This window comes from Nomascus leucogenys, chromosome 20 (genome assembly GCF_006542625.1).
Source record: "Nomascus leucogenys isolate Asia chromosome 20, Asia_NLE_v1, whole genome shotgun sequence".
NCBI classification, from domain to species: Eukaryota; Metazoa; Chordata; class Mammalia; order Primates; family Hylobatidae; genus Nomascus; species Nomascus leucogenys.
This window is the reverse complement of record NC_044400.1, coordinates 50,765,991-50,838,079: the sequence shown is the minus strand read 5'-3', so window position 1 is coordinate 50,838,079 and position 72,089 is coordinate 50,765,991.

Here is a 72,089-nt window from a genome sequence, read left to right as displayed (position 1 = left end):
TCAAACTTACGTTTTTCTATTAGGATAATTAGCTTTATATACTAAAGACACAATGGTTTTGTGAAACTTTTGTGGAATCACAGTTAATTGTTGCAAATCCTGTTTTACCACTGATGAGTTTTGTGACCTTGATTACATGATCTTCTAAGGAGTCACATACGAGACTTTTGTATAACATTTCCTAAATAAATATATTTATAGAGCATGTTTTGACATTTTATTTTGCCGTAGTTTTTATTTGAGCTATTTTGTTTTATAGTAGTCTTGTTCGTCACCAACAAAATACTTTCAGAAACAAAAAGGGAACTAACAAGAAGCATAGGAAAAAAGAAATAAGGGAAGCAGAAAGAGAATAAAGAAAAAAAGACCTAAGAGAGAAGGAAAGTAATCTGTACATACATATTTCCGTTCAGTTTCTAGATTTTCATGCTCATTTGTTATATCCATACACCTTACTATTCACAATGATAAATACAAATATCAAAATGTAAGAGGTGAAGCAATATCATTTCTCATAGAAAGCTTGTTTTGCATTTCTTATATTTTTAAATGAGAGAGTAGTTTCATAATGATAATTTAAAATCTTGACACAATAAAAAGACTATTAAATTTGAGTGCATTAATAAATTCATTGGAAGGTTTTATATGTTGTATATGTATGTGCCTCTTTGCAGATCACATCAAAGGCAAAAGCGTAATAGTTCTAGTGTACAAAGTGCTCTAAAGTCAACTAGTCATTTAAAAACTATATGGTATAGGGAGCTTCCCAGTTTAAATAATCCTTTGTCTCTAAATAACAACAATAGAACTTGATTAAAATGTCACAAATAACAATTTCTGAACTCTCAGATTTGACCAACCATAAAGAACTGTTGGGATTCACTCAGGATGGTGGCAGAAATATTAGAAGAAAATATTAGGGAAAGTTATAGGGAATAGACACAAACCTTTTTGGAAGGCCGAAAAGTTACATAGCTTGTAATAATTGAACAGGCTGAAGGCAGCCGATTCTTACCTTAGAGCATTAGGTCATAGGGTAAATAGTAGGGACAATAGAGACTTCCCCAGTTAAGTCTGTTTACCCTACCTCCATTGACTAACCTTTGAGCCAGATGGCCCTCTCTGGGGGAGGTCGACCAAGGATGTTGCCCCCTAATAATATTTACGTTAAACTGGGGTACCTGAGCTTTAATCACTGGTAGAACTACTCTCTTAATCATGTTAATTATCCTCAAGCATGTCTACTCAAAGCTTCTGTTGTTTATTGTATACTAAATAAATGCCTGGAATGCAAGCTGCTCAGGGCAGGCCTCATGGACAAACCTCTCTTGGTGTGCAGGCGGTCGGACACTCAGCAGGACTGGCGAAACAGAATATCTGCGTGTCAGTGTACGTTTTATTCATCCGTCATTTGGGACAAGGTCTGCGGGCAGACCCCCACAGCTAATGCCCTCTTGTGAGGAGCAATACCTCAAAGAACAAATTGATTTATTCATGAAAATGACTGAACTTCAAATAAGAACAGTGTAGCTCACTTTAGTTGGAAACGAAGGTAAAAAACCTGCATCAGCAGCACCCAGTAAGAGTAGTGAAATCAGTGGCAAATGAACATAACAGGACAGCAACTGTGCTAACTCGAAGTGGTCCTGATTGAAAAAAAAAAATCAATGGATTAACAGGCTAGATAGAAATGTCATAAGGAGATTCTGGAAATAAGGTTGACATACAAAAGTTTGATAGCTCTTCAGGTGCTTTTTGTGCACACATGCACTGGAAACTGAAAGGGTTCCAGGCCATCCGCACATCTCTGGCTGCCTGAAACACTACGCGAATAAGCAGAAAATATGCAATAAATTCTGGTGAAAAGTAAGAGTCAGGAAAGATCTCATAACTGACAGATATCAAATGTATTTTCTAACCCACACACAGAATTGAAGTCTTACTGGCTCAATGTATTTGACCACAAAGTCTGTCCAATTTAAGTTGACCATTGAGATGCATCACACAAAGGTGTCCCCTAGCAAATCAAGCTCAAATATAAAAATAAGTAAATAAACAAGAAATAAATACAAAACAAACAGAAAAGGGAATTGAAATAATACCTACAGTGACAGAAGCATATTCTAGGGGCTTATTTCAGGGAAGTTATTAAGCAAACAATAATAACTCTGAGGGGAAAAGAATCAGAATCAATAGTTACCACATAATACTCCCTCATTATATATTTTTCAACAAATATTATAGGTGTACTAAGAAACATAAAAGTGTGACTCTATGCAAAATAGGAGCAGTTAATAGTAATTTTCACTGGGTTGGCCTAGATGTTGAATTTGTCAGAAATAAGTACTTCAAAGTAGTTATACAAATATATTCAAAGAACTAAAGTAATGTTAATGAAATAAAGGTAACATGGGAAGTGTAGTGTCAACAGAATCAACAATTAGAGAATATCAAAAAGGGATATAAATTATTAAAAAGGACCAAATGAAAATTCTGGGATGAAAAACCAATTTGAGAGTAAAAATAAAATTTCTCAAGGGGCTACATGGTTCATTTGGGATGACAGGAAAAAAAAAATCCAGTGAACTTGAAGCCGGAGCAATAGGACTTATCTAATCTGAAGAAACTAGAAATAAAGATGAGGACAAATCAACAGTGCTTCAGAGACCTGTATAAACACACAAAATGTGCCTATGCATGTGATGGAAATATGAGAAGGATGGGAGAGAGAAGGGAGCAGAAAAATAATTTGAAAACTAACGCCTGAAATTTTCTCAAAACTGATAAGAATACATTAATTTACATATTCAAGGAGTTCAATGAACTCCTGTTAGGACAAAAACAGAGATTAACAGCTAGGCAAAATCCGAGTTTAACTAGTCAAAGTCAAATTATAAAAGAAAATCTTGAAAACAAGAGAAAAGCAAGTAATCACGAATAGGAACATGACAATATGATTAATGGTTAAGTTCTTGTTAAGAAAAATGGAGTCCGGAAGACAGCAGAATGACATATTCAGAATGCTGAAAGAAAAGTAGTTTGTTTCTACATTTCAAAAGTATTTATTTTAACTAGTATTAGCAATGTTCTATGTGTTTAGCCCCCTGAAGACAAATGTGTGTGTGTGTGTGTGTGTGTGTGTGTGTGGTGTGTGTGTATGATTTCTGTTTTAGTCCATTTTCATGCTGCTGATAAAAAGACATACCCGAGACTGGGTCATTTACAAAAAAAAGAGGTTTAATGGACTCACAGTTCCATGTGGCTGGGGAGGCCTCACAATCACGGCAGAAGACGGAAGAAGAGCAAAGGGACTTCTACTGGTGACAGGCAAGAGAACATACGCAGGAGAACTCCGCTTTATAAAACCATCAGATCTCCTGAGACTTACTATAAGGAGAACAGCGCAGGAAAAATCCACTCCCATTATTCAGTTACCTCCCACAGGGTCCCTCCCTGGACACATGGGGACTATTACAATTCAAAATTAGATTTGGGTGGGGACACAGCCAAACCATATCAATTTCATTATCTGAAATGAATGACAACTACTGGCATTTACCTAAATGACATATCTCTTTAATCTCACAAAAATGACAGGGAAAATAATCTGGGTACTTCCTGTTACAGCATTCAGAGTTTAAGCAAGAGAGATGACAGGCTAGGAGAGCTTGGAATTATCAGAATTATCAGTGAGTCTCAACACATAAGTGTTTCTGTGTCATAAAGTTATTTTCACTTATTCTCTTACAAATGATGTTCCTCTAAAACCTATTTTTTTCCAAAGTGTTTCAGACTTTCGATTTTAAAAATAAACACCTGCAATATATAGTAAATTTATTTATACAAAGGTAATAATGTTTCAACATATGCAATGGAAATCCAACTAGCCAAACCTTGTAGTAATAAAATGAACTACTCTGTCTTTGTCTTTTCAGCTGTTAAATGTCTTTGAGAATATTTTGAAATTAAGGTATGAGAAAATGTTCTTTGTCGCGTGTCCTTTGTGAGACTTGGGCAAGGTCCAATAAATGTCAACCATCAATTTGGCATGTAGGTAAGTGGATGCTAGATGATTTAAGTGGTCTCTTCAATTGTTCTTCATTCTTCTAATATTAATTTACTGCCTACTAGAATCCAGGTCCTTTGCTGGATTATGCAGATACAATGATAAGTGGAAGGGAGAAAGGAAAGCTCAGGAAATTTTAAAAGGACAGTAGTTTGCTCTATTTTCCCCATACATTTATTGAATTATTCGTATCCATTTGGGCACATGGATATTTATTCGTTATACTTTGGGAAATAATACAAGACTTCCTTATTTACTTTGTTTTTTTTAAAATTGTTCCAGTTTTAGCCATTGGGATATTTTCCAGTTTCCTCCTGTATTCCTTTGGGATACCTTATCATTGTGGAAGATTTTGTGTGTACGTTTAACTTCTCTTACTTTCTGTAACTACAAGATGCTCCAGGCTTATCTTGTATATTTTTTGCCCCAGTCCTAACATCAGCCATTTATCCAGGAAGCCATTATTCCTCTTACTGGAGAATGACATGAGAAACCACCATCAGGAACCAAGTGTGCTCACTGGCTCATTGTTACTGGGTATTGTGGCTTCTAGGCCCTCTAGTCTAATCAAGCAGGGTGATATATGTATGTAAGCTGCCTGTGTCATATGCTCATATCTATAAATATTCCTATATGTAATTATATGTGTCTATCTTAAGCGAAACCTATATTCATATTGATGTTACCAGCTCTCTGACATGAATCATCCTAGCCACATTCCATGACTTATCTGTAAACTCCCACTTTAAAAGTAAAATCCCTGGTTTCTACCATCTGCCATCCATTTGTGTGTTTTTTCATTTACAGAATACTAGTGCCTTCAAAATTGCCAACCTGTACCCCCACGGGGAACTAATATATCAACTAGAGTACAGCGCTTAAGTACAGTTCTTTTTCCTTTAGTTTTAGGGATATGATTCATTTCCAAAATTACTTAGGTCAGTATCTTATTCTCCCATCTGCTTGAGAGAGGTTGTTTCATACATTTGTAATACATGTAGCTTCTTTCCTCACATCTTGCATTAATGATCTTGGAATTAACTGACATCCTGATTTACATTTTTTAAAACCTTTCATACATTAACATTCATTCTGTTTTAAATTTCTATGGGTTTTAATAAATGCTAAATGTCATGTATTCACCAATTCAGTATCATAGAAAATAGTTTTGTAACCCTCAGTTCTTTACTGTGAGACCCTAATGGTATTCATTGGATGTAAAGCTCAAGGATTGGAGCCTAGAGTTTCTTACCATCAAATAGACCACATTTAGTCTCAAGTAATTTGTCAAAATTAACATTTAACTGTTCCTATAAATCTATGGCTCCAGTGGTTTCTGATCCATGTAAGCAGATCTGGACCGTGTCTCTCTGGATTGCCTGTGGTTGCAGATTTCAGGATGGCAGTTTTCCATTTGCTCTGCAAACTCAGTTCTCAGACAGGGCCAAGAGAAATTGATTGTCTGTCCAGTTTTTTTCTCCCAAGAATTAGAATGATGACTTCCAAGCTTTTTAAATACTGAAGTTAACACAGAAACTTCTATCATAATGTATTTTAATAGTCAATTTCCTGGATTAAAAATAAAATATTCGAGGACCGGCGTGGTGGCTCACACCAGTAATCCTAGCACTTTGGGAGGCCGAGATGGACGGATCACGAGGTCAGGAGATTGAGACCATCCTGGCTAACACGGTGAAACCCTGTCTCTACTAAAAATACAAAAAAAAATTGGCTGGGCATGGTGGCAGGCACCTGTAGTCCCAGCTACCCAAGAGGCTGAGGCAGGAGAATGGCCTGAACCCGGGAGGCGGAGCTTGCAGTGAGCTGAGATCCTGCCATTGCACTCTAGCCTGGGCGACTGAGTGAGACACCGTCTCAAAAATAAAAAATAAAAATAAAAATAAATAAGATATTCCATGGATTTAATCTAAAAAAATACATATCTAAAATTAAAAAATTATAATCTCATTTTTTAAAAAGTTCTGACAAAGATTATTCTTATATATACCTGAAACATATACCTGATGTATGTGTATAAATATACATAAAACATATCCTTGAAAGATATCCAAAACAGGTGATGAAAATGTCTACTTGTAGTTGAGAGATTTCAGCATTATTATTATGTTTATCTTTCTTTAGGGGAAAAGAAAACATGATTAAGAAATATGAGAAACTTACATTGACTATGTTTAGGCTTCATGGATAGATATGCTTTTGTTTAAATATACCATTAATTTAGAAATTCATTTAATAATATTTGACTAATATGTTCCAAATTTCTTTATTAGGTGTTGGGGATACAAGATAAATTTTTCTTATGTAGTTACAGCTTACAATGAATCAATAAAATATTTGTACCATTGAAAACTGCTAGAGATAGTTTTGATTTCCATAGTATTACAAAGTGTGTTCCTGTAATTTAAATGAAGCATTGAGTCAATAGAATTTTAACTAGCAATCTGCTTTTTTTTATCAGATATTAGGGGTAACTAAGCTCCTGCTTCTGATGTAAGATTTTGGAGAAAAATGACTCCTGAGAAGCTGGCTTGCCCTATTGAAAATGTGTAGTAGTGAAAAGAAAGTACTATAAAGATCTATAAAGATTTCAGCTGTGAAATGTTACTAAACTATTTGAGTTGTTGGCATAAAGTAGTTTCAGCACTCCATGGCCAGGCTTTGCATAGGTTGAAAGACAATTACACTGCAGTTTTAAAGGCGGATTTATGTAACATATCCTGCCAGCATATTTAGTCCATGTGAAAAAATGTCAGCATCCTGAAAATATTCTGTCTGAAGAGCAGGAATTAGAAAATTGGAGTTAATGGTGCTAGTTGTAACCAATGGCCAATTCTTTCTTTATTCACTGTAAGTATCCAGTATATATTAGTGTGTAGTGTGAGAAATCTTCATTAATTTGAAATATACTTTTAAGGCTAATGAAAGTTTTAATAAGCTAGCCCAAAGTTATTTGGACATTTGCATCAAGGGACAAGAAGGTAAAATGACATTGAACAAAATAAATTCTGCTTTGTAACTGATATTTAGAGAATTAAGTAAGAGGCGACAGGGATAATGAGCGAAGGAAGGAAGATTTTCTCTCCAGGACCTATTAGTAGAAGTAGAAATTCACGTGTGTGATGGGAAATCAGGCATTACCCCCGTAACTTACGGAACGTTCAATGTGAAAGAGGAAAAGGCAAATAGTATGAGGCAGGGTGTTTTTGGCTTCTCAACTTGAACATTCACATTAAATGAGATGCTCTTTGTAAGACTTAAAAACAGGCTTTTTTTTTTCATTTTTCATTTCTCAAAATTAGCAGTTGGCTCACATATTCAATTTAAGAAGTTACTATATTGGTGATGAAATTACTCCAAATGTAACAGTTTTAAATGAAGAAACTAATCACTGAATATATTGTGTTATAAAACTCATGGTCAGAACGTGACATTACAATTTTCTTATTGAAGAAGAAATTAACTTATAATTGACAAAATGACTTTTAGAGATTTTAATATATGCTAGATAGTTAAGTTACAAAACTTCAGCTTCAACTCATTATGAATTTATTTCTTGATCAAATATATGGTTTGTTCAAATATAGCTACTGCCAAAATGAATTGTTTTTAACTTATGAGATGTTTGAAGTAATTGAAAATTGAAAAGTTTAAGGCTAACACTAAAAGCAAAACTAATTAACAGCTATTTTTTTGGTTTAGAACTTTATAAAAGCATATATATATGAAAATGGTGTTGTTATATACCGAAACTTTAAAATTAATTTTATCTGTAATGTTAAGAAGGAAAAAAGACAGATTAAGGACTCACTCTGCAATAATCTTTTGCCTTCTTATATAAGTTCAAATATACAAATTTTATAATTCTAATTTTATAATTCTAATTCAGTTATTCATTTTTAGATATGAATTCAATGACTGCTTTTTAAAAAATAATTTGTTCAGCAACAGCTTATTTATAAATTAAAAATACCTACTTGGTTTTAATAGATACTATTTTAAAAGTAATGACAATTTGAGTAAGTGATTATATTGAATCTCTCAACTGATGAATTTTTTAAAAATATCCTGCCCTTCTTTGCTGATTTTTCCTACACATAGGGAAATTTCTTATTAAGAATGTGAAATTATGTGATAAACACTTTACGTATTTATATTTGATAATAGTGATTTGGGGTTTTATTACATCTTAAATAAATGAACAGGCATATAATTCCTTATTCTAAACAATAAATCCATCTTTAAGGAAAAGTATCATAGTTTTGTTGTGTTACAACGAATTTCAAGCATTGATTTGTTCTGACACACTGGGGAAGTTATTCCTTTGTTTGTTGTTGTTTTCCCAAATATCTCAAATGGTCTCAGTTTTCTTTTGGAAGGAAACTATGTCACCAACCAGCTGCCGTTGAGGAAATTGCCTAACAGTGTTTTTTGTTTTTGTTTTTGTTTTTAATGGATAAATGACTATGTTGCCTGACATGTAAATCATCTCCCTAGTCACAGTTGAGTGGAATATAGAATAAAAATCAACCAATAATGGATTAAGAGGGAAGAAATATCTCCCGAAATAACAGCAGTAACGATTTGGGCCAGTCATGCTTTTATCGTTCATAAATAAGTCGACACTAAAAGATAAGCACACAGAAAAGCAATTCACAAACATCATCGGCAATGCAAGCCACATACCATCAAAAGCCATGAATAATCAGCAAACATGAGAAAGTGAAATATAAAGAATGAGATTATGTGTAGCTAGAATTAGAGGAACAAAGATGGAGATAACTGAAGGTATCAAGATGTAAATCTGAGAGCTCCAGCTGCTCAGGTACCGGTAAGATGAACTGCTTGTATATAGCATGTTGGAAATATATAAATGTTAGGAGGGAAGATTTTATCAGAACCTTAGAGTTGTTTTATAAATGTGCCTTAAAGATTCAAATCTTATGTATTATGTCAGTGAGTCTCCATGGAGCCTGTAGGAACATGATTAGATTAGGAAGCTAGGCAATGTTTCTAGTTAATTAAAGACCCAATTAAATAATTACTAATTATCTTCTGTAGCCTTGACACTTTACATTTAGGTGAATTTTTCTGAATAGCCATATTGAAAATTAAAGAAGAAAATGTTTTTACATTATTGCTATTTATTTGGATTAAATTAACAAAAACAAATCTCAAAGTTTTGTGTATATTAGAAGACCTGAGGAATTTGTATTTAAAGATGACTAGGCTGTACTCTAGAATCCACTGAACAAGAGTCTAAAGATTTAGACACTGGTAACCAAAACTAAAAGTCATTGCATTAATATTTCTTTATGATTTAATCAAAGTGCTAAAATATAGTTGCTGATTTATATTCATGGAAATGAAAGTTAGTTAATAACTAAGTATGACATAATGTACATTTTATAGAATATACTTTCTTAATATTAGTATGGCACTTTGAGATATTAATTCCTCTGAAGCAGTATTTAAAATCAGAATTCTTACAGCTCTTGTGTTAATAAGTTATTCAATACCAAATTAGTAGTTTGTATGTTATAAATTTGTTGGAAAATAATTATATATGCTTACTTTGTACATAAAAATAAAAACATATTATGACTTCTTTTAGACACTCCTTCATTAGAAATAAAAGAAAAGAAACTATTAGCAGTTTGACTTCATGTTCTGTCTGTAGGTCATGGAATCCTGTCCTTACAATATTTATTGATTGTGAAAAGATCAGTAAATAAGCAATTGAAAATGTTTACGTCTTCTTCCAGTCACTATTTTCTTAGAGTTATCAGAATTTTCCATGTTTCTAATTACTGTATATGCTTCTTTTTTGCCAGTTAAGTTTTCAACAGCATTTAATACAGGTTATCACACTCTTATTTTACAAAGACTTTTTCTTTTCTTAATACTCTGTTGATTTTCCCCTTATATAACTGAACGTTTGTATTCAAAATTTTGTTTCGTTTGTACTTCTCCTGCTAACATGTTAGAGTCTTACTTCTTCTCTATCCATTCCCTCTTCCAGGATGATTTCAATCTCTTTGATTTAAATGTTGTATATTACATAAAACGTAATGTGTGTATACATATACGTATATGTATACACATACATATGTGTTGTGTGTGGGTATATACATATATATATATGTATATATATATATATCCTGTTACCAACTCAAGCCAAAACCATAGGAATCACATCCCTAATTCTTATTCATCCTTCATATTCAGTCTATTTTCAAACTGCTACATATAATTCCAGGATGTGTCTTAAATTTGCCTATTATTTATTTTTCCTCCCATGATTCTGGGCAGAATTTCTCAAACCATGTAAAATGGAATACTCGTATCCTTTGTTCTGTAGGGAAAAAAAATGTTGTGATAAATAATTTTGAGAAAGGCTGTTCTCACTTGGAGTTACACTGAACTTTTATCACTTTAATGACCAAAACTTTTTTTACTAAATGTATCTTTACACATTTATTTATTCCTATGATTTTATCACTGTTTTCACCATGGAACCATTTCATTCTACAAAATAATAATAATAATAATAATACATTTTAAAATGTTGTCCTTGAAACATTGGGCAATGCTAGTTTACCAAAGTCTAAAATTATTCTTGTAAATTACATGTGGCTATAGTCATTATAGACATCAGGATAGAACTGAAGGATTCTGCCTATATTTCAATCATAAAGGGCATCGGTATCAGAAAACTATCAGGTGGATCTATATATCATTCATAAATAAATATATAGTTAAATTTTATATTTACTGACCTCTCAGGACCATACATATCAAATGAATTATGTCTCATCTCTGATGTTTATTAAACACACAGACAAATCAGTTCTGGAGAGATTAGGCATTGACCTCTTGAAAATGAAAAAACTGCTAAAAATAACTTCCTGAGACTTTAAGTGTTGTGACCCTTTGGCCACAAATAGGGAGCTTATGGAAGATAGTAGTTAATGACAAGGATTCGAGAGCTTAGAAAGTTTGCTCTTATTTTCTAGGAATTCAGGTGTCGTAGTCTATTCAGGCTGTTATAAAAATACCATAAGCAAAGGGGCTTATAAACAACAGAAATTTACTTCTCACCTTTTGGAAGCTGGGATGTTTAAGATCAAAGTGTCAGCAGATTGGGTGTCCGATGCGGGTCCATTTCCTGCTTGATAGATGATGCCTTCTCTCCGTCCTCACATTGTGGAAGGGACAGCTCTCTGGGTTCTCTTTAATAGAGACACTAATCTTACTTATGAGCGTTCTGCCCTAGGGATATAATCAATTCCCAACAGCTCTATCTACTACCATCACATTGGTAATTAGATTTTCAACATACAAAGTTTGGGAGAACACATTTAGACCATACCATTCAACTTCTGATCTCTTCAAAATTCATGCCCTTCTCACATGCAAAACACATTCATTTTATCCCAATAGCTCCCCAAATTTTAACTCATATCCAGAATTATCTCAAAAGCCTAAGTCAAAGTCTCATCTAATATCATTTAAAGCATTTAAATCATATATGGATGAGACTCAAGGTACAATTCATTCTGAGGCAAAATTCTCTTTATCTGTGAAATTATGAAATCAACCATGTTATGTGCTTCCAAAATACAATACAGAGACAAGCATAGGATAGACATTCCCATCCCAAAAGCGAGAAGTAGGATAGAAAAGAAGGATTAGAGATTCTGGGCAGGTCCAAAACATTAAGGCTTGACTTGATACTTTGATACTTTGCCTTCTGGACATCCTGGGGCAGCTGCTGGCACCCCAAGACTCTGGAAAACCTTACACCCATAGCTTCACTGGGCACATGTCACACCCAAGCTTTCACAGGCTGTAATCAGGTGCCTGTGGCTCCCCCAGGCTAGAATTGCACATTTGTATTATCTCCACCAGTCTGGGGTTTCTGGAGTGGCCCTGCCTCCTTGGCTCCACTAGACATTTCCCTATTGGAGACCCATTATCTTTCTTTCTTTCTTTTTTTTTTTTTTTTTTTTTTTTGTGTGTGTGTGTGTGTAGGTTTTTTTGTAGACATGTTTTCTTTTTTTATTATTATACTTTAAGTTCTAGGGTACATGTGCACAACATGTAGGTTTGTTACATATGTATACATGTGCCATGTTGGTGTGCTGTAGCCATTAACTCATCATTTACATTAGGTGTATCTCCTAATGCTACCCTCTCCCCCCATCCCAAAACAGGCCCCAGTGTGTGATGTTCCCCTTCCTGTGTCCATGTGTTCTCATTGTTCAATTCCCACCTATGAGTGAGAACATGCGGTGTTTGGTTTTTTGTCCTTGAGATAGTTTGCTGAGAATGATGGTTTCCAGCTTCATCCATGTCCCTACAAAGGATGTGAACTCAACCTTTTTTATGGCTGCATAGTATTCCATGGTGTATATGTGCCACATTTTCTTAATCCAGTCTATCATTGATGGACATTTGGGTCGGTTCCAAGTCTTTGCTATTGTGAATAGTGCTGCAATAAACATATGTGTGCATGTGTCTTTGTAGCAGCATGATTTATAATCCTTTGGGTATATACCCAGTAATGGGATGGCTGGGTCAAGTGGTATTTCTAGTTCTAGATCCTTGAGACCTATTATCTTTCTAATTGGAGATCCTCTACAGCAGCACCACCCTACTGCAATACTCTGCCAGGGTCTTCTGCCTGTGTCCCTTCATGGTTTCATACTTCAAAATGCAGGTGGAGATAGTAGAACCACCATGAGTCTCAACACTTTGTGAGCCAAGAGAGATGGTATTGTTTGAACACTGCCAAAGTTTACCACTTGTACCTTTCACAAGGGTGGCCACCATGCCCCTATGTCACATCTAGGCCTGCTGGAACTGAACCTGAGACAGCTGGAGAGTGCTGCTCTGTAAGGCTTAGAGCAGAGTCATGAGGTGATACCAGGCAGTGAATGCCAAGGTCTTGTGTGTGTCCTCTCCGACCCCTCCTTTGAAATTGTTCAGCTCCCAATGCCCTTCCTTTCTGGGTGTGATGCTTAATACTGAGTGTCGACTTGATTGGATTGAAAAATAGGAAGTATTGATCCAGAGTGTATCTGTGAGTGTGTTGCCAAAGGATATTAACATTTGAGTCCATGGGCTGGGGAAGGCAGACCCACCCTTAAGCTGGGTGAACACAATCTAATCAGCTGCCTGTGAAACCAATATAAGCAGGCAGAAAAATGTGAAAAGAGAAGTTGGCCTAGCCTCTTAGTGTACATCTTTCTCCTGTGCTGGATGCTCCTTGCCCTAGAACATTGGACTCCAAGTTCTTCAGTTTTGGAACTCGGATTGGTTGTCCTTGTTCCTCAGCCTGCAGACAGTCTATTGGGGGACCTTGTGATAATGTAAATTAATACTTAATAAACTCCCCTTTATACACACACACACACACACACACATATGTGTCTATATATGTTTAAAGGGGAGTTTAAGTATTAACTCATACATATATGTATATACATATACATACATATATATATATATATTCACAAACCACTAGTTCTGTCCCTCTCAGGAACCCTGAGTAATACAGATTTTGAACAAAGGAGTGGTTCTAGAGGAACAAAATATTAAAGATGGGGTTATTTTGTTGGTATTGGGGTTTCTGGAGTTGGCTGCTTAATATAATTAGACAGTAAAATGTTAAGGACTCTACTTCTAATAGTATGGAGAGCACTGATAGTCCTTGGCATAAACTGTTTAGAGAGTTATGCGAAATAAATGCATTTGACATTCCTGAGTCATCACTTATGAGAGGCAAGGAATTTAGGGACTCTATACATAATACCTTTGACCATATGTGGAGAACCAAGGAACATAATGAAGCTGGTTGGTTGCTCCTAAGTTCAGTTGACAAAGTGATGAAAGAAAATGATGAACTCAGGGATTCTATCTCCCAGTTTCAGAAGCAGATACTCTGCCTCAAATCTGCTAAGATTGCCCTGAGTGAGAGTCTTACCTCCTGTAGGGAAAGAGCAGAAATTGTGAAAAACAGACACAAGCTCTTATCATGTGAGTGGCAGATCTGCAATGAAAGATGCATGCAGTGCCTCGCCAGGTGTCTACTGTTAAAGCGAGGGCATTGATTGGAAAAGAATGGGACCTTGCAACTTGGAATGAGGATGTGTAGGAGGACCCTAATGAAGGTGGGGACACTGAGTTTGTAAACGCTGATGAATGTTTTTTGCCAGAAGAAATAGCTTCCCCATCCCCCGTAGTGGCAACATCCACTCCCTGACCCATGCTGCCATCAGCTTTTCCAAATTTGTCTGAGGAGATAAACCCTGCACTGCCTGAGGCAACAGTGATGGTCTGTCTTCTAAGGCAGTTGCCAGGCAAGGTAATGTTGATTCTCCTCAGGAGCCATTTCCAACACCCCTGTTTGCTTCCAGATCTATAACTAGACTAAAGTCCTGGCGGGTCCCTAGAGGTAAGGTTGAGAGTGTGACCCAAGAGAAGGTGTGCTACACTTCAAAAGAACTGCTTAAGTTTTCCAATTTATACAAACAGAAATTTGGAGAACAGGGATAGGAATGGATACAAACGTTGTGGGATAATGGTGGAAGGAACATAGAGTTGGATGGATCACGCTGAATTTGTTGATTTGAGCCCACTAAGTAGGGACTCTGCATTTAATGTTGCAGCTCAGGGAATTAAAAGATGTTCTAATAGTTTATTTGCTTGGTTTGCTAAATATGGATTAAAACATAGCCCACTATGAGTGAGCTGGAAATGCCTGATCTCCCTTGGTTTAATGTAGAGGAAGGGACCAAAAGTCTTAGGGAGATTTGGATGGTGGAATAGATTAGTGACTTTAGACCTACTCATCCCAGCTGGGAGGGTTCAGAAGTTTTCCCCTTGACCAATGCCTTGAGAAATAGATTTGTCAGGGCAGCAGCTGCATCTTTGAAGAGGCCTGTAATTGCTCTTCTCTGTATGTCAGATCTAACAGTGGGAACTGCAGTCACTCAGCTACAAAATTTAAATACAATGGGAATAACTGGATCCCGAAGTGGCAGGGGCCAACCGGTGGCACTCAACTATCAAAGGCAAGGTGGGCATAGCTACTGTAATGGACAGTAATGGAAAGTGGGAATCAGAATTGTTTGACTCATATAAATCTCTGGCATTGGCTAATTAATCACGGTTTCCTAGAAGTGAAATTGATAGGAAGCCTACTGCATTTCTACTTAATTTATATAAGCAGAAGACTTCTAGGTTGAATGGACAAAAGACTAATTATAAAAACAGTATTATAAACTAATTATATATAGCTAATTATATGTAAATCTAATTATATATTATATATTTATAAACTAATTATGTACAACTAATTATAAAAACTGATTTTTTCTAATTGTAAAAATGGAGAATCATGGCCCCTCAATCAATTTCCAGACTTGAGCCAGTTTACAGACCCAGAACCTCTTTTATGACTCCATTACATTACTGACAATTTATACAATGAGGCTTTCTCCCATCCTTCCCCAAGGAGACCTCTGGCCTTTTACCAGGATAACTGTGCAGTGGGGAAAGGGAAATGATCACATATTTCAAGGACTACTGGACACCGGCTCTGAGCTGACATTGATTTCAGGGAGCCCAAAACATTAAACTGGTTGACGTTTCTGGAAGACGTGGTCTTCCAGTTGAAGTAGGGGTTTATGGGGGTCAGGTAATTAACGGAGTTTTAGCTCAGGTTTGATTTAGAGTGGGTCAAGTGGGTACCTGGACTCATCCTGTGGTTATTTCCCCAGTGCTAGAATGCATTATTGGCATAGACATACTTAGCAGCTGGCAGAACCCCCACATTGACTCCTGACTGGTAAGATGAGGGTTGTTACAGTGGGAAAGGCCAAATGGAAGCAATTAGGGCTGCCTCTACCTAAAAAACTAGTAAATCAGAAACAATATTATATCCCTGGAGAGACTGCAGAGATTAGTGCAACCATCAAAGACTTGAAAGACGCAGAGGTGGTGATTCCTATCGCATCCCCGTTTAACTCTCCCATTTGGCCTATAAAGAAGAAAGAGGGATTTTGGAGAATGATGGTGAACTATTGTAAGCTTAACCAAGTGATGACTCCAATTGCACCTGCTATACCAGATGTGGTTTCATTGCTTGAGCAAATTGACACATTTCCTGGTACCTGGTATGAAGCCATTGACTTGGCAAATGCCTTTTTCTCTAATCCTGTCCATAAGACCCACCAGAAGCAATATGCATTCTGCTGGCAAGTCCAATAATATACCTTTACTGTCCTGTCTCAGGGGTATATCAACTCTCCAGCTTTGTGCCATAATCTTTTTCAGAGAGATCTTGATCGCTTTTCATTTCTGCAAGCATATCACACTGGTTTATTACATTGATGACATTATGCTGATTGGATCCAGTGAGCAAGAAGTAGCAAACACACTAGGCTTATTGATGAGACATTTGTGGATGGAAAATAAATCCGACTAAAATTCAGGTAACTTCAGCTTCAGTAAAATTTCTAAGGGTTTAGTGGTGTAGGTCCTGTCAAGATACTCCTTCTAAGATGCAGGTAAGTTGCTGCATTTGGCTTGTCCTACAACCAAGAAACAGGCACAACACCAAGGGAGCCTATTTGGATTTTGGAGGCAACACATTTCTCATTTGGGTGTGTTACTCCAGTCTATTTATTGAGTCACCTGAAAGGCTGCCAGTTTTGAGTGGGGTCCAGAACAGGAGAAGGCTCTGTAACAGGTCCAGGTTGCTGTGCAAGCTGCTCTGCCACTTAGGCCATATGACCCAGAAGATCCAATGGAGCTTGACATGTCAGTCACAGATAGGGATACTGTTTAGAGCCTTTGTCAGGCCACCATAGGTGAACCACAGTGGAAGCCTCTAAAATTTTGGAGCAAGGCCCTGCCAACTTCTGCAGATAACTACTCTCCTTTGAGAGACAGCTCTTGGGCTTTGGTAGAAACTGAAAGTTTGACTATGGGTCATTAAGTCACCATGCAACCTGAACTGCTGTCATGAACAGGTTGCTTCCTGACACATCAAGCCATAAAATGGGTAGTGCACAGCAGCATTCCATCATCAAATGGAAGTGATATATACGTGAGTGGGCTCAAGCAGGTCCAGAAGGCACAAGTGAGTTACATGGGAAAATGGCTCAAATGCCCATGGTCTCCACTCTTATCACCCTGCCTTCTCTCCCCCAGCCTGCATGGATGGTATCATGGGGAGTTCCATCAGTTGACAGAGGAAGAGAAGGCTAGGGCCTGGTTCACAGAGGCTTCTGCAGGATATACAGGCACCACCTGAAAATGAATAGCTGCAGCACTACAGCCCTTTTCTAGGACATCCCTGAAGTTCAGCCATGAAAGGAAATCTTCCCAGTGGGCAGAACTTCGAGGAGTGCACCTGGTGTGCACTTTGGATGGAGGAAGAAATGGCCAGATGTACAATTATATACTGATTCATGGGCTGTAGCCAATAGTTTGACTGGATGGTCAGGGGCTTGGAAGAAGCATGATTGGAAAATTGGTGACAAAGACATTTAGGGAAGAATATGTGGATGGACTTTCTGAGTGGTAAAAAGCTGTGAAGATATTTGTATCCCATGTGAGTGCTCACCAGTGGGTGATGCCAGCAGAGGAGGATTTTAACAATCAAGTGGATAGGACGTCCCGTCTATAGACACCACTCAGCCACTTTCCACAGCCACCCCAAGGGACCCATAACCAAAGTGGCCATGGTGGCATGGATGGAGGTTACACATGGGCTCAGCACCATGGACTTCCACTCACCAAGGCTGACCCGCCTATATCCACTGCTGAGTTCCCAATTTGCCAGCGTCAGAGACCCACACTGAGCCTTCAATATGGCGCCATTCCTCAGGGTGATCAACCAGCTCCCTGGTGGCAGGTTAATTATATTGGGCCTCTTCCATCATGGAAAGGGCAAAAGTTTGTCCTCACTGGAGGAGACACTTACTCCTGATATGGTTTTGCCTATCCTGCTCGCAATGCTTCTGCCAACACTACCATCCATGAACTCACGGAATGCCTTGCCCACCGTCATGGTATTCCACACAGCATTGCATCTGACCAAGGCACTCACTCACTTTACTGCTAAAGAAGTGCGGCAGTAGGTTCATGCCCATGAAATTCACTGGTCTTACCATGTTCCCTATTATACTGAAGCAGCTGGATTAACAGAATGTTGGAATGGCCTTTTGAAGTCACAATTACAATGCCAACTAGGTGACCATTCTTTGCGGGGCTGTGGCAAAGTTCTCCAGAAAGCTGTGTATGCTATGAATCAACATCCAACACATGGTACTGTTTCTCCCATAGCCAGGATTCACAGGTCCAGGAATCAAAGTGTGGAAGTGGAAGTGGCACCACTCACTACACTTCTAGTGATTCAAAATTTTTGCTTCCTGTTCCTGCAACATTAAGTGCTGCTGCCCTAGAGGTCTTCATTCCAGAGGGAAGAACACTGCCACCAGGAGACACAACAATGATTCCATTAAACTGGAAGTTAAGATTGCCACCTGGACACTTTGGGCTCCTCCTACCTTTAAGTCAACAGGCTAAGTAGGGAGTTACAGTGTTGGCTGGGTAATTGACCTGGATTATCAAGATGAAATCAGTCTACTACTCCACAATGGAGGTAAGGAAGAGTATGAATGGAATACAGGAGATCCATTAGGGGTTCTCTTGGTATTACCATGCCCTGTGATTAAAGTGAATGAGAAACTACAACAGCCCAATCCAGGCAGGACTACAAATGACCCAGACCCTTCAGGAATGAAGGTTTGGGTCACTCCACAAGGAAAACAAACAAACAACAACAACAAAAAATGACCTGCTGAGGTGCTTGCTGAAGCCAAATAGAATACAGTAGAAAGTATGTATGTAAGTAGAAGGTATGGGTAGTAGAAGGTACTCATCAGTACCACCTATGACCACATGACCAGCTGCAGAAATGAGGAATGTAATTGTCGTGAGTATTTTCTTCTTCTTTTATTAAAAACATGTTTCTGCATGTATACACTTGCACTAGAAAGAAACTTCATTTTCTTTTCTTTTTCTTTTATCATGTGACATAAGATTTATTGACTTCATATCAACATTTAAGTATTGTTAACGTTATGTAGTAGTATTTGGGTTGAGGATTTTTTTTTTTTCCGGCTGTATGAAGGATAGTTGTATTATGTTAGGTGTAATTATGACCTTGTTATTGGCTTTATTCAATGATTATTTATGATCTCAGGAGATGTGTATGGGTTCAACTTGACAAGGGGTGGACTTCTGATGGTTAATACTGAGTGTTAACTTAGTTGGATTGAAGGATACAAAGTATTGATCCTGGGTGTGTCTGTGAGAGTTTTGCCAAAGGAGATTAACATTTGAGTCAGTGGGCTAGGAAAGGAAACCCACCCTTAAGGTAGGTGGGCACAATCTAATCGGCTGCCAGTGAGGCTACACTGTAAGAAGGCAGAAAACTGTGAAAAGAGAGACTGGCCTGGCCTCCCAGCTTATATCTTTCTCCCATGCTGGATGCTTTCTTCCCTCACATGTAAGCCCCCAAGTCCTTCAGTTTTGGAATTTGGACTGGCTCTCCTTTCTTCTCAGCCCACAGACAACCTATTGTGGGACCTTGTGGTCGTGTGAGTTTATACTTAACAAACTCCCATGTATATAATATACATTTATATCATATATATTATATAAATATATAGCGTATTTGTAGTATATATAATACTATATTTATAGTATATATAATATATATAAAGTATACTATAAGTAGCAAACACACTGGGCTTATTGGTGAGACATTTGTGTGCCAGAGATGGGAGATAAATCTGACTAAAATTCAAGAAACTTCATCCTCAGTAAAATTGTCCAAATATATTCCATTACTTCTGTCCCTCTAGAGAGCCCTGGCTAATACACTGGGACTCTAATGGAAGAGGAAGCAAAGAAGTTCTCTGAAATGCCTTTGGGGTCATTTTTTCATCATCTTGATAAATAGCACCTCTCAGATCTATACATAAATGGTTGCAATGCCGTAGTCTTGGTGTTCATTATAAAGCACTCTTTCTCATTTTTTACAATATGAACACGCAGAATATTTTTTAAATTTTTAAGTTCTGTTTCCAATTTCTTTCTTTCTCTCTTTTTGAGAAAGAATCTCACTCTGTCACCCAGGCTGGAGAGCATTGGTGCAATCTTGGCTCACTGCAACTTTTACCTCCCAGGTTTAAGTGATTCTTGTGCTTCAGCCCCCTAAGTAGCTGGGATTACAGGCAAGCACCACCACATCTGGCTAATTTTTGTATTTTAATAAGAGACAGGGTTTCACCATGTTGCCCAGGCTAATCTCAAACTCCTGGCCTCAAGTGACCCACCTGCCTTGGCCTCTCAAAGTACTGGGATTACAGGTGTGAGCCATCATGCCTGGCCCTGTTTCCCTTTTGATTAAAAATTTCATCTTTAAATTAATTCTCTCTTCTCTTTCTCAGTTTACAGTAAACATTTAAAAGAAGCCAAAGCATCCCTTTAACACTTTGAGTAGAAATTTCTTCTGCCAAATATCCTATTTCATTGCTCACATGTTCTACCTTTCACAAAACATAAAGGACACCAAGTCAGTTTATTTTTAACTTTATAAGAAAGATCACCCTTCCTCCATTTTTTTTTTCTTTTTTTTTTGAGACGGAGTCTTGCTCTGTCGCCCAGGCTGAAGTGCAGTGGTGCAATCTCGGCTCACTGCACTCTCTGCCTCCCGGGTTCACGCCATTCTCCTGCCTCAGCCTCCCGAGTTGCTGGGACTACAGGCGCCTGCCACCACGCCAGGCTAATTTTTTTGTATTTTTTAGTAGAGACGGGGTTTCACCGTGGTCTCGATCTCCTGACCTTGTGATCCGCCCGCCTCGGCCTCCCAAAGTGCTGGGATTACAAGCGTGAGCCACCGCGCCCAGCCCCCTTCCTCCATTTTTTAATAATATGTTCTCCATTTCCATCTAAGACCTCATTAGAATAGTCTTTATTGTCCACATTTCTATCAACATTCTGTTCATGGCCCCTTGGATATTCTTTAAAAGCATTGCAGCTTTCTCTACAGCTCCCCTCTTTTTGTTCCCTCACCAGAATTGCCCTTAACAGTCTATTCAAAGCAACATAAGACTTTCTAGCACTCATTTCAAAATTCATTTTGGACTTCTCAGCCTCCAGAACTGTGAAACTGACATTGATTTGCTCCTAATTTCAAGAATGTTAAAAGCACAACATAACATCCAGTACAACAAGAGGAAGTAGCCAAGCCTTTGTGAAATAAACTTCTCCTGTTATAAGCCACCCAGGTTATGTCATTTGTCATGACAACTTGTCCATTTCCCAGTTTCAAAATTGTTTCCACATTTTTAGGTATTTGTTACACCAGCACCCCCTCTTCTTGGTACCAATTTTGTCTTAGTTCATTCAAGTTACTATGTCCAAAAGATAGATTTGGTGTCTGGTAATGGCTAGTTTCCGGGTATACAGAAGGATCTGTCTGTGTCTTCAGTTGATAAAAGTGGAAAGGCAGATCTTTGGGGCCTCTTTTATGAGGTCTCTATTGCTATTCAGGAAGGCTCCAGCCTCATGATTTAGTCACCTCACAGGGGTTCTACATAATACATCACACTGGTGACTAGGTTTCCAACAGATGAATTTGGAGGGAAGAAAAATATTCAGATCTGGCATCAGGTAAGTAACAACTTCTCTGTGATTCAATTGTCTTACTGGTCAAATGGGCACTATAATACTACACTTCCTAGAATTGTGAAAATTAAGTGAGGTAATTTGTGAAATATTCTATGAATAGTGCCTAGCATATAGCTAACATTCAATAAATATTGCAGTATGATAATAATTTAATTCGATAAGGTATATTTCACTAGAAATTTCTTGACATAAATATTTGCTTAAAATAAAATTGAGAATTATAGTTGTACTTTTATTTTAACATTTTCACAGTGAACAACATTATTTGCCATTAATAAACTGACAAATGTATTCCAAATAAAGTACTTAATTACAATTGACAGCTTTGGGGCTCACAGTGAGAGCAACAGCCATCTGCTTTAAAATGACACTAGCCATATAAGAGCTCAGTGAAAGAAACTATAAGTTGGTTGCCAGTCTGCTTTAATTCCATTTTAGGTTTAAGAAAATGAGAACTTAAGGCTATAGCAGTCCATCTTTCAGTGGAAATGCTATAGTACTGATGTATGTCTTTTAATGTCATAATGCCTTAATTGTTAAAAAATTATATGTGGATATCATCTACTATATAAAAATAAAATATTATTCCTTCTCTCAAAAAACTTTCTGTTGGTTTTAAAATTTGGAATATTGAAATTTAGAAAGTAAATGAAATTTGAGTATGCTATCTGGGAGTTTCAAGTTTAACAAAAAGAAGTGTTTAAATTATGACAATTCTGCTTGGAGGCTTCTATTGTTATCTTTTTCTGGCCTGATAATCAGGGTACAGAACTCATCATCTTTAACGGGTTTCTTTGAGAGAAATGCTGTACAATATTTTGAAGCTAATCTATAGATCCTGAGGGTTTTATTTAAATAACATGATAGCAAAAATCCAAATACTACTATAGTTAAACTATGTATAACAACCAGGCTTATCACAATGGTACTCCGGAGAGCATTACCTTGGGACTGGGTAGAGAAATCACTTTTGCCATTTGCCAATGAGTAAAATAGCTGTGGCTATTAGGCAGGTGTGGAAGACTTTATTACTTGTTCACTCAAGTATGTTGTTAAGAGCTTCTAAAGCATAAGAATGCAATTAGTTATAAACAAAATATAATGACTATGTTGTAGAGTAAGTTGGATGACATATAACATAAGAGAGTTTTTTGTTTGTGTTAGGAGATTGTTTTCAGTTTTGAAAACAACCTTGTTATTGGATAAAACAAATGAAAATAAATAGGAATAAATAGAGGTTTGTAGATCAGAAGGCATATTTGTTTATTTTCCTCCAAACATGCAAATATCAATTATTCTAGCTCACATAAGAGGAGGCTCTTTTAATATCTTGGATCTCAAATATTTTTAAACATTGTAAAAACTTTTGGAATTTTTTACAGATACAGATTTCAGAACCCCACTGTCAGAGATTCCTATTCAGTAGGTCTTAACTAGAGTAATCTGACTCCTGTAAGAGCAGCATAGGAATTTGATAATTAACCTGCCAGAGATTTAAAAGCAGGTTATTTCAAAAGTAAACAAAGGATCCAGAAAACAAGTCTGATTAATTCCAAAAATATCTCAGGAAAAGAAGCCAATACAAGCATTAGTAAATATTTCTTATTGAGAACACGTGTACTATGGAATCTTGCTACTCAAAGTGACATTGGGTCAGAAAACCAGTAACATCTGCTGACCAGAAAGAATGCTGGAAATGCAAAGTTTTAAGCCCCACAGAATCAAAATCTGCATTTTAATCAGACCCCCAGGGTGCACATTACATTTTTTTTATGAAACACTGAAATAAAAGCAACGGAAGAGTTACATTTGCTCTATTCATTTTGCTTTTGATCTGGAAAATATGTTGTCCTATAAGGTTATTTCTACAGAGAAATAATCTCTATCATTATATATGTGTCAGCTGGGTTTTTGTTTGCTCGTTCGTTTGACAGAAACATATTTGAGTCTTGAAACTTTATTTAGTGTGTGCTAATGTGAGTAGATCAGAAAATATTTAATTGTATCACATTTATCTTCAAGTAAAAAAATAAAATATGCCTTTCAATAATGGAACAGTCTATCAAAATATATAAGATCTGGGGAAAAACAACTAAACTACTGCTCTGTTCATATTATCTTTTCATTTCACAACTCACTGAACTATAGGGTGAAAATCCACTGATTTTAAATGTATCAAATTTCAATTAGAACTCATGTAGCATTTATGTTTAGATCAGAAAGGTGCTAAACTAACTCCTTTTAGGAAGCAAAGGCCAAGAAATAGTAATTGGTTACTCTTTTGGATTTTTTAAGCTATTAGCCATATATTCCACTCACGGAAAGATTAACTTCCTAGAAAATTATATCTATGACAAAATGCCATTAACTCCTGATCATCATAAACACATTAAATAACAACCATTGATGCTGCTTTGACAGCTCTGAAGAATTTGTATGCAGTTTTAATGATGGAGAACCTCACTCATCATAATTTTTGAGTGTCGAATTGATACTTGGAAGAGAAGCTGATAATTTGATTGTTCTGTAATGTGCTAGCACATAATTTCAGAAAGAGAAATCACTTTATGAAAAAACTAATTACATGCAAATGAGTCTCTTCACAAGATGTTAATAAAATTAGAAATACTTTTCAAAAATGAAGAAAAATTACTATAAAGTAAAATGCCTTGAAGAGGTAGATGATTAAAGAATACTATAGATACTGCCCTGGGAAAGTGCATGAAAGCATCCATGTCAATGAGAAGAAATGTGTTGTTTCATTCTTCACTATTTCCTCTTGCCCTTTATTTAACCTTGTAAAACCGAAATGATACAATGAATTATGGAATTCCCAATTACTATTGGAATTAAAGTATTATTTACAGGAAACATATCACGTATGTTTCTTCAAATAGATAAATACCTCATATCTTACAAGAAATCAGTGATAGGTGCATATCCATTTTACAATTCATGTTTTTATCTTGTAAAAAAGAATGATTATAAAAATAACCCAATATATTCTAGTAACTCCTTTAAAGAAGTAAATAAGTTTTACCATGACATGATTTAACTCTAGTAAAACAATTATCTTAATTATCATTGCTCCTCTTTTTCTTTTTCACTGTCCAACTTACTATATACTTATTTTGACCAAAGGAATTGAACTGGACTGGATGTACCACAGCTTGTTTACCCATAATTCACCTACTGAATGGTTGCTCCCAAATTTTGGCAGTTATGAGTAAAGCTATACACATCTGTATGCATGTTTTTGTGTGGACATAATTTTCAACTTCCTTGGGTAAACACCAAGGAGCATGATTGATGAATTATATAGTAAAGTTAGATTCTATGTCCTTCACAGAAACTAACTCAAAATATATCATATATCTACATGTAAAATGCAAAACTATAAAACTGCTAGAAGATGACATAAGAAAAAAACCTAGATGACCTTGGGCATGGCTATGACATTTTGGCTACAATACTACAGACACTGTTCATGAAGGAATTAATTGATAAGCTGGGCTTCACTAAAATTAAAATGTTTTTCTATGAGAAAGACAAAGTTAAGAGAATGAGAAGACAAGGCACAGGTTGGGAGAAAATATTTGTAAAAGACACATCTGATGAAAGACTGTTCTCCAAAATGTGCAAAGGCTCTTAAAATTCAGCAGTAAGAAAATGAACAACCTAATTAAAAAGTAGGCAAAGTTCTTAACAGACATTTCACCAAAGAAGATATGCATATATCAAGTAAGCATATGAAACGATGTTCAACATCACACGTCATTAGAGATTTGCAAATGAGAACAACCATGATATACCACTGCACACATATTAGAATGGCTAAAACCCGAAACACTGATACCATCTAATGCTGGCAAGGGTATGAGGAACAGAAACTTTTATCTAGTGCTAATAGGAATGCAAAATGGTAAAGCCACTTTGGAAGACAGTTTGTCAGTCTCTACAAAGTTAAATATGCTCTTTACATATGGTTTACCAGGGGATAAACTAAAAACAACTTGCTCAGCCAACTTGAACCAGTGTAAATCCAGGTTATGAAGCCTAGATTGTATCCAGTAATGATAAATTTCACAATTATCAGATATGAATAGGAAAAAAATGGTATCTGACATGAAAAAGACACTGTTTCTAATGTAAAACATCCTGCTAAAGAAACATCTCCAATAAAAATATTTAAAATTGAACTATATTCTAAGCAAACCAATTGAGAGTGCAGTGATTCAGTATGTCTGAGTTTAAACATAATTATTTTCATACTTTTTGTTTATTTATTTATTTATTTATTTGAGACAGAGTCTCACTTTGTCACCCAGGCTGGAGTGCAGTGGCATGATCTCAGCTCACTGCAACCTCCTCCTCCTGGGTTCAAGCGATTCTCCTGCCTCAGCCTCTTGAATAGCTGGGACTGCAGACACCCGCCACCATGCCCAGCTAATTTTTTTTGTATTTTTAGTAGAGACAGGGTTTCACCATGTTAGCCAGGATGGTTTCAATCTCCTGACCTCATGATCCACCTGCCTCGGTCTCCCCAAGTGCTGGGATCACAGGCATGGGCCCCCGCAGCCAACCTGGAGTTTAGATTGTATCCAGTAATGATATGTATCCAGTAATTTCACAATTACTAGATATGAGTAGGAAATAAATGGTATCTGACATGAAAAAGACACTGTTTCTAATGTAAAATATCATATTAAAGAAATCTCTCCAATAAAAAAATTTAAAATCGAAGTATGTTCTAAGCAAACCAGTTGAGAGTGCAGTGATTCAGTATGTCTGAACTTAAATAGAATTACTTTCACACTTTTTTTTTGCTTTTTTTAAAATCTAATGTCCTGGCTAAGCATCCTATTTAGATTTGCTTATACAGCTAACTACCACTGTGCATAACTTCCAGAATGGGAAATTAGCCTGGCTAATTTAACCACCAGGATTCTAGTCTAATCCTGTTGATGTATTCCTGATAATTAACAATCTGTGAGCAGCTGCATTGTCCGATATCCAATACACAGCACAAGGAAAATGATCATTTGTACATTGTGAGTTTAGTGGACTAAATGAAAGAGGGTTTTTTTATTAATAGCTGCACTTTTCATAAATTTTATGAGTTAATAGGGTTCAATTAATGTTGCCAAGTGATGTGCTTCATACATATGTCTCTGGGGCTTTGCGAAGTTGAGAAGAATGTGTAATGAATGGTTGAGCAGTTATATTGGTACCCTAGTAATTAGAGAACGGGTAATTAATGTGCATCTGTGTTAGGCTCCTGGGTACTGTCAATGACCCTGTAGCGTGCAAAAAATAGAAATTATGAGTTTGGCAAGGGAATACAGCTTTCCTCTTTTTCTTAAATTTTAGATCTACATCTGTGTTTAATTAGAAGAAGAAATGAATTCCCATTAACACCATTAGGAAACATGCTATGATTGGTTAAAGCCTACATGGACTGTGAAACTGATCAAGAAAGCCCAGGAGATCATAATGGATTTTTTTCATCTTAGAAGGCCTTTTATTAAAAAATAAGATATATATATCCTGAATAGTCCCTAACTGGTAGTCTGTAGAATAGTCTCTCTCTCTCCCTCTCTCTTCCTGTCCCTTTTTAAAATTTGGCCACATTCTAAAACTATGTGTTGTTTAAACAAAACTCTACTGAACAAATGCGACTCATCACACCCACAGCTGAATTTTCTCTCAGTGGTTGCAATAACATCACCTTTGTAATAGGCTTAATATACAAAAATGTCACATATATTAATGACAGTGTAAAATCATTTACTAAAAGATAATAGTCAGGAATGCTATAGATAACTAGCTGTGCTGATGCTCTAGTTTCCAGAGAGAATCAAATTAAATTGCTTTTATCTCCTGAAGCAGAATAACATTTCATATTCCACATGACAATAAAATGTATCCTTAGGGCAAGTAGTATGTCTGTACTTTTAAAATGAAACAGGCATGATTTAATTAGTATGCAAGAACATAAGCCCCAATTTTGAAAGAAAGATGACTCTCCTGAGTGATCTTGTTCACTGGCCCACTAAAATTCTGCTTTTGAAAGAGAGTTACTAAGTGGTTGTATTTGTAATTAAACATTGTCTTTACTTAAAGTTTTGGTGATATTCTGCCAATTATTCCATTGAGATAGTAACTTGAAATGAAAATATTCACGTTCATATAAAATTACAGTAGTTTTCCCCTTAACCACAAGTTTGCTTTCCGTGGTTTTATGTATTTATGGTCAACTGTGGTCCAAGAATATTCAATGGAAAATTCTAGAACTAAATAGCTCACAAGTTTTAAATTGTGCACTGTTCTGAGTGGCATAGTAAAATCTCATGCCATCTGCTCTCTCCTACCTGGGACATGAATCATCCTTTGTCAATTGTGTCCCTGTTATACATGCTATTCATCATTGGTCACTTAGTAGCTGTCTCAGCTTGTTGATAAAAAAAAGCAGTACATATATATAATATACACACATATATATGTATATATATATATATACGTATATGTATAAGAGGTATACATATCTATACATGTATATACATATATAGATACGTATATATATATATATATATATATATACACACACACATATATATATATATGTGATTAAGTACTATCCATACCCAATTTTAGGTATCAACTGAGGTTTTGGAACATTCCCTCCTTGAATAAAGGGGAATGACTGTATACTACATACTTGCTATGCACTATTCGCTATAAAGTTGAAAATTTGGGGAAAACATTTAGTATTGTTCACCAGTAAGCAAATTATATAAGCAGATGAATGGTAGTTTCATCGATAGGAAAGTTCCATACTTGGATTTAGGTGTCAGTTTTTTGAAAAAACACACACAAAAATTCATTTGCTATTTATTTGTATATACCCTATAACCTCATTTTAATTAACATCTATTGTACAATTAATATTTGAACAATTTCTTCAAATATATTATAAAAGTAAAACAATATATAATCAATTTTAGTACAAATTATTAAGATAATTTAAAATTCACTGGACCCTTGAACAACATGGGTATGAACTATACAGTTCCACTTAGATACAGATTTTCTTCTTCCCCTGCCACTCCTGAGAGAGCAAGATCAACCCCTCCTCCTTCTCCTCAGCCTACTCAAAGTGAAGACAACAAGGATGAAGACATTTATAATGAACCACTTTCACTTAATAAACAGTAAATATACTTTCTCTTCCTTAGATTTTTTAAGTTAACATTTTCCTTTCTTAGCTCAAATTATTTTAGGAATACAGTATATAATACATATAACATACAAAGTATGTATTAATTGGCAATGCATATTATTACTTAAGTTTCTGGTCAACAGTAGGCTATTAGCAGTTAAGTTTTGGAGGTTAAATTTGAAATTTTTACTGCATGGGGGGTTGACACCCCAACCTTGGCATTGTTCAATGGTCAGCTTTATACGATCTCTAAATTCTGGGGGAGTCAAAAGTTATATTCAAACTTTTGACTGCACAGGGAATTGGCATTGCTAACCCCTGCATTGTGCAAGGACCAACTACATACAGTCTCCTCTATTTTCTTCTTCCTCTAAGATTAGATGATTCACTTAAGATTGGAAAGGGACTTCTTGAAAAATTGAAATATTGAAATTGCATTTGTGTTTTACTTTTATTAATTCTCTAAGTATTGTATTTATGAAACTCTAAAGCCAATAGTTCCAAGATGAAACTTTGCCTTCTGTGTTTACTAGCAAATTTATCAAGCCATTTAACTTCTATTATTATTATTTTCCTTCCTTAACCATAGAAAGTGAAAATAATATTTATATCGCTATGATTCTTAGAATATAAAATGAAAATAAATATGCATGATTATGATGATGGTAATGATAAAAGTGAAAGTAACTAGTGTTTGTATAGGTAATTACTTGGTAGGCTTATCACATGTGAAATAGATTAAAGATGGTCTTAAATTCTTGGCTACTCTTTCTGCTGAGAGGTGAAGTCTAATTCACTTCTAATTCACTTCTGCGTGTGTGGGGACTAGACTTTGCAACCTATCTGACCAATGAAATACAGCAAAAATGAGGCTCCAGGACTTTGGAAACTGGCTCATCAGAACACTTGCAGCTTCCATCAGGCCTCTTGGAAGGACGTTCACCCTCAAGATGCTCCCTCATGAAGTCCATCTTCCATGCCCACGTTATGTAAAGAAATCATATAGTTACTTCATTCGAAAGCCCCAACAGAACTACAAACAATAGTAAGCATCAACTGTCAGCCCTCTGTGTGGTCATTTTGGAAGACCAGCCCTAACAAGCTTTCAGATGGCTGCAGCCCTAGCTGACACAGGACTATATTTGCATGAGTGACCCTCCAGTCATGCTTATTCAATATATAGGACAGCAAGATACAGTACTGACTTGTTGGTGTAAGATTTATACAGCAATGGCTGTTTGGAACAACAAAAATACCATTAGGTAAGCATTTTAGTATGCCATTTCATTTATTATGAAATAATATAACCTTGACCCATGTTGAAAAGTAAAAAGAATATAACAATGATAATAATTACTTCTTATTTATCAGGCACTGTCTCATGAACTATACATATCTTAATTCCTTTAATCACTATATGGTTAGTTTTCTTTCTTAATATCGTTATTTACCTTATTTTCTAGCTAAGGAAATTAAGATTCGGAAAAGTTAGGTAAGTTGATCAAGAAATGATAGAATTAGAATGTTGATGTAGGCAAATTGGTATAAGATACTCCCTACACCACTGTATTACTTTTTAAACGGTTGCACTCGTATTTGAATCTATGTGTACTTGATTTCAAAGCCCAATAAATGTTGGTTTATATCTTGGTTTTCTTATTCCTTATACACTTTCTAGGATTGTACTTCAGGTTAACTAACCTGGCTTAACCCTGTACAGGGATGACTTAATGGCACTGTATCCAGATCCCTGTAACCAAAGCCCCATCTAGGCTACGTTTGTTTATTTCTATGTTTCCTGTATTACGCTGTGAGATCCACAAGCAAAGGGATCATCTCTCATTTGTTCACCTTTGAGTTTCCAATGCCTAACAAACTGCCTGGTACAAACAAAGCGGTCAATAAAAATTTTTAAATGATGGACTACAGGGGGTTCTTGGCTACCTTAAAATATGCTGAACATATGAATATTGAGCTACCCTTGAAAGGTCAATTCTGCAACTAGATCAGCTGTCTTGACACTGCCCCAGCTTCCTCATAAGCCTTAATATATAATCCCTCTACCAGTCTTTATGATCAAGGATCCATTGTACATGGAGCTAAATAATCAAATATGGCTTCACAAAGAAAGCCTCAAGAAAGCATAACTGTAATATTATCCTAATAAAGCCATCAATTTTCATAATAGTTATATATAAAGATTTTTTCCTTAAGGTAATAATGTTTATGGGCATTAGGGGCAGTTTGAATTCCTTTCTGTCTTTGTACTGATAAAATAAATAACAAACCTCAATTGCCCCACAGACAGTTTGATGAGACAGGGCTTCATCAATTTACTTACAAGCACTATTGGCATTATGCCTTTCTAAAAATAAATTTTGCTTATATGAATTTTATATTAAAAACAGGAAAAGGGGTTGTTTTACCACTATACGGCAATTATCCTTTAACTTTACCATTCCTTTCCATCTAAAATATCTAAAACTAAGTACATTGAAAGAGGTTAAATTATTAAACTACCCTCTCCAAACAAAACAGAGGTAAAAGTTCTAAGCAAAGGAGAAATTGTAGTATGGGTTTGAATTATTGAAGTTACATCCCCAGCAGGTATTGACTGCCAGTGCATTTTATTCTCTCTTATGCCCATGGAAATGACAATTTTCTTCTTGTCTCATTACACAAACCTAAAAAATGCCCAAGAAAATTGTAATCAAATAATTTGATGCTTTATATCACAGAATATATAAGATAATAATGAAATTACTATTTCTACTTGGCACCAAAATAATAAACTAAATTTTGAGGTAATGAAGGCCAGCATTATTATGAAATTTATATTTTTTCAGCTATACTTTTGGGCGAGAGAAAACATTAAAGCCCTTAATCTGCTTTGTTATTGCTAAGGCTAAATAAGTGAATTCAAGGGAAGCAAATTCCTTTGTGCAATGAATCAAGAAAATTAAATACAGTGAAAATTTCTAAAAAAACTTTTAATTTTTTATGAAGATCCTTATTAACTTTTATTTCTATGTGATTTTAAAATGCCTTGCTCAGAATTATATAAGAGCAAAAGTAATTCATAAAGTACTTCTTTATAGAAAAGTGTATAATAACTGAAAGTATATATAATTTTGTTAATATACTTGCATTTTCATTTTAGAATAACTTAATTATATTTCAAATGTTTCTGTGAAAATATTTGCATGTCTCAGTAATATGTTTTAATACATTTTTAGTCATAAGAGCTTTTGTTTTTAAAAAAATTATAATAATATTAAAGTACATTATTAGATTTTATGTTCATTAAAGAGAGCACAGGTTTTAAACTACTAAGATAAACCAGCATGAAAAAATTAACCACAAAAGAAATTTTATGCTGGCTTTTGCATTTTCATTTAGTACTTGGATATTTGGCCAGATATAATACAGTCAAGAGGAAGTGATACAAATATATCTGATAAAACAGTAGGTCAAGTAAGACTATCTATTGCATTTTCCCAGATTTTTCAATCAGATCAAGTGTCTCTGAGGTACTTAGTTAGGAAAAAGAAATTTCAAATACACTAGGAGCCTCAAGACATTGATTTTCACATGTTGTATTAGTCAGTTCTCATGCTGCTAATAAAGACATACCTGAGACTGGGTAATTTATAAAGAAAAAAAGGTTTAATGGACTCACAGTTCCACATGGCTAGGGGGCGGCCTCACAATCATGGCAGAAGGCAAAAGGCATGTCTTACATTGAGGCAGGCAAAAGAGAATGGGAGCCAAGCAGAAAGGGAAACCCTTATAAAGCCATCATATCTCATGAGACTTATTCACTACCACGACAACAGTATGGGGGAAACCACCCCCATGATTCAATTATCTCTTACTGGGTCTCTCCAACAACATGAGGGAATTATGGGGGCTACAATTCAAGATGAGATTTGGGTGGGGACACAAGAAAACCATATCATATGTCCTACTAAAATGCTGTGGTATCTGAAATTCTTTGTTGTATATTCTGCTTCAAACAACTTTGGATATATTCCCTTTTTTAACCACATTCTACTCTATTCACCTTCAACATAGAGTTTACTTGTAACACTGTTATTCTCAAAATAAGAGAGGAATCTTTTATATTATTTTTGCACTATTTACATGTCTTCATATTGCTCTGTTGAAGCTTTGAGCTATCTAGTCAGTGTCAGAGCATTATAAACCCAGTTTAAAGAAATATCCTGTTACTAGAGAAATTCTCAAAATAATGTAAGCTCATTTACATGGTGAAAGCAAAATGTAGCCATACCAACCATGTTAAAAATCTAGTTCCTCTCCCATCTACTTCTGCTGACCCCACAGATGTTCCAATGCCCTTCCTCCCAACTTCCTAAAATCCTACACCCTCTACATATATCTTTTTAAGTCTTTTCCTCTTTCATCTTCACTGCCTGGTTTTATTTCCCTGTCCCCCATGTCCAGGTTCATCAGGGTAAAAAGAAGCAATCTGACAGGGTGAGAAGGAGATGAAGAAACTGAACAAGCAAATTCAGAGTCCTAGTTACTGGAAAAGAGAAGGGGCAAGGCTGCATGCCCTCTCAAAAATCTTAGTGACCCATGTATTTATCTCTTAGAAGAGCAAGGAGTCTCCTTAAATTACTAGGGAGGTCTAATTAGGTAACTCAGATCTATTTTGATTTAGGTAACTTAGAATCTGAAAAACACCCTAGGACTCAGAGGACTTGAATTATTATGAAGAACAAAGGCACTTCTAAGGCGTTGTGAAGTTACTGGTCTTCTTTTCCCCAAATAATCTTCTGCCTATTAAAAATGGAAAACAGGCCAGGTGTGGTGGCTGGAATTATAAATTCCAGATTTGGGGAGCCTGAGGTGTGAGGCTTGCTTGATCTCAGGAGTGTGAGTCAGCCTGGGCAACATAATGAGATCCTCTTGCTACAGATAATAATAATAATAATTAGGCAGGAGTAGTGGCCTGCACTTGTCCCAGCTATTGGGAGGCTGAGGTGGGAAGATCACTTGAGCCCAAGGGCTCAAGGCTGCATTTGGACACAATCAAGCTACTGCACTCCAGGCTGGGTGACAGTTAGACCCTGTCTCAAGGGAAAAAAAAAAAGAAGAAGTAAACAGTAATGAGTGTTTATAGACAGGCTTCTCTAATGTAACCTGATTAACTCCTGCCAGTTGATCTATTACACATATTTTTAAAATCATTAAAAAAATTCATCCATGAATTTACCCAGATGTGAGATCTTTACAAATGTTGCACTAGCTTGTCAATCATTTAAATGTTTTCCCCCAAGGAAATGAGCATACTTTTCATTTTTGTAATTATCAGTAACTAAAGATAACAATCACTGAATCAGGATAACATGTTATTTTTGTTATGTAAATAGTAAAAACATAGCTAGGTACAGTCTTACTTGCTAAGTATTAGAAACATACACATACACACACACATACACAGTTAGAACTAAACATTTCTCTTTTCTTGTCACTTCCTGAATATTAGAGAGCAAAAATAAAAGCTAACTTTTCAGTATGTTAAAATTCATAAATACATTAAGATAAAACTATATGTGATGTTAAATAACAGTAGATGTTGTTTGTGTAACACCTGCCTGTCTCAAACATTTTATTAGGAGTTGTGTGGATATTCACACTTTGAGTTAGGAACGTAATCTTTATTTCAGAGAAAAAAATTAGTGAGATTCGGAAAGGTTAAATTTCTATGACTATACGACTCTTAAGAGTGGAATGAGATAAACATTTAAACCTCGACTTTTCTTTAAATCACACATTTTGCAAAATACATGAGCAAAAGATTAAAAGATTTGTTCGAAGATCTAAAGCTTTTATAGAAATAACCTAATGCAGACATAAAATATTAAAATTATTTGAGGCAATCTGTTGGTAGCATCATTTACATGTCATCCATTCAGTTGAATCATTAATTCACTAATGCAGCAAGTGTTTACCAAAATCTCTTTAATTATTTTGTTTGTTTGTTTTTGAGATAGGGTCTGGCTCTGTTGTCCAGGCTAGAGTGGAGTAGTGAGGTCTTGCCTCACTGCAACCTCTGCATCTGGGCCCAGGCAATCCTCCCACCTTCCAAGTAGCTGGGGCTACAGGCAAATACCACCACATCTGGCTTTTTGTAGAGACTGGGTTTGACCATGTTGCCCAGGCTGATCTCAAACTCCTGAACTCAAGCTATCTGTCTCGGGCCTCTCACAATGCTGGGATTACAGACCTGAGCCATGGTGTGCCCAGCTCTTCTTTTCCATTATTTGAAGACAAACTAGTGACAAAAGAGACATAGTCTCTTATTTCATGGAACTCATTCTACTCAAGAGAATGAGATGATTAATCAGGTTATAGACAAATAGCTCTTTTAGGTATTCATGAGTGTTATGAGTGAAATAGCAGAGATATGACTGTTTAGGTTTAATTATTTAATTGTAGATATTTGACAGTTGATGACCCTCAAAAATAGCACTTTCTTATGTTTCAAATTAATGTTTAAATTGAATACAAAGACAGCCTTTTCTGATGAGGTGACATTTGAGCAAGGACCTATAAAAAGGAAAGTAATCAGCCAAGAACATATCTACAAGAAGACTGGACCAGGCAGATGGAAAAACAAATGCCAAGACCCTGAGGGAAGAGCATGCCTTACTTTTTTGAGGTCATAAAGTATGCAATTTTGGTTTGAGATGAGTGATCAAGAGAACCACATAGCAGCTGAAGTTAGTGATAGCTTGGAGATAGCTGAGTAGGACCTTGTCAAATATGGAAAGAAATTTATATTTTATTCTAAGTGAAAATGAGTTACTAGTGGAATTTAATCTAATATATAATATGTTCAAGAGCTACACTTTTAACAGGATTCCTCAGGCTGCTCTGTTGAAAAAGAGCTCAGATGTATAAGGAAGGAAAAATGTAGACCAGGCAGAAGCATAATACCACAATTCAGGTATAAAATCATTGTAGCAAAAACACTAGGATATTAGTATTATTGATGACAAAAAGCCTAGAATCTGAATTCTAAAAGTAGAGCTGAAAGGATTTATTGAGTCGTTAAACACGGAGTATGTGAGAAATAGGGAAGTCAAAGAGTGAGCAAATAAGGGAATGCAGGTGCCATTATTGAGATGGGGCAAGATTATAAGAGGAAACTCAAGAATTTAGTTTTAGACATGTCAAATTTGAGGAGTTTAGTAGATCTTCAAGTGGAAGTAGCAAATATTTTGCTTGACATCATTCTGCACATGTTGGAAGATGCTGGACTAGGAGCTGAACATGCTTGTCATCTTGATAGTACTATTTAAAACCATAGGGATAAGTAAAATCATCAAAGAACCAGATAAGAAAAGACATCCAAATCCTGATAACTGGGATCAGATAAAGGAGGAAAAGATGAGAAAATCACACAGACCAGAGTGAGAGTCAGAGGCAGCAAGGGAAGTGAAGAACTAAATTAGAGAGAAATTTGGAGGCTCTTCTTAAAGGAGAAGGAGGAGCAGGTGGGGGAGGAAGAGGAAGCAAGAAAGTAAGAGAGTAACAGGAGGACAAAGAGGAAAGCATATCAAGAACACATCAAATATTTCTAACAGGTTAAATCAGATAAAGGCTAATAAATGAATATTGAATTAGTAAAGTGCAAAGTGGAAGTTATCTGTAAGAAGTTTCTGTAAATGAGAAGATATGAACACCTTTTAGGAGTGAGTTGCTATGAGAAAGGAAAAAAAATTACTTATAAACAATTACTTAGAAAGTGATCTAAAATGGTCTAGGAAAATATTGCTGAGAATGAACCAGTAAGTATCAATAGTTGATATCTATTAGAGAGGCATAACTGTAGAAGAATTTCTTGAATAAGAAAAAGGCAATGGAATTGAGGGTGCAAGTGTGTGTGTGTGTGCAGGAGGATAGAGGGTTAGCCTAAGTTAGAAACAGTAAAAGGTGAGCAAACACTGTGAGTATGCATATGATGGTTGGAAGATTTGTTTGGTGTTAAAGTCTATGAATGTTTGCTTTTTTTTTTTTTTTTTTTGACTAGTCTCTCAGCGTAAGGAGGAGTTAAACCCTGGGCTGAAAATGTAGAAAGAGAAGGTGGTGTTTACATTTTGAGGAAAGACGATAAAGAGTGAGATATTCCTTTAGTTATTAGGAGTGTGAACTGAGCAAGGCGAAGTAGTAAAATTGAAAGACAGTTTTCCTCAGTGCTCTCTGTAGGCCAGAACACTTTCTTCTAAGGAACGTTCATTCTGTCATGAACATACTTAGCACTTTTATAAAGGTTATTTACTACCCTGTCTCTTCTTCTCGACTATAAACTCTTCAAAAAGTCACTATTTTTTATATTCCTGATATGCACATTTTTTTCATAGAAACTACAGTAAAGAACATTAAACAAGTAAAAAAAGAGATCTGTAGTTAAGTGGCAGGAGCAAAGACAAGCAAAGACCAGGCCAGAACCATGAATTTTAGCATCGTGAAAATTATAAATACACTGGGAGATAACATCAAATATTGGAGAACCCATGCATGGATATTAGGCAGCACAGAGCCAGAGATCCTAGTGCAATTACAATAACCAAAAATGAAAACTCATAAGAATGTACATAGAGAACAGCAGATTTAAAGGGTTCTAAATCTTGCTTAGGCTATAAGCAACATAAAAGACACATTATATTGAGTTCATTGTCTTTTAAAGGATTTTCATCTCATTTTTATTTAATGTGAGAATTATTTCGGAAGTGTGAGTTGTCTTAAGGTGGAGGTAAATAAGGTCACCTGCATAAAGACGAGACTTTTTGTTAGGTGTTGCTGTATGAAATTGACCACTCAGATAATGTTTTCATTGTTATCTAAAGCAAAATGACAAAGCACCCCAAGAAATACTGAAACACTTGCATAATTAATACAAATATCTAAATATAAATGTGATCGGAATAAACAAACATACTGCAAACAGCACAGGCTTAAGGATAGGAAATTAAAAGGATGATAGTGGAAATTTTTGTTGATGAGGATGTGCTGGATCCTGTTTAGTTGCCTCCTTGGATTCATTTGGCAATGCTTTTCCGCTAGACGCTATTGATTATCATTTTGGCTACTGATGAAACTTCTTATGTGCTACCTATGGAGCTGTATGAACTTCATCAGCAGTACATGGTAGTGGCCTTAGAGTTATAGCACTTTCTGATGGTCCCTTAAAGCACTTGACCCTTTTCCTTCATATCACCGATGGATACAACTGGACATCCCTTGGAATGTTCATCCTACCCCTTTTGTCTCTGAAGCTGGAGGCTCTAACTTACCCATTCACTGTGTGTATGTTTAAGCAAACTTATTGTCTACCTGCCTCCCAAGTGGGTGTACAAGACTGAAAGATGAAGAAAGTTGTGAATGTTGCTAACATAAGCCTCAGACACAGCCACTGCTATCTTGGATCTGGTTTCCCTGGCAACTGCACAAAATAAGTCAAATGCCTAGAAGTGCCTGGAATGAAACCCTGTGGAGTAAAATGACCAATAGGACATGGAAGCAAACAGATAATTATTCTTTCTACTCTGAAAATGCTATTTCATGAAACAGTGTGTTAAACTAGAAGACATCCTGGAAAACAGAATAATGAGCTGCATTTAAGATCTCAGATCAGCGTGCATTCTAATCTTTGCTTCTCTCCTTTCTTTGTCTCACCAAGACTGCACCCCACAATAAAGTGTTACTCTATAAATTCTACTTAGACACCATTTTCTCTGGAACACAGTCTAAGAAAATGAGATTTCTTTGTACATGCATTTAAATAATTCTTAGGATAAGATATATTTGTTAAAGCCTACCCTGGCTATCTGAGAAATAAAAGCAAATCTTGTTGAAGTTTTTCTTTGTTAGACCAAAATAAATCTCTTTCAGTAGTGGGGACTGTTATTAAAGTGTAGAAAGCACTTCATGGGATAAATACATTGACCTAAAAAAGTGGTATTATTCTAATGAGATACATAATTCCCAGAGCAGTCAGAAAAATAAAAAGAAAAAAGAACTTGGTCTCCTGATAATTTCTTGGCTATTTCCATGAAATCAGACTACCAGAATAAATACCTCAATTTAATTCAGGCAGCATAATCTCATTGCTCCCAGATGATTCTCATGCTCATTCATTTATCTATTTACACATACAGCATATATTTTTGAATGACTATTATGTGTAAGGGATTGAATAATTTGCTTGCAAAACACTGGTGACCAAAAGGGAATGGCACTCTTGGAGTCAACATTCTTCTGAGTAGTGTTTTGCAATAAACACAATTAATAAGCAAATTACATAGTATTTCACAAGGTAACAAACTCTTTTGGGAGAAGAGCGGAGGAAAGGGGGTAGATCATGAGTACAAGCAATATTGGAAGCAGGTTGCACTGTTTTTTTTTTTTTTTTTTTTTTGAGACGGAGTCTCGCTCTGTCGCCCAGGCTGGGGTGCAGTGGCTCAATCTCGGCTCACTGCAAGCTCCGCCTCCCGGGTTCACGCCATTCTCCTGCCTCAGCCTCCCGAGTAGCTGGGACTACAGGAGCCCGCCACCAAGCCCGGCTAATTTTTTTTTTTTTTTTTTTTTGTATTTTTAGTAGAGACGGGGTTTCACCGTGGTCTCGATCTCCTGACCTTGTGATCCACCCACCTCGGCCTCCCAAAGTGCTGGGATTACAGGCGTGAGCCACCGCGCCTGGCAGCACTGTTAAGTAGAGTGCTCAGGATAGACCTTGTGGAGAAATTATAATTTGGAGAAAGATTTGAAGAAGGTAAGAGAAATAAACATTGGAAGAAAAATTTCTTCAGCTCAAGAAACCAAATCCTGCCAACAACCATGTGAGTTTGGAAGTGAATCTCTACCCAGTAAAGCCTCAGATGACATGCAGGTGTCCTGGCTGACACTGTGATTGCAGCTCAGTGAAATATCAGAAAGCAGAGGACCCAGTTGAACTACATCAAGATATCTGACTCACAGAAATTGTGAGATAATATATGTTGATTGCTTTAAGGCACTATGTTTGTAGTAATTTGTTACATAACACTAGAAAACGAATACATGGTTTTGTAAGGATCTCCTCTGCTTCCTTCAATTGTTTTAGTAAACACAGAGGAGGTCATTAGCTGGAAGTAAGTATAGGGAGGAAGCGTTTGGTGTTTGATGAGAAGAGAAGGTACAAAACAATCATCTAGGTTGCTGGAGAGGGAGAATGGATTAAGAACGTACACTATGGCTTGCTACAGTAATTGGCATTTGTAATCCCAGCTACTCAGGAGGCTGAGGCAGGAGGATCCCTTTAGGCCAGGAGCTGGAGACCACCCTGGGCAACATAGCAAGATCCCTGTCTCTAAATAAAATAAAATAAAATAAAATGAAAACAAAAACTGTACACTGTGAATGCCTTGTAGCGTGAAGAGTCCACTGGAGGCTTTTGGCCGCTGCATTTCATAGGAGACCATTCACTTTGGCGACCTATTTCTCTCCAGCCACATTCTCCTGCCACACTCTGGTCTAAGTTTGGAGTGGTGCTGTACTAAAGACAGTACTCTGGAAAGATAGGAGGTGGTAGTAATGACAAGGTCCAGAATATGATCATGAGTGTGAGTAGCTGATCTACATGCAAAGCAAAATGAATGGAAAAGAGTACTTCAAGAGACTGAAACTAGGGTTTTGAGGAAAATTGTCTAGTGAATATTGAAGTAGCTGAAAATAAAGACAGAAACAGTATTGGAAATAATGATGATGACTCAGAAAATAAAGTGTATAATGTGAATTGATTTATGGATTTGACTAGGGGTTGGCAGATGATGGTAATGATGAGATATGGTGAATGGGATAATCGTGATATGCGATTGAAAGCTAAAGGGGAGTAATGGAGGTGGGAGGAAGAATTATCTGAAAAAAAACAATATGGAGCAAATGGGACGTGTTTCAACTCTAGGCTCAATGATAGAAAAATTGGGGAAGAAAAGTCAGCCAGCATTTGAGATTGTTGCAGAGGAAGCATTGCTCTCAAGGAAGATTAAAATTTTCAATTCAGCTGAAGCACAATGGGATGATTCAGAGAAGGTATTGTGGATATAGTGGATGCTGCTTCCAATGGACATTGATGTTCAGATGGCTCTGTCAATACCCCTCAGCCAAAGATCACTAATACAATTATTTGATATGGTTTCTTATTAATTTCCAACTAGAATATCAGAATAGAGCAAGGTTAAATCTGATCGTTGAAATAATCGGTCATTCATGTTAGTATAAAAGAATGTTTAGTCATTTTGATACCTCGAACAATGTTGTTTTTTCTTCTGTGTTCAAATATGACATAAAGTGATGTCTAGCCTTTGTCTTTATCCATCTGGTGACAGAGTGTCCTTGTTTGGTGTTGGTCTTCTGTGAAATTTTTATGTTCAACAAGAGAACGTAACGGCTTGTGAGTCCTGTGCAGTTTCTTGCTAATCAGGCCTGCATTTCTCTTTCTCAGCTAGGTAAATGGTTTTAGAAGTTGGCAAGAAGTATGATAAGCGAGAGATTATGATTGGCAAGAAGTGTTATAAGGGAGAGAGCTATATATGTATCATTTTTACAGGAATTAGAGTGTAAGTTAAGAGGGCTAACACAAGAATCTAAGGCTTCTTGTGTCAACTAATGTGAATAGGAATGGTGAAGGGGCATGGTTATGTGTGGTATGGTACATTAATTCATTCAATAGAATGTTATGGAATTGTTGATTGTGACAATAATAAACATAACAATCATGATTTTAGAAGCTGTTATTTATTTAGTGCTTATTGTCAGTTTACCAACTATATTATATATAATTTAATATGTACTTAATGATCACAAATGAGTATGAAGTAAATATTATTATTTTTATGTTTTTAGGAGAAAGTTAAGACTTGAAAGTTATGAGACAAAGGGCAATATCCTTAACACTGAATTCAAAACTTTTAGTCACTGTTAAACTGCCAACTCTACTGATGATATGTTTAATAAAAAAGTAGAAGAGAAAACTGCAGTTATGCTGCTGAGGTTGTGACAAAACAAAACTCTTACCTACATATGTAAACAAACTGAAAGAAAACAGACAAAAATAGCAAAATGTTTGATAGAGCAGGATGACAAGGGATGATTTCTTTTAATTTTGCTTCTAATGTTAATTTAATAATTGTACAGTTAATAATAACAGGTCCACCTGCTATTGTTTACCAGAATGAAGGTTATTTTAAATAAAAATCTTCAACTGAATTTGCTAAGATTCTGATTGAGCATAATATTTTGGGCTACATGTACTTTTTATAATTACATTTGAAGCTTCAAAGACCCTTCTCTAAATTCTCTTGGCTGCTGTGAATCTTTTCAGGTTAAATGAGCGAAGTAATTTTTCAAATGATTTATTGAAATTCTAACTATTTATATTAAAAAATTAAATGATGTAATGTATTTCTTTGCTTATCAAAGAATTTAATTTGAAGATTAGTATATGCATAGCATATATATTTTAAATTATTGCAATTTATTACTTACTAAGGATTTGAAAGCTAGTTGTGTTTTTAATCATCCTTTTTTTCTCAAGTGTATGTTTTTTTGGTCTTAGATAACTGACAGTCACATATCTATACACCAAAATGCAAGTGAAAAGGGCAATTACTTTAATTGAGAATCATTATTGAACATTATATCACAATTAAAATATATTTTAAGAAAAACACACAAAAAATTTCTGCTCGTTCCTATGTCAAGGACGGTATTGCCTAGGTTGTCTTCCAGGGTTTATATAGTGTTGAGTTTTACATGTAAGTTGTTAATCTATATTGATTTGATTTTTGTATATGGTGTAAGGAAGGGGTCCAGTTTCAGTCTTCTACATATGGCTAGCCAATTATCCCATCACCATTTATTGAATAGGGGTTGTTTTCTCCATTGCTTGTTTTTTTCAGCTTTGTCAAAGATCAACTAGTTGTCGGGGCATGCCCTTATTTATGGGCTATCTACTCTGTTTCATTGGTGTATGTGCCTATTTTTGTACCACTACCATGCTGTTTTGGTTACTGTATCCCCTGTAGTATAGTTGAAAGTTGGGTAATGTGATGTCTCCAGCTTTGTTATTTTCACTGAGGGTTGCCTTGTCTATTAAGGCACTTCTTGGGTTTCATATGAATTTTAAAATCGTTTTGCCTAGTTCTGTGAATAATGTCATTGGTAGCTTGATAGGAATAGCATTGAATCTGTAAATTGCTTTGGGTAGTATCACCATTTTAATGCTATTGATTCTTCCTATCCATGAGCATGGGATGTTCTTCCATTTGTTTGTGTCTTCTCTGATTTCTTTGAGCAGTGTTTCTTAATATGATCATAGATATTTTTCACCTTCCTGATTAGCTGTATTCTTAGGTATTTTATTCTTTTTGTGGCAATTGTGAATGGGTTTGCCTTCCTGATTTGTCTCTTAGCTTAGCTATTGGTGTGTCAGAAATGCTAGTGATTTTCATACTTTGATTTTGTATCCTGAAACTTTGCCACAGTTACCAGCTGAAGGAGCTTCTGAGCCTAGAGAATAGGGTTTTCTAGATCTAGAATCATGTTGTTTGCTAACAGGGATAATCTGACTTCCTTTCTTCCTATTTGGATGCCCTTTATTTCTTTCTCTTGCCTGATTTCTCTGGTGAGAACTTCCAATACTATATTGAATAGGAATGGTGAGAGATGGCATCCTTGTCTTGTATCAATTGTCAAAGTGAGTGCATCCAGTGATTGCCCATTCAGTATGATGTTGGCTGTGGATTTATCACAGATGGCTCTTATTATTTTCAAGCATGTTCCTTCAATACCTAGTTTATTTAGACTTTTTAACATGAAGGGATGTTGAATTTTGTGGAAAGCCTGCATCTATCTATTGATATAATCATATGGTTTGTGTCTTTAGGTCTGTTTTTTGTGATTTCATGACAAAGACACCAAAACCAATCACAACAAAAGAAAAAATTGACCAATAGGATCTAATGAAATTTAAGAGCTTCTGTACAGAAAAAGAAACTATCAATAGAGTAAACAGACAATTTACAAAATAGGAGAAAATCTTTGCACACTGTGCATCTGACAAAGGTGTAATATTTAGCATCTATAAGGAACTTAAATTTACAGGAGAAAAACAACTCCATTGAAAACTGCATAAGGAAATGAACAGTTTCCAAAAGAATATGTATATGCAGCCAACAAGCATATATATATATGTGTGTGTGTGTGTGTCCGTGTGTCCGTGTGTGTGTGTGTGTGTATCCATGATCATTAGAGAAATGCAAATCAAAATCCCAATTGAGATACTATCTCACACCGGTAACAATGGCTATTGTTAAAAAGTCAATAACAGGTGCTGGCCAGGTTGCAGAAAAATGGAAACACACGCTGTTAGCAGTGTAAATTAATTTAACCACTGTGGAAAGCAATATGGCAATTCCTGAAACAGCTAAAAACAGAACTACCACTCAACCCAGCAATCTCATTACTGGGAATATCCTCAGAGGAATATAAATAATTTTACCATAAAGACACATGCACATGAATGTTCATTGTAGCACTATTCACAATAGTAAAAACAGAGATTCAACCTAAATGTCCGTTGGTGACAGATTGAGTAAAGAAAATAAGGTACCTATACACCGTGGAATATTATGCAGCCATAAAGAATGAGATCATGTCTTTTGCAGGAGCATGAATGGAGTTGGTGTCTATTATCCTTAGCAAGCTAACACAGGAACATAAAACCAAATACTACATGCTCTCAGTTGTAAGTAGGAGCAAAATGATGAGAACTCAGAAACACAAAGAAGGGAACAGCACACTGAGTTTTACTTGAGAGTGGAAGTTGAGAGGAGAGGAGCAGAAAAAAATAACTACTGGGTACTGAGCTTAATACCTGGGAGATGAAATAATCTGTACAACAAAACCCTGCGGCATGAGTTTGTCTATATAACAAACCTTCCCATGTCCCCTGAACCTAAAATAAAAGTTAAAAAAAGACAACACATACCAAATAGGCATATTTATTTTTTTAAATTTTTAACTATTATGGATACATAATAGTTGTGCATATTTATGGGGTGTGTGATATTTTGATACAAACAAGCAATGTTTAATGATTAAATCAGGGTAATTGGGATACACATCACTTCAAGCATTTTTCCCTATGTTTTGTGTTAGGAATATTCAGTTTTACACTTTCAGTTTTTTGAAATATACAATAAAATCTTAATTATAATCACCCTATTGTTCTACTGAGAACTAGATTTAGATCTTATTTCTTTTATCTAACTATGTTTTTGTACTCTTTGGCCATTCTCTCCGTATCCCACCTTCCCCACATATACATATTTATATACAATTTATTTATGGATACCATAATAATCAAGCCTTTATAACAATATGCCTTAAAATATCAAAATCATTTATTATATATTATATATTAATTACTTTTTTTGGAAATGTAGAAGATAGAGGAGCAAGATGTTGTGGTAATCCTATGTGGTATAACCTGGTTTTCTTTACCAAACAACTCACAAGAACAAAAGAAAAAGATGAGGAATACAGGGGAAAACTGTACATTAAAAGAGCCTATGGAAACTTTAACAAAGAGCAGTGTATAAATATTATTTAACCCTTATTAAAGTGAAATAAAATCATAAACACCGAAGCAAGATAATACTTGACATTTAGAAGACAAATGCATACTTGAGCACAATAATTTTGTTTGTTAGTTTGTTTGTTTGTTTTGAGATGGAGTCGCTCTCTGTCGGCCAGGCTGGAGTACAGGGGAGCGATCTTGGTTAATGGCAACCTCTGCCTCCCAGGTTCAAGCGATTCTCCTGCCTCAGCCTCCCGAGTAGCTGGGACTACACTTGGGCGCCACCATGCCTGGCTAATTTTTGTATTTTTAGTAGAGACGGTGTTTCACCATATTGGTCAGGTTGGTCTGGAACTCCTGACATCGTGATCTGCCCGCCTTGGCCTCCCAAAGTGCTGGGATTGCAGGTGTGAGCCACCGTGCCCGGCGAGTAAATTTTATAATGTTCAGTAATTATTTTTAATTGTGACAATGTTATTGTGGTATTTTAAGTTCTTAACTTACGGAGATTCTTACTGAGATATTACAAATAAAATGAAATGATTAAAGGATGTAGTGGTTGTGGATATAAATGAAACTACATTAATTGTGACTTAATAATTATTAGAGGTGGATAATAAGTACCTGGGAGTTTATTATACTATTCTATTTACTTTTATGTATGCTTGAAATTTACTATCCTCAAAAATAAGAAAAACACTAGACTAAGTAATTATATATAAACAGCCAATAACAGAAACATGGATGCCCATGAATCAGAGGAATCTTTTTCAAAACAATAAGTTTATAAGTATTTGATTATTAAAATCAACTATATGGTTTATAATGGCTGAGAAAATTTATTAATTTATTGTATTTGTTTACATTTCAGCATCCGGTCCAAAATTTCTTCATTTGTAATTAGGTCATAAATGCACATGAACCATAATCACATAATTACTCTGCAGAAGAAGATGACAAATATTTTAATATCAAAATATTCCAAAGAAAGCGATATGGGATTAGAAATTTCTTATTCAGCAGCTACTTTACTTTAAGAAAAATTGTTGCGGATTATGTATCCTGTACCCCCATTAACTAGCATACTCAGTCACTTAACCTGGATATTTGTAGAAGCTCAGTCAATGTGTGCAAACAGGTTGGTGCTTTGGATAACTACATAGTAGGATAGATGGGTATATTATGTAATGGACAGAAAAATGGAATAATAAACCAAGTGAATGTAGGCAAAGGAACTCAAAGTTGATAGATACATAAAATTCACCTATGTGAGTACTATATTTAATTGGCATGTGTATTCTGGAAAATCAAAAACTAAAAAGATGTATTTTAATTGTCTTTATATGTTTCAAGCTTTCAAGCTTTCTGTTTCAGATTTGTGAGCAGACACTTTTTTCTTCAGATAGCATTTGGAAGCTTCTTGTGTGAGATTATAGAAGCATAGTTTATTTAACATAAGGAGAAATTCATATTTAGAGATGTCTACTAATGAATGTGCTGCTTCTGAACTAGTATGTTATGATACAGGTAAGCTCAATTATTAAAAATAAATTAATGCTGCTAAAAAGTGCTAGAGAGATGTTATGTAGTTCCATTATTAATGCTAATAATTATAGTCTAGACTGTGGTCAACTCTATGATCCTCTATTTCAAATTATTACACAGAAAATTTTGAAGCATAAGTATGTATTTAGTTATTCAATAAATGATTTAATGTTTCTTAACCTTGGATTTGAGTACTGCTAATTATAAAGCTTGTCCTGAAAAATCAATGACCAAAAAATATAGCAGGAATGGTAGGACATTTAAAAGTCAATTGCCTTTCAAATGTCAATAAGAAATAGAAATGTTTGGAACCTGAAATATAAGTTTCCATTGCATGAAGTTCAGGTTGCTAAATTCATACCAGACTTATCAGACTGAATAATTTGGATCACACATATATGGACACACACACACACACACACACTTGTGCTTTTTATTATTTGCTTTAATTATATTTTTTATTTGAACAGATATTGGTATATAATTCTTGTATCATAAAATTTCTCCATTTAGAGTATAATTAAATGGTTTTCAATCTAGTTACAGAGTTATACTTTATCACTACTGTCAATTTTGGAAGATTTTAATCACCTCAGAAAGAAACTCCACACCCAACAGCAGTCACTCCACCAAACTTCCAATGCCCCAAAGCCCTAGGCACCACTAATGTATTCCCTGTTGAGACAGCCAGGTGGGAAGGGGTCTCTATACATTTTCTTCACTTGGGCATTTCGTATGAGTGGAATTATAAAATATGTGGTCTTTTGATAATGACGTATTTCACTTAGTATAAGGTTTTCAAGGTTCATCCATGTTGCAGCATTTATTGAATAGAAGTGACATATTATATTTACTCATTTATCAACTGATGAAGATTTGGCTGTTTTCATTTTTGCTATGAATAATGATACTATGAACCTTAATATACCAGTAATAACATCATCATCATCTTTAAAATCTGAATTTCAAACTTTGCACTCTCTGGTCACCCTCTTCTAACTCACTTGATCTATTATCATCTCCCATGTCAAAATTTGTCAACACATCAAGAAATCTAGTTCATTTCCTCTTCAGTTTTTCCCCATTGCTCCCCTGATAATTTATCTCCCATGGAGCTGAGATTACATTGTTCATCATTACAATAATACTCTCAAATACAGTGTAACATATCAACCTCTGTCCCTGCTCTACCTCCACACTACTCACCTAAACTCCCTGTGTATCACTTCACGTGACTGGAGAAAAATATGCTACTAGCTTATGGGGCAGTAGCCATCGTCAAGAATCTCACTATTATTTCCCAGTTAAACTTGTTAAACCTCACTCTCTGAATTGAGAATTTTACATGTCACCTAAAAAGTCTCCTTCTTCTTGTTAATCTTGCTTATTGTTTAATGCAGACGTAAAGCATTTGAACAAGAACTACATAATCTATGAATCACCTAACATGTCATCTCTTCTTCTTCACAAGTACTCATATACTCTGGCATCTTTTCTCTGCTAAGAGTGAACTACCCCTCTTGCTGAGACAATCTTCACACTTCTGTAATATTTCTGTAATATATCCTGTCAGTTTTCCATGATGCAAATAATGCAAATAATGCTGCTGCTGTTTATAAAGTAGCATGTTCACTGAAAAATAAACATGCTACCATATCCTCAATGAAATAAACAAATGCATGCATACCTACATTAAATGTCACTGGAACAATCTTATTTCCCACCAGCTAACACACCAATTTTTTGTTCTTCACAGAAATGTCATAAAGTCAAATGAGTTTGTCATTATTAGCTTTCTTATCTTTTTTCCCCTAAATCATCTCTATAATCCATTGCAATTAGAGTAGGTCCCCTTCTTTCAAGTTAAAAAAACACTTCTTTGGGGGTTACTTCATCCAATAATGGTAAAATGTTTATTTCACTCAGTCTTTCAGAAGCATTATTGGAATTCTTTCTTCCCTTGGTTTCTGGGTTATCATATTTTCTTGGCTTTCTTCCCACTGCTGCTTTCTCTTTCAGATGCTATGCTTTATTGCTTTCTCTTTCCCCAAAGACCTATAATTATTGGTGTGCCCTAGGACATAAACCTCAGAATTTTTTTTCTTTTTATATCCTCTATCTAAGTCAGTAGTTTTCCAACCAGGGTTACATAATTGTACAACCCAAAGAGCTTTAAAAATAGAAATAACTGACCCAATCCCCATATATTCTAATTTAGTTGTTCTGGTAGAACTTGGATATAAATATCTTTTAAAATTATTCAAGTGAATCTAACGGACAATCAGTGCCAAAAACTTAACTTAGTAACACCTAGTTTCTTTGTTTTAATTTAGTCTGATGACTCAAATTGATCTTTGATTCAGCCAAAATATGTATTTTGATCTCCAGATTCATATGCAAAATTACCTATGAGGCTTCTCTGAGTGAATTCCAGATATGCAGATCAAAATTATGTCCATCTCTATTCTCCACTTACTCCACTCTAAATGTTTCCTGTCTGAGTTAAGACACCATTGTTCAGATGCATCCTCAATACCTCTAGATCTTTCATCCATACATGTTTAATTATCCAATAAGAACAGAGTACACTGCTTTTAAAACATACTCTGAATACCAGTCATTCTTATTTCTGACACTTCTATTGACCTGCCACTGTCATCTTTCACATGCATCATTACAGAAGCTTCTCAACTGGTGTCCTCATTGCCACTCTTGCTCTTTAGCCTATTTTAATTATTTTACTTAGGATTTGTTAATTTTAATATCTTTAAGCATATATTTTGTATGATTTTTTAAATACATTAATAAAAATTTTCATGTAAAACAAATTTCACCCATTTTATTTTCAAAATTTCAAACCTACAAAAGGTTTATAATTTAAGGCATTTCTTTCCTCTGACTGTTTTTTTGTCTTTCATGTGACTGACATTTTGAAGAGTTCCATACACTACTGATAGTGAACAAGGCACTCATTTAACATCTCAGAATTTATGAAAGTAAAAATGGAAAAGAAAAACAGTAAATGCCATAAGCTCTTTAACTAGATCATCAATTTACTCATTTCCATCATCTCCTTCTTTCTGTGTATGTGTATTCGTATATGTATGTAGGGTATTTTTAAAATTTTATGTAAAATATGGCAAATATCAATATATTTTACCCTTAAACATTTCAGTGAGTGTGTGTTTCCTAAGAAGGATGTGTTCCTACTGCTCCACACCACCAATATTATCTTTAAGAAGTTCAACATTGATAAAATATTAGGAAGCATGAGACCCACGTTTGCCCAATCTCTCCATTAAATTCATCAATTTATCTATGTGACAATCCATAAATAGCCGAAATCCTGGACCTAAACAAGAACAATGAATTGAGATATATCTCTAGCCTCTTATATTTTAGGGCCTTCCCTCTGACTGTTTGTCTTTCATGTCACTGACGAAGGATTCCATATACTACTGATAGTGACCAAGGCACTCATTTCACTTATCATAATTTACAGTTCTGGGCTCATAGATTACCATAGATAATATTATAGATACAATAGATTAGCATAGATGCCATAGATTACCATAGTGGTTGATACAGCTTGACTGAGTAGCCCCCAAATCTCATCTTGAATCTTAACTCCCATAATTCCCATGTGTTGTGGGAGGAACCCGGTGGGAGATAATTGAATCATGGGAGTGTTTCCCCCATGCTGTTTTCATGGTAGTAAATAAGTATCAAGAGATCTCATGGTTTTACAAGTGGTTTCCCCCTTCACTTGACTTTCACTCTCTCTTGCCTGCTACCATGTAAGATGTGCCTTTCACCTTCTGCCATGACTGTGAGGCCTCCCCAGCCATGTGGAACTGTAAGTCCATGAAATCTCTTTTTTCTTTATAAATTACTCAGTCTCAGGTATGTCTTTATCAGCAGCATGAAAATATACTAATACAGTAAATTGGTACCGGTAGAGTGGGTGCTACTGTAAAGATACCTGAAAATGTGGAAGAGACTTTGGAACTGGGTAACAGGCAGAGGTTGGAACAGTTTGGAACAGTTGGCTCAGAAGAAGACAGGAAGATGTGGGAAAGTTTGGAACTTCCTAGAGACTTGTTGAATGGCTTTGACCAAAATGTTGATAGTGTTACGGACAATAAAGTCCAGATTGAGGTGGTCTCAGATGGAGATGAGGAACTTGTTGGGAACTGAAACAAGGTGACTGTTGTTATGTTTTAGCAAAGAGACTGGCAGCATTTTGCCTTTGCCCTGGAGATTTGTGGAATTTTGAACTTGAGAGAGATTAATTAGGGCATCTGGCAGAAGAAACTTCTAAGCTCAAAGCATTCAAGAATTGACTTGGGTGCTGTTAAAAGCCTTCAGTTTTATTCCTTCACAAAGATAAGGTTTGGAATTGTAAATTATGTTTAAATGGGGAAACAGAGCATAAAAGTTTGGAAATTTGCAGCCTGATGATGAAATAGAAAAGAAAAACCCATTTTCTAAGGAGAAATTCAAGTGGCTGCAGAAATTTGCATTAGTAACGAGAAGCAAAATATTAATCTCCAAAACAATGGGGAAAATATCTCCAGGGCATGTCAGAGAATTTTGAGGCCGCCCCTCCCATCACTGATGCACAGGCCTAGGAAAAAACAGTGCTTTCATGGGCATGGCCCGGGCCCCCTTGCTGTATGCAGCCTAAGAACTTGGTGCCCTGTGTCCTAGCTGCTCCAGCTGTGACTAAAAGGGGCCAAGATACAGCTCACTCTGTGGCTTCAGTGGGTGCAAGCCCAAAGCCTTTGAGGCCTCCATGTGGTGTTGGGCCTGTGGGTGCACAGAAGTCAATAATTGAGGTTTGGGAACCTCTGCTTAGATTTCAGAAGATGTATGGAAATGCCTGGATTTCAAGGCAGAAGTCTGCAGCTGGGGCGGAGCCCTCATGGCAAGCCTGTACAAGGCATGTGCAGAAGGGAAATGTGGGATCACATCCCCCACATGCAGTCTCCACTGGGACAATCCTAATGGAGCTGTGAGAAGAGGGCCGCCATCCTCCAGACCCCAGAATAGTAGATCCACTGACAGCTTGCACCTTGCACCTGGAAAAGCCACAGACACTCAGTGCCAGCCCAAGAAAGCAGCCAGAAGGGGGATTATACCCTGAAAAGCCACAGGGATGAAGCTACCCAAGACCATGGGAACCCTCCTTTTGCATCAGCATGACCTGGATGCAAGACATACAGCCAAAGGAAATCATTTTAGAGCCTTAACATTTGACCGCCCCTCTGGATTTCAGACTTGCATGGGGCCTTTAGCCCCATATTTTGGTCAATTTCTCCCATTTGGAATGGGTGTATTTATCTAATGCCTGTACTCCCATTGTATTTAGGAAGTAACTAACTTTCTTTTGATTTACAGGCTCATGGGTGGGAGGGATTTGTCTTGTCTCAGATGAGAGTTTGGACTGTGGACTTTTCAGTTCAATGCTGAAATGAGTTAAGACTCTGGGAGACTGATGGGAAGGCATGATTTTTTTTGAAATGTGAGGACACAAAATTTGGGAGAGCCAGGGCAGAATTATATGGTTTGGCTGTGTTCCCACCCAAATTCATTTTGAATTGTAGCTCCCGTAATTCCCATGTGTTGTGAGAGGGACCAAGTGAGGGATAACTGAATCTTAGGGGTGGTTTCCTCCATACTTTTCTCATGGTAGTGAATAAATTTCATGAGATCTCAGGGCTTTATAAAGGGTTTCCCCTTTCTTGACTCTCACTCTCTCTTGCCTGCCATCATGTAAGACATGAGTTTCACCTTTTGCCATGATTGTGAGGCCTCCCCTGCCATGTGGAACTGTGAGTCCATTAAACCTTTTTTTCAATGTAAATTACCCAGTCTCAAGCATGTCTTTATCAGCAGTGTGAAAACAGACTAACGCAATGGTATATCTAAACAAATACATATTGAATTAAGTGAAAATGGCACATTTCCATCATCAGACAAACACCAGGTTTCCGTTGTAACAGAGTCTAACTCTATTTTGTAATGTTTGACTGCTGATATCTTTTAAGCCTTACCCCCTCTTCTGCTGAACACTTAGGTGAGTTGAAAAGGAAGTCTCGGCTTTCTCTCCTTTGGTGTTGGTGGGAGATTCCAACTACATAAACACCTTCTCACATTCATGAACATTCATCCTAATTTCTTGCCCCCAACTGAATTCAAAACTCCAAGCTAGTTCCTTTACATGCTCCCTTTCAAGCCATTTTTGGACCAGGTTTCTCATCTTACCATGATATCACAGCAAGCCTCAAAACATGAGCAATAAACCTTTTTATATCCTCTAGTATGTATGACATTGTAAGTCTTGACCCTCAGGCCTAATTTTGGGTAAGAGTCCATGCTGCTTCGGTGTGGTGGCTAAAACACCCTGAAGATGGAGTTCTGACTCTTCTGTCTTAGAAATGGTATTTATAAGCCAGCCAACCTCTGTGTATTCACACTATGTTGTAGGTCTTTTAGTTAGCACAACTGAGTCATGCTTTTTCATCTACTCTGTTAATCACTGACACTTATTGGAATGTTTAAAATATTAACATCAATGTAATTATGGATATGATTAGATTCAGGTCTACCGTTTTATTACTACTTTTGCCCTCCTGTTTTTCTGTTTCTTGGTTTCTCATTTCCCTTTTTTTATTACTTGAATATGTTGGTATTTTATCTCTTAATTTTTGCTATTATTTATTTGTATTGTTTTTAGTGATTGCTTTATGAATTACAAAATACATATCCAAATTTTCACAGTCCACTTAGAATTAGTTATTTTACCCCTTAAAGTAAGGTATAGAAATACTGTAACCAAATCATCTCTTTCTTTTGCTTTCACTAAAGTTCTGTGAGTTCCTATATAAGTAATGTTTACATATATTGAAAACAGCAGATAATGTGAAACATTTGACTTTAGTTGTGTTTTAAATTACTTAAGAGAAGAAAAATTTTAGAATTCATTAAGTTATTTACCATGTCCACCATTTATGTTGTTGTTCTTTCATTTTTAAAGATCCAAGTTTCCCTTTTTACCAATTGTTATTAAAGTATAATTTAAAAATTAAAAATGTATATATTTCAGGTGTACAATGTGCTATTTTGATATATGTATTCACTGTGAAATAATTACCATAATTAATTAGTTAATGTATCCGTCACCTCACATAGCTATCTTTTGTCTGTGCAATGAGACTAAGATCAACTCTCCTAACAATTATTAAGTGTACAATATAGTATTAACTATATTGAACATGCTGTAGATCTCCAGAACTTATTAATACTGCTTAACTGAAACTTTGTACCTTTTGGTCAACATCTTCCCATTTCCCATTCTCTGCCTCTGGCAATCAACATTCACTCTCTCTTTCTATGAATTTGACTCTTTTAGGTTCATATTATGATATCTGAAACAGAATGACATTGTTCTTTGCCTATGAATTTATTATTCAATGAGGTATCACTTTTTGTTTTTTGTTAACAGAATGTACTTGGGGGAGTATCAGGGGTGACCTTTAGGATCCTTCTTTCTGCTTTCTCCTCTTAGTCTTCTCCCTCCTGAAAGTTTTTTTTTTCCTTTTTGTTAGTGATGTAATACTAAGATGTTGAGGGGAGAAGAATGAAAGGAATTCTCTCAAATCTGCCAATCTGCCTTTCCTTGTGATTACTGACTTCATGCCTCAGTCACCATTTTGGGTCACTCAGATGTAATCTGTACTGTGGCTGTGGTAGCATTATTTTTTTCTGTCCTGAAGGGGCTAATGGGAAACAGCTTGCTTGGCAAATATGTCTGTCACTGTGATTTTTAAAAAGTTAAAAATGTCCATCTTTATTTATTCCTCGGGTCTGGAGACTAACCCTTCTCATGTCTGGATGTCATTTTCTTTCCTACTGGAGTCAAAATGTCTTCTCCTTTCTCAGGTGTTTCTTCGTGTTTTGTTTTTGTTTTTTTTTCTTACTATAAGTCTTCGTAGTCGTACATTTTCTTTTGACCTCTAGAGTATCTCCCATAATTGGATTAGGACCTGTGCTGGGTTTTCAACTTGTCAGTAATAAGCATCTGAAAGCTTACTTTTCTTTATGTAACAAAAATATTGAACACATTTGGTTAAGTTATAGCTGTAAATTAAAATTAGTCCGTTGGAAAAAGATTCAGGTGATCATTATATTTTAGCTTTAATGAGGTACTCGTACTTTTTTTAAGGCTTCATTGTCTCTGCAGTTAGAAAATGCCACAGCACATTACTTTCAGTTAATTACAAAGAATTTAATTTTAGAGATGAATATACAAAAGACACAGTTCATGATTATCATAATAAAATCTCCAGAGAATTTAAATGGAATATATTTTCTAGACAAACTATTTCTCTTTAAATTAAGGTTTAAAACTCAACCTTTAATTCTGAAAGAAATGTCTGGCTAGACTTTTATATAAATACTTTAAACATGTTCTTGATAGAACAAAGATAACTATGGGCTGTTAGATCTCTATGCCATTAGCAACAGAATGGAGAGTTAAATTCTGGCAACTCCTGAAATAACTAACCATAATTATAAAGGCTAAGAAAAAAAAAAAAGAAAAGAAAAAGTGCAAAGAAGGCTGGGTGCAGTGACTCATGCCTGTAATGCCAGTACCTTAGGAGGCTGAGGGGGGTGGATCATTTGAGGTCAGGAGTTAGAAACCAGCCTGGCCAACGTGGTGAAACCTCGTTTCTACTAAAAATACAAAAATTAGCTGGGCGTGGTGGCATACACCTGTAATCCCAGCTACTTTGGTGGCTAAGGCAGAAGAATCCCTTGAACCTGTGGGTGTCGGAGGTTGCAGTGAGCCAAGATCATGCCACGGCACTCCAGCCTGGGTGATAGAGCGAGGCTCTGTCTCAAAAAAAATGTAACAAAAAAAAACTAATATATTTATTTTATCATACAACACATTTTGAGGTAAACACTGATAAGTGTGATTATATAAAAAGAAGAAATCTAATTGAAACTATGTCTTGTGAAAAAACCTAATATCTTCAAAATCTTTATCAAAGTTCACATTTTCCATTTTCATTCAAAGACCGATGGCATTTATTAAAATTCTATAAAATAAGATTAGCTGAGAATCCATCAGAGTAAAACTTTACAGCACATACATGTATATATGATCCCATGTGATTAGATCACATTCACTGTAGGAAATAACTGAATTGTTGAAGAATACTTTTCATCAATATTATATATAAATCAACTTTAAATCTTTAAAAACAGAATATTTCAAAAGGATATCTCACATTTAGAACACCTTTTCTTAATAATCTAATTATTTTCTTGCTTTTTAAATGTATACATTTGACATTTTATTAAGCTATATACAAATGCAAAACTCCCGTATATATGTATAGTGTCTATGTATGTCATATGCAAGTAAAACATAAAAAAATTTTTCTTAACTCCTCTTGAAGCTTCCCCAATATTCCTCTTTTTTTTCCGTTTATCTTCAGCTGTGCAGTAGACTTCCAGAATGCCCAACTTGCTTACTGGATTATTTTCAATGCCTAAAACGCTTATTAACATAACATAAGCATTTAAGCACATTCAGTACTTCCCAGGAAGCCTTGATTCAGAGCTTTTTTATTCAGCACTGTCTAAGCAAGCTCTCTGGACAGTTCAACCACAGTAAATATGCTTGCACTAAGACATATTTAACTGCAAATGGAATGTGTAATTTATTTATCTCAACTCCATCACAGATATATACATTTTTATCTAGTAGAGTTGCAAAGAATTTCTCTCCTGTAAAAAAAAAAAAAAAAAAAAAAAAAAAAAAAAAAAAAAAAAGAAAGAAAGAAAATATCAAAGGATATAAAGGATATACATATTCTTGGTGCTGTTATTTTTTGTTTTTGTTTAACTGCCCTATATAACTTCAAATATTACAAAGATTTGGATAATTGCAACGGCCTCAAGATGCCACAGAACATATTCAGGAAAGGCTTTTAATAGAGGCAAAAAATACAGGACAACAAAAGAAAGAGAGCTTAGGTAATTTTTGGAGCTCCAAGAGACATCCAGGTTTACGCTCCCCAAGGTCATTCTTACTTACACAAAGATGTGAATCGTCTTCTGATTAAAATTTTAAGGTTTGTGTAATGAATCTTGGCTTCAGGGAGCTCCTGACAGACATTCCTGGCAATGTATTTTATGCGTCTCTGGTTACTTAGCCAAGCCAGGATAGCTAACCTGTTACACCAGGTGAAAGGCATCCATAAACAAACCCTGGGTGCTGCCAATGGAGCTTCAGATTTTAAATAGTGCATCACAAATCATTTGTTAGTTAAGTTAGGCTTTATTTTGGCCAAAAATGAAGCCGGCATTCCAATATCCCCAGAGATAAGCATAGAGCTGTAAAATAATTCTTTCCTGAATAACAGCAGTTTTATATCCACCTTAGCAATCTTATTTCAATATTATTTATTAATATGTCTATAAATATAATATGTCCATAAATACAGTATGTTCCTTGGAACAGCCTTCAAAAAATGTTATAGGTTCCCCATTAATATGTTGATAAGCATAGATGTGCATTTATTTAATATTTGTATGAGTCATATATTTAAATTTTCAAATATTATAATTTACTTTATTCCAGATCCTTCTTTTTCCTTTGACTGTCATTTCTTTTCCTTCTATGACTGTTTAATGGTTTTTCCCCTCATTGCTGCTTTGTGCCCTTTGGTTAAGAGAATAAAGTTCCCAGACGTCATGAACTGATCCAGGTTTTCAGATTCTCTATGAATAGATTTCCTAACTATTTTTTTTTGCATAATGTAATTGCAAAAGACAACTGTGGTTATTGTAGATATTTGCTGGTCCTTGTGCAGTTATATTTCCAAGATATGGAGAATGTTTTTCTCCATATTCTAGAAGCAAAATTTCACAGGAATTAAGTAAAACAGTAAGAGTCTCTCTTTGTATTTCTAATTATAGACTTTGCATTCATTTTGTCTCATCTGCTGGGTTAATCCATATGCTATTCCAAATGAACAACTTAGGAACTGAGGAAACCAGTACCCTTTCTTTCTACTTTAGTTCACTGGCAAACATTGAGATGCATGCAGGACCTCTTAAATTATTTTTTTCAAACCAAATTCTCTCAATGAAGCAGAAATATTTATTTATTGTTATTTTCTCATTATTAAGTAGACAAAATACCACAGACTACATGCTTTAAAACGGTGTCAAATATAATACTTATTTGTCACAACAGGTGGATTTGATTAGACAATTACACATATAATCTAATTTTTATTCTGTCTGTTAAAATATACTGAAAAATATAAAGTACATAAACAGACCATGACCTAAAGATAATATATTTTTAATTAAATGTTGTAAGTGGCTCCCTTAAAAAAGTCCCTTTTTTGAAGGCTCAGGATGTAATATTAATCAAAACACATAAAGACTCTGATCTCAAAGAGCTTACTGTCACTTAAGTAAATAGAAAATAAATAGAGAAGTAAATATTTATTATTTGAAATGCTGATAAGAAGTATGGAAAAAAATATTCCAGAGTGAGAAGGATAGAATGTGTAAGTAGGAAGGGAAAGTGCTACTCTGTATAAGCTAATTAATGAAGATCTGGCTCAGTAATAAGCCATTTGAGCAGAGACATGAAGGGATGGATGGAAGTAGCCTTGGAGTAATCTCAGAGAAGGGCATTTCAAGCTGAGGGAATTGCATACACCCTGAATGCCAGAGCATGCTAGGCATAAGCAAAGAACAGTATGGTGTCAGGGATGTCTGACATAGATTAAGCAAGCAAAAGACTTGGAGGGGATCAGATCAGAGAGGCAACAAGAAAACAAAACATGTAGCATCTCAAAGGCCACTTTGAAAGATGGAAAGCCATTGAGGGCTTTGGAGCAGGTGTAACCTGATTTTCCTCTAATTTTAAAGTGATTACTTGGGTGAATATGGAGAATGAGAACAAAAAAAAATAGTTTGCATGTTATTGAAATCAAATAGGGGAGTAGTACCTGGAAAAAGAACAGTGTTGGTATACTTGGTTGGAAGTGGTTGGAACAGGAATAAATATTTTTACAATAAAGCCAAGAAGATGTACTGATAATTTAGGTATAGAATATGAGATGGGTGATCAGAGTGGCAAGGTTATTTCAGCATTTTGGTTTTGAGTAATTCGAAGAATTAAGCTGCCATTTACTGAGATTGATGGGGAAAATTTGGAGTGTGGGGAAATCAAAAGTATGGTTTTGAATAAGTATGAATCCGATAATCCTCTCATTTGTATATATTGTAATTTTTAATTTTAATACTTTTTTCTTTCAGGGGCAGTGAAAGAAAAAGGAAAAAGAGAAGGAGGGACAGAAAGTGAAACAGAATGAAGAGGTAAGAGAGGCTGATAAAGTAAGAGAAAGCCATTGCTTAAAAGAAAAACAGGAATATCACAATTAAAAATTAAAATTACAAATGAAAGCAGGAGATACATAATTACTGTCAGAAGGACGCTGATTTAGGTCAACGTTGTTATTTGAAGTCAATATTTTGACTTGAATTCTATATTCATGGAAAATCACTTGATTTATTTTATTGATGTATTTTATTTATAGGTTTTTTTTTGTACAACCGAATATATTTTGACAATATTTGGAGAGCGGTTTAGTCAACTTGAGCTGCAATAACAAAGTTTCATAGACTCTGTGGCTTATACAACACTTATTTCTCAGTTACAGTTCTGGAGACTGGAAATCTAGGATTATAGTACCAGCATTATCGGGTTTTTGGTGAAAGTTCTTCCTTGCAAATGGATGCCTTCTTGTTGTATTCTCACATAGCAGAGAGAAAGCTCTGGTGTCTCTTCCTCTTCTTATAAGGGCACTAATCCCATTATGGGCCTCTTCCTCTTCCTTCATGACCTCATGTAAACCTGATCATCCCCAAAGCCCCCACCTCCTAAGACCATCACATTGGGAGTTAGGGCTTTGATATATGAATTTTGAAAGACAGGAACATTCAGGGCTTAGCCAGGTAACAGCTGTAGGATCCTTTCTACTGCTCTAATTTACTAAAACATCACATGGATTAAAAACATTGAAAAAGTCCATTTGATATTCACAATGGTAATCTGGTTTAATCTCATTTTATTTTGTTAGCTCACCTTTGTGTTGAGTATAACTTATTTTCAGAAAAGAAGTGGCGAGTGAGCAAAAATCATACATAAACACTTTCCATTCTTCAAATGTCTTCTTTGCTATTGATGAAAACAGAGCTTGGATATTGATTGTTGAGTTTTCTAAATTTATTCACCAAGAAACCAATCTTCAATAAATTACATTTTTACTAACATCTCTGAAAAATCACATACATGCACACACACACACACACACACACATTCAAATAAAAGATCCCAGCTGCTTTGCTGAAATTTCACACATCAGCTAAGTCAAGCACCCCACTAGTCACAGGTGACAAATAATGCCTGAACATCTGCTTGCTAACAGTATAATCTGGCTCATTTACGATCACCAGTTTCCTGGTATTGTGCCCACAGGAGATGTTCAATAAATACTGAATGAAATTCTTCTACCTGTTGAGAAGACTAAATAAACCTCTGGGGCGGGCGAGTACAGATATCACAGCAGCCCTTCTTTCTGTTTTTGAATAAACAGTTGTAGGGCATATGAAGCTTGTGAAATACACTGGACATCATTGCATTTTGATAGCAGGGTCTGAGTTTTTGATGAAGTCTAGTGTACTTTACCCAGGAAATCTAAAATAGGTTAAACCCCCCTGGGTTTAGGAGAATGATAATTTCAATTTCTGCTCAGTTTGCTTTCAGAGCAAGCAGTGATCCAAATGATTAAACTCCTACCACTGGGGATAGTTAGAATTCAATGTTTCAGCTAGCCATGAATGAGTCAACAAATTGCAAGCTGTTTGGCATTTTGCCCATAAGAACAGTTACTTTTAAATGTTGTTAGATAAGGCACTGAAAATTCAATAAAAATTTTTTCAAAGATATAGCAAAATAAATTTCACATTAAAATATGTAACCTTAAAATGTTATCAGTTTATATTTCAATGCCTTATTTTACATTAATATGTCTATTTTAAATCCACCAAGATAAAATATTTTAATTATCTTTTACTGTAAAATTATAGATCTTTATGATGGCAACATGCAATGCACTTTCTTTTCCAAATGTTTTTTACTATGTACCTTGCATATATTAACCTCTCCTAGGTAGTTACTAAATAACTTTCCTTTCTCCAACATGCCACATACATACATTCTTTCTCTAACATAATTGTCTTCTTTCTTATATCACTGAAATTATAGAAGTGAATAGAAAAGAACTTTCATATTACTTCCATGGGGCTATCTAGCAACCTACCCTAATATGGACCTACAAATCTTTGCCTTTCCTCATCTCAAATTCTTTTTTTTTTATTATACTTTAGGTTTTAGGGTACATGTGCACAATGTGCAGGTTTGTTACATATGTATCCATGTGCCATGTTGATTTCCTGCACCCATTAACTCGTCATTTAGCATTAGGTATATCTCCTAATGCTGTCCCTCCCCACTCCCCCAACCCCACAACAGTCCCTGGAGTGTGAGGTTCCCCTTCCTGTGTCCATGAGTTCTCATTGTTCAATTCCCACCTACGAGTGAGAACATGAGGTGTTTGGTTTCTTGTCCTTGCGATAATTTACTGAGAATGATGTTTTCCAGTTTCATCCATGTCCCTACAAAGGACATGAACTCATCATTTTTTATGGCTGCATAGTGTTCCATGGTGTATATGTGCCACATTTTCTTAATCCAGTCTATCGTTGTTGGACATTTGGGTTGGTTCCAACTCTTTGCTATTGTGAATAGTGCCACAATAAACATACGTGTGCATGTGTCTTTACAGCAGCATGATATATAGTCCTTTGGGTATATACCCAGTAATGGGATGGCTGGGTCAAATGGTATTTCTAGTTCTAGATCCCTGAGGAATCGCCACACTGATTTCCACAATGGTTGAACTAGTTTACAGTCCCACCAACAGTGTAAAAGTGTTCCTATTTCTCCACATCCTCTCCAGCACCTGTTGTTTCCTGATTTTTTAATGATATCTGACAAAGGGCTAATATCCAGAATCTACAATGAACTCAAACAAATTTACTAGAAAAAAAACAAACAACCCCATCAAAAAGTGGGCAAAGGACATGAACAGACACTTCTCAAAAGAAGACATTTATGCAGCCAAAAAACACATGAAGAAATGCTCATCATCACTGGCCATCAGAGAAATGCAAATCAAAACCACAGTGAGATACCATCTCACACCAGTTAGAATGGCTATCATTAAAAAATCAGGAAACTCATCTCAAATTCTTATTGCTCCTTAGTGCAATAGCTAACACCTGCCTTTACCTCATCATTGACTTTGGTTTAGCAATGATCCATTCACTTTCATGCATCATCTAGTGATCTCAGTAAGAGTAAAGGAAGGTTATTAATGCCTTCTGTTTTTAAACAATCCTTCCTAGGTCCCTCCCACTACCTACTCTGACTGTGACCTCATTGTCTGTTCTTCTTTGGAGAAAAACTCCACTAAAGATCTGTCTATATGAGCTCCTCCATGAAGTTTTTGCTGTAATATTTTGCACTCACAATTATTTTGCAATTTGTCTTATCAGGATTACTAATGACCTACATTAGAACACCCAAATGTCAGTTTTTAGGCCCTTGTTTTATGCAGCTTCTCAACAGAATTTGATATATACTTTTGTTTCCATTTTTAAATGTATTACATACTTTGGTTTTGGAAAACAGAAATGTCTTAGTTTTCTTCTTCCTTATTTTTTTTTGATCTTTATATAGATATCAGAATAGAATTTGAAGAAATACCCATATGGAGGAAATCTTAAGCTTTAGAGAAGATGGGATTGTTAGTGATTCCATGTGCATTAAAAGAGGGCTCAGGAAATACATTTCGTAATAAAATATAATTTACTCAATGTAAGGTATGAACTGGAAACTTGCATTGTATTTTAAACTAGAAGCTTAACTGAGAACTTGGAAAACCCTGCTAAAGAAGATTGGTGGTTATTGAATTTAGGTACTGAGGAAGAGAGTTCAGTCACTATTCTGATTGGTACTTCCAAACTTTAATAAGCTTATGAATCACCACAGGATGTTGTTAAATATTATGTCAAATATTTATTTATCTAAAGATTTTTGATTCTATAGGTCTGGGTGGAACTTAATAATGCACATTGTTCCCAGTTGGGATAATAATATTGGGTCTATGGATCACACTACATACAGCAAGAATCCATATTTGTTTTAAGAGGTTTTACCATTAAAACCAGAGTGGAAACCAGGAGATTCTTAGAGTTATGAAGTCATGTAAAATTATATTTAGAGAGACATGGGTGGCACATATTTAACAGGCAACTTAAGATGACTTTTGTGAAAATAGGGGAGGTAAATATACAGGACAGAAGAAGGGTGAGCATATTAATCAGGTTACCACCAGACAATCAGAAGGAAAACATATATACATATTTTATAATATATATATATATACACACACACACACAGAGGTAGAGATGACATAGATATAGATATAGATATATAGATAGATATACACACGTATAATTATAACAAAATGATAAATTATTATAACTATCACAGTCCTTATAGCTGGTATTTAGAACTGTTTTATTCTACTCCCTATTCCAGATTCGTTTTGCCTTCAGCAAGCATTTCAGCTATTCATGGTACTTTGCTCGTGGGAGTGACCCAAACTTTCATTTTTGAAGTGTCTGGACCATTAGTAATTCTACCTATATTGGGTTGTAGTTTTCCTTCAACTTCAATCATAAGGTGTGATATTACTAAGAGACTCTTAAAGAGATCTCCTACATTCCAGACATATACTCTTCCTTACCTCCATTGTGGAATGATAGTGGAAATTCTTCTTTGTAGTCAGGATTAGTCACCCCAGCCAGCACAACTCCCTTCTTTGTTTGTTTATTCAGAGTCATGAAGATCCCAAAGTAGATGGGTGGCCGTCTTAATCTCCAGTGCAATGGAATGATTGTTATATGTACTGGTGTTCCTTCCTTTGGAATAACACCTATTGACAAGCAGAGCATCCAGTCACAGAATCAGGAAGCAAAATATTTGCTAATGGGTCATTATGAGTAATAGAGTGTGGTGTTACTTCCATTTCCACCCTTGGATTTCTGAACCTGTGGATTGAGACCACGCTACTTTAAAGCATATACAGCTTCCAGGAGGACATTGCCTCAAACCTACAATCCATTGCTACCTAGATGTTCCTGTAACTAAGTCTTCAAAAGGCCATTCCATCATTCTCTCAAGGCAACTGCTTCAGGATAGAGTAAAATTGATAAGATCAGTAAATTCCATGAGCATGGGCCATTGTGACATTTTATTTACTCTGAAGTAAATTTCTTCATCAAAGCAGTGCCATATTGAATACTATGATGTGGAAAAGGCAGATGGTAGTTTTACATGCAGGGAAAGTTACGTTCATATCTGGAACAAGTGTCAATTCCAGTAAGAACAACGTGCTGCCCCTTCGATGATAGAAGTGGTTCAGTGTAATCAACCTGACATCTTGTAGCTGACTGATCACCCTGGGGAATGGTGCCATATACGGAAATAAATCAGTGTGGGTGTCTGCTGCTGGCATATTGGGTCCTTAGCAGTGACTATAGCCAGGTTGCCTTTGGTGAGTAGAAGTTCATGTTGTTGACTCATGTGTAATCCTCAACCCTGAGGGATGCATGCTTTACCAGGAGCCCACTGGGCAAAGAGGTTTACTGGTATCCACAGAATGGGATTTTCACATGATTTTAAAAATCTTCCTCTAATGAAGTCATTCTTTGGTGAGCATTTTCATGGCATGCAAATATCTTCACGTATTTTTGTCCATGAATAGAGGTCTACACACACACGTTTTCCATAGACCTCCTTGTCACCAATTTTTTAACCACATTCCTTCAAAGTTCCTTCACATCCAGTCACACCGTTGGCCAGAACTTTGAACTCAGTGTACACCCATAACTCTGGTCATTTCTCAAATTCATGGCTATTGATTTCTGTGTTCCTTGTGACATAAATAAAGGTTATCTGGTGAGCACAAACTAAGTGAAAATGAAGGAACTTAAAGAGAGTGATGGCATGCTTTACATGTAGAATCTAAATTTTAAAATTAAAATACCTAGGTCAGGCACGGTGGCTCACGCCTGTAATCCCAGCAATTTGGGAGGCCGAGGCGGGCGGATAATGAGGTCAGGAGATGGAGACCATACTGGCTAACACGGTGAAACCCCATCTCTACTAAAAATACAAAAAGTTAGCCAGGCGTGGTGGTGGGCGCCTGCAGTCCCAGCTACTCGGGAGGTTGAGGCAGGAGAATGGCATGAACCTGGGAGGCGGAGCTTGTAGTGGGCCGAGATGGTGCCACTGCACTCCAGCCTGGGCAACAGAGCAAGAGTCCGTTTCAAAAAAAAAAAAAAAAAAATTAAAATATCTAGCTGGTAAACTCTTCCACAAAGCAATAGAAGCACAGCATGCACTGGTTAGAATGTTGCTGGCAGAATACTCTCCTCTTTTTAAATTTCCCAATCTTCCCTTTGTCACACTTTAAAAAAAAGCACTTGAGGAATGGTATCAATATTTTCCTTGATATCCTGCAATGGTGCTTTAATTGTTTTAACGGTTTTATCAAAATAAAATTTAGATATTTGGAAGAGATAGTTGAATATTACACATTTTTCTAGACCCTTTATTATTGTTTTACCTTTCAGAGATGCTCAGAAATATAGTAGTCTATAATGTCTCACTTAGAAGGCTATTACTATCCTAAAGGAACTATTTCTATTCTGAGCTAAAATTTTTCAAATGTTTAAAGATTGATTTATATTTTCTGTACATAACAATATTTATAATTTATTTGAATACATTTCTGATATGTGATAACCTGCAAAACAAAACATTCTCACTGGAAAAAATATTCAGCATGCATTTAAAATTCTTAGGCCAATTAGTCGAGCTAGAATTTAGAACAATTTATTGCTTGGCTTGCTAACTAGCATAGCAATTAAAGTATTTTCCTAGTATTTTCTACATATAAAATTGTTGCTTGATTATCCTAGTTTGAAAATCTTTAAATAATATGTCCTTTTCATAGTTAACAACAAATTATTAAAGAATGCACTGAAAAATATTGTATCAATGTATATAAAGAATATAATTAAATATATTTTTAAAAGAATTGATCATATTACAGATTGTAAAATTATTTTTATTATTACATTATATAAGAGAAAGCTAAGTGTTATGATCTGAAGGTATGTGTCTCCCTAAAACTCATAGGCTGAATCTTAACCCCCAATATGATAGTATTCAGAGGTGTGGCCTTTAGGAAGTGATTAGGTTATGAGGGCTTTGTACTACTGAATAGGATTAATGGTCTTATAAAAGAGGTCTGAGGGACATTGTTAGTCTCTTGCCCCTTCTGCCAGGTAAGGACACATAGAGGATACCACATATAAAGCAGAGAACCCTCAGGAGACCAAATTAGCTGGTACCTTGATCTTAGTCTTCCCAGCCTCCAGAACTTAAGCAATACATTTCTATTCTTTTAAAATTACCCAATCTAAGTTATTTAGTGTAGCAGACTGAATGAACAAAGACATCAAGTATGAAGTATATTTTCTCAAATATTCTTGAAAAAATATATATATATACTTATATTTAATGACTATGATTCTTTTATTTTTAAAATGTATTTATCTATTTTACATTTGTTTTTATATATTCCTTGGAGTACATGTGTAGGTTTGTAACACTGTTCCACTGGATTTCGGACTTGCATGGGCCCTGTAACCCCTTTGTTTTGGCCAATTTCTCCCATTTTGATCAGCAGTATTTACCCATTACCTGTACTCCCATAATATCTAGGAAGTAACTAGTTTGCCTTTGATTTTACAAGCTCATAAGTAGAAGGGACTTGTCTTGTCTCAGTTGAGACTTTGGACAGTGGACTTTTGAATTAAAGCTAAAATGAGTTAAGACTTTGGGGGACTGTTGGGCAGGCATGATTGGTTTGGAAATGTGAGGGCATGAGATTTACAGGGGCCAGGGGCAGAATGATATGGTTTGGCTGTGCCCCAAACCAAATCTTAACTTGAATTGTATCTCCCAGAATTTCCACATGTTGTGGTGGGACCCAGGGGGAGGGACATGAATCATGGGGGCAGGTCTTTCCCATGCTGTTCTCACAACAGTGAGTAAGTCTCACAAGATCTGATGGATTTATGAGGGGCTTCTGTTTTTGCTTCTTCCTTATTTTTCTCTTGCTTCCACCATGTAAGAAGTGCCTTTAGCCTCTTGCCATGATTCTGAGGCCTCCTCAGCCATGTGGAACTGAAAGTCCAATTAAATCTTTTTTCTTCCCAGTCTCGGGGGGTATGTCTTTATCAGAAGCGTGAAAACAGACTAATACACTGGATTAATTTAAAAAACCTGTCTTCCAGATCTGAAATTATTTCTTCTGCTTGGGGTATCCTATTGTTAAAACTTTCAGTTGAATTTTGTAATTCCTTCCATATATATATTTATTATATATTATTTATATATTATTATATATTATATATTGTATTATATATAAGATATATCTTATACATTGTATTATATATAAGATATATCTTATACATTGTATTATATATAAAAGATATATCTTATACATTGTATTATATATAAGATATATCTTATGCATTGTATTATATATAAGATATATCTTATGCATTGTATTATATATAAGATATATCTTATGCATTGTATTATATATAAGATATATCTTATACATTGTATTATATATAAGATATATCTTATACATTGTATTATATATGATATATCTTATATATTGTATTATATATAAGATATATCTTATATATTGTATTATATATAATACAATTGTATTTGTATATAAAATAAAATTGTATTTTATATACAATTGTATTATATATAATACAATATATTAGATATATCTTATATATAATACAATATATAAGATATATATAATACAATATATAAGATATATCTTCTATATAATACAATATATATCATATATATATCTTATATATTGTATTATATAGAAGATATATCATATATTGTATTATATATGATATATCTTATATATCTTCTATATAATACAATATATAAGATATATATCTTCTATATAATACTATATATCTTATATATTGTATTATATAGAAGATATATATCTTATATATTGTATTATATATAAGATATATATAATATATTTATTATTTTCCTGCCATGTTAGAATTTTCATTTTTATAATAACCCATTGCATTACAGCTGATGTAATCCTTTGGTGGGTCTCATAATGCAGTTTGTTACCACTTTCAGAAATTTTATACTGTTTTTTTCCCATCTGGAGAAACTTTCACTTCTTATTTTTGAATTTACTTTTGCTTGGCCAGAACATTTTACCCTCCCTTGAAGGTGTTACTGAAATGTATGTTCTGTATGGTTGTTTGGCTTCAGCTCTAGGTACTTTCAAGGGGCCAAGGCTCTGTATGAGTTCTTTGATTATAGATAGCCTTTGTTTGGTGGCTTTCTAAAATGCTGAATATAGTAGCAATGTACTGAGCACATGAACAGGCTCACATCCTTCTGTGGGACTGGGATTGTGGAAGTCTTAGGAAGTGTATATTTTTCCCCAACATTGTGCACTTCTGTTAGCAGCTTTGTATTGGGTTTTGCAGTTCAAACTCCAGGCCACTAAGTTCTACTTTGGGTAAGAACTGGCTGCAGTAGAAGCAGTTGGAAATGTACTTGATCTTTGCATACTGGGAGGTGCTGTCTATTGTTTCAGTGATGGGCTGATCTGTGGAGTGCTTGGTTCCCTGAGTCCCTGGTTCAGCCCAAATATTGGAGGGAACGATGCAGAGCAGAGCTGGACTGCCAAGTGTACCCTTGAATATTCCAGTGATGAGTGTCTTCATGGAGGTGGTGGAAAGAGCTCCTCATTAATTGTGCTGAGGTGTTCTAAGTGGGGGAGGGAGCTGCACCAGCTTGACATCCTAGGAAGTCAGGAATACCATTCATTTCCTTATCATACCCCTGCCTTGGGGCTCGTGACTCCCAATTCATTAAGATGCTGTCGTCTATTTGCAGGCCACAATGTAACTGAGAGCCATAGATAACGCTTGTCCCTTCGTTCTTTGTGGAAGTGGTTATGGCAAATAGCGTCTTACTTCAGTTTGAAACAGGCAGGTTTATGGCTTGCCTGTTCTCTGGTGCAGGAATGCTGCTGCTTCGCATAGAGGGCTGTGGAGCTCTGTCTTTCAGTGAGTGTGGGTGAGTGAGTGCCATCTGTGGTGGTTTTGGTGTGCTGGATCACCCTGACCTTAGATTCTTGGGGGAGTGATCAGGTTCCAGTAGTGGTGGACAAGGCTTGGCAATTCCCTGTTCCCCATCTAGGGCCTCGATGACCACCTGGTTGGCATGTAGTAGTCCTGGATGGACTGGACTGGGACCAGACCAGAAGACTTGTCATCAGTACCTCAGGGTTGAGGTGCTGGCTATGATAGGGAGGAGCATGCTGGTCCCCAGGCCACCAGCAGAATGCTCAGTTGGGGGCAGAACAACTGAACTGTGGGCTTGGAGTGAGGGAGTGTGGGTAATTCTCAGCAGGAGCAAAAGAGACAGGCACCTGAGTGGTTCATGGTCTTCTTGTGCCTCCATCCCACAGCAGCAGCAGCTTGGCATGAAAAGGTGCCTGGTCTCTCTCCCTGTCTCTCTCTGGCTCAGTGGTGGCAGTCGCAGTGGCAGCATCTGCAGCTCCAGGGCAGAAAGCAGGCCTCCAGGAAGTGGGCTTTTAGAATGATGCCAGGCTGCAGCTGAAATGCTCAGGTTGTGGCAGAACAGTTGTACTGTGGTCCTGACAATGGGGATGGCGGGACCCGTCAGCAGGAGCAGGGGAGGCAAGCAATCATGGGGCCATGGGGCATTTTACCTATTTTTAATAAAACCATATTAAAAAAAAAGAATTTCCCATAGTACAAACATAATTTCAACAAAAAGTTAAAGCTAGATTTTCTGAACTTTTATTCATAAAAATTTAGGGGTTCAATAAAAGTAAGGCAATAATACAGATAAAATACATGAATGATATTAACATTTGTATAGAAAGGTCATAATCAAATTTTGATGTAATTACCTTCCAAAATGTATTTCTAACTTCAAATTCCATTGTATCTTTTGGTCAAGTTTCACTTCACTCTTAGACTGAATTATGTTTTCCTGCCGCCTTTCTATATATACGTCTTTGTGCCGTCCCCTTCCAATGAATTCCCCCATTACAGTGTATCTTAGCTATAAACAGTCAGTAACAGTATCTGAAGAAAATAGTTTAATCAGCAGGGTCAAGAACAAATAGCAAAATATTAAGTATAAGACATTTAGTAAAGCTACAAAATCATTTTAGGTTTATTTATTAATCACTGTATAAAACATGAAATTATAACCCTACTTTTAGTTTAAGGGAGAATTAAAGTCACACAGAGAATCAGTATAACAAACACAACTAAAAATAATAATTGCAATTTATGCTTAATGCTTACTATGTTCCAGAATAATTTCAGGTTTTAAAAAATATATTAACTCATATCATCTTGGCAATAACTAATTCAGTAAGCAGTAGGTCTATCCCAAGTATATGGATGAGAACACGGAGACACAACAGGTTAAAAAAAGTAACTAAATTTCATCCAAATGTATGTGGTCCCTACAGTTTGGCTGTAGAGTCCTCTTCTGTTGGAATACTAATAAGTACATTAGTTAAATAAAGCCATTATATTTTATTGCTATTGCTAAGAGAAAATAGCAGTATTAACCATACTGAAGTTTCAGTCATGAGACAGAAAATAAATACAACAAATATGCAGTGAAATTGTTGAAAACAATGTAAATTATAAAATAAAATGAAAAAAGCTGAACACAAAATGGTGCTTTTAGAAGCTCATATTATGATTAATTGAAAAAGAAAAATATGAGAGAAAGTAAAAGGTCTAAATTACAGAGCTTGCTGTCTTAAGGGAATTCAACTCTACTGTATTTGGCTAGAACTATCTGTAGGGATAAATTATAATTAGATATGTTGGTAGAATGATTAAAGCAGCATACATTCTTTTCCAAATCTATGTGATATATGAAAAAAGTGAAGCAATATTTGTTGAGAAACTATAATCTGTCAAAACTGTGAAATTTGCTAAGATAGCAATTCAAATAAGAGAGAGAGAATATGTGTGTATACCCATACACATGTATATGACTGCCTATAAAGAGATAAAATATTAAGGGTGAAATCTTTCTTTTCCTGTCCTGATCATTTATTAACCTATCTTATACTTCACAGATGTCCTCATTTTAGTCAAAAAATAATTTTCAAATACATTACTCTAATTCTAGTAATAATTTTAATTAACATCTTCAAATAAATTCAGATTTTACTTGAATGTATATTGACATCTCACAATTATCACATTTATTAATAATTCCTATGAATTCAACAGCATTTCAAAGAATAATGAGCAATAAATGGGTACATTTTAGATATTTTCTAACAGATCTTAAAGAATTTCCGTACCTCTGTGAGGTAAAAGAATAAGTAGTAGAGGATTAAAATGTAGAACTGTTCAATGAATAACGTTTAGGATATACTTAT